General features: G+C 36.0%; 8 protein-coding genes across 13 annotated transcripts in view; 2 read left to right on the forward strand and 6 right to left on the reverse strand.

Moving 5' to 3' along the window:
* Positions 1-16,771: 16,771 nt before the first annotated feature.
* On the reverse strand, positions 16,772-18,080 carry LOC133783473 (uncharacterized). 2 transcript variants are annotated; one of them, XM_062223110.1, is made up of 3 exons: positions 17,960-18,080; positions 17,279-17,309; positions 16,772-17,140 (listed from the first exon to the last, which is right to left on the reverse strand). In XM_062223110.1, exon 3 carries the CDS (start codon positions 17,138-17,140, stop codon positions 16,967-16,969), a length of 174 nt encoding a protein of 57 aa, XP_062079094.1. In that variant the 5' UTR covers positions 17,279-17,309; positions 17,960-18,080; the 3' UTR covers positions 16,772-16,966. The 2 variants fall into 2 exon arrangements, with proteins under 2 accessions (XP_062079094.1, XP_062079102.1); XM_062223118.1 differs by having other exon boundaries at positions 17,955-18,063.
* An 8,404-nt stretch (positions 18,081-26,484) lies between these two features.
* On the reverse strand, positions 26,485-29,527 carry LOC133783487 (putative kinase-like protein TMKL1). The gene is made up of 2 exons (XM_062223129.1): positions 27,899-29,527; positions 26,485-27,297 (listed from the first exon to the last, which is right to left on the reverse strand). Exons 1-2 carry the CDS (start codon positions 29,334-29,336, stop codon positions 26,657-26,659), a joined length of 2,079 nt encoding a protein of 692 aa, XP_062079113.1. The 5' UTR covers positions 29,337-29,527; the 3' UTR covers positions 26,485-26,656.
* A 4,053-nt stretch (positions 29,528-33,580) lies between these two features.
* LOC133783496 (pentatricopeptide repeat-containing protein At5g48910) lies at positions 33,581-35,766 on the reverse strand. Its single transcript, XM_062223142.1, has one exon. It carries the CDS (start codon positions 35,689-35,691, stop codon positions 33,766-33,768), a length of 1,926 nt encoding a protein of 641 aa, XP_062079126.1. The 5' UTR covers positions 35,692-35,766; the 3' UTR covers positions 33,581-33,765.
* Positions 35,767-37,097: 1,331 nt separating this feature from the next.
* On the forward strand, positions 37,098-41,294 carry LOC133783505 (alcohol dehydrogenase-like). The gene is made up of 10 exons (XM_062223154.1): positions 37,098-37,223; positions 37,336-37,472; positions 37,619-37,665; positions 38,534-38,859; positions 39,310-39,392; positions 39,473-39,548; positions 40,052-40,113; positions 40,201-40,296; positions 40,393-40,554; positions 41,037-41,294. The coding sequence occupies exons 1-10, from the start codon at positions 37,187-37,189 to the stop codon at positions 41,151-41,153; spliced, it is 1,143 nt and encodes a 380-aa protein (XP_062079138.1). The 5' UTR covers positions 37,098-37,186; the 3' UTR covers positions 41,154-41,294.
* On the reverse strand, positions 40,881-43,404 carry LOC133783512 (uncharacterized). Of its 2 annotated transcripts, XR_009870903.1 has the most exons (5): positions 42,994-43,404; positions 42,628-42,689; positions 42,408-42,512; positions 41,500-41,736; positions 40,881-41,108 (listed from the first exon to the last, which is right to left on the reverse strand). XR_009870903.1 is itself a non-coding variant. In XM_062223167.1 (4 exons), the coding sequence occupies exons 1-4, from the start codon at positions 43,220-43,222 to the stop codon at positions 41,584-41,586; spliced, it is 549 nt and encodes a 182-aa protein (XP_062079151.1). In that variant the 5' UTR covers positions 43,223-43,404; the 3' UTR covers positions 41,358-41,583. The 2 variants fall into 2 exon arrangements, 1 of the variants encoding a protein (XP_062079151.1); XM_062223167.1 differs by lacking the exon at positions 40,881-41,108 and having other exon boundaries at positions 41,358-41,736.
* Positions 43,405-47,056: 3,652 nt separating this feature from the next.
* LOC133783523 (pentatricopeptide repeat-containing protein At1g25360-like) lies at positions 47,057-51,713 on the reverse strand. 4 transcript variants are annotated; one of them, XM_062223200.1, is made up of 4 exons: positions 49,080-51,713; positions 48,300-48,356; positions 48,078-48,170; positions 47,061-47,685 (listed from the first exon to the last, which is right to left on the reverse strand). In XM_062223200.1, the coding sequence occupies exon 1, from the start codon at positions 51,585-51,587 to the stop codon at positions 49,179-49,181; it is 2,409 nt and encodes an 802-aa protein (XP_062079184.1). In that variant the 5' UTR covers positions 51,588-51,713; the 3' UTR covers positions 47,061-47,685; positions 48,078-48,170; positions 48,300-48,356; positions 49,080-49,178. The 4 variants fall into 4 exon arrangements, with proteins under 4 accessions (XP_062079176.1, XP_062079165.1, XP_062079184.1 ...); XM_062223186.1 differs by having other exon boundaries at positions 48,294-48,356; XM_062223192.1 differs by having other exon boundaries at positions 47,057-48,170.
* Positions 51,714-55,552: 3,839 nt separating this feature from the next.
* On the forward strand, positions 55,553-59,464 carry LOC133816629 (LRR receptor-like serine/threonine-protein kinase RGI2). Its single transcript, XM_062249291.1, has 2 exons — positions 55,553-58,499; positions 58,597-59,464. The coding sequence occupies exons 1-2, from the start codon at positions 55,553-55,555 to the stop codon at positions 59,106-59,108; spliced, it is 3,459 nt and encodes a 1,152-aa protein (XP_062105275.1). The 3' UTR covers positions 59,109-59,464.
* Positions 59,465-70,814: 11,350 nt separating this feature from the next.
* Positions 70,815-71,157, reverse strand: part of LOC133817471 (photosystem II D2 protein-like) — an 11,261-nt gene continuing 10,918 nt past the window's right edge. Inside the window, exon 2 of the mRNA XM_062250337.1 lies at positions 70,815-71,084. Coding sequence (XP_062106321.1) covers positions 70,815-71,084 — 270 coding nt within the window. The remainder of the gene's footprint in view (positions 71,085-71,157) is intronic.

Raw genomic sequence — 71,157 nt, forward strand, 5'->3', positions numbered from 1 at the left:
GCCGCGGCATGGCCAAGGAGGGTCGCGGCCCTTAAGGCATTTTTGGCCAAAGTGAGCTTTTTAGCATGGGGATTCAAGCCTAAGGCCTCGGGATTGAACCTACTACCCGGTTGAGTAGTGTTTGAGGTCCGAGAGGTTAGGTTTTGGTTTGGGAACCTTTTATTTTTCATTTTTTTGATAGAATCCCATAATTTGGTTATGACCAGGTAACCGCTAAAGGACCAAAAGGTTGATCGTTCTCAGGGTCACTCTTTTATTTGTTCTTGCTCGAACCGGAGGTAAGAAAACTGCACCCCAAGTGTGACATGCATAGATATTTGTGAGGCATGTTGGTTATGTAATATGGACATGGATTGAACATAGAATGCTTAACATATGTTGTTCACGTGAGCATAGCACTGACTAATTAGTCAGGTTTGGCAAAGGGGCTAGTATCAACTGTGAAGCTGTGACTGATTAGTCAGGTTCGGCAATGGTACTGGGCACTGGTCACGTTGCACTGACTTGTCAGTCAGAATTGGCAAATGTGTTAGTGTCAGCTGTGAAGTTGTGACTTATTAGTCAAGTTCAGCGGTGATACTGGACACTGGTCACTTAGCGCTGACTTATTAATCAAGGATGGATTTAGCGTGGTTCACGCAAGCCAACAGAGATTAGATCTAATCGACTATTAGCATTGAATGACTCAAGGAGCATTAATGCCTGACCGACCCTGAGGGTCGATGAACAAACAGAGCTTGGAGGCTGGTGGCTTACCTAGCAGCCACTCTCCCGCTAGAAAAGAGAGCCTGGAGGCTAGTGGCTTACCTAGCAGCCACTCTCCCGCTAAAATCATGTGAAGTTCATTTGCTTGTTGAAAGCTTTATGTTCAGTATGATTATAATGATAATCATTTGATAATGTTTATGAGAAGTGTTATGTTTTCTTGCTGGGCTTTGGCTCATGAGTGCTATGTGGTGCAGGTAAAGGGAAAGAAAAACTCACCTAGCCTTGAGTGGAGAGCTGATGTGGTGGTGTGTACATATGCGGCCGCTTGACCACCACGGTCAAGGTGTTCTCAGAGGAGCTAGGGGGTTTACCCTATTTTTGCCGCTTAGGTCGGCGGGATTGTGAATTTAAAACTATAATGACCATTTTGTACTGAGAACCATTTGTAAATGTTTTGTTTAGCTCTGCAGAGCAGTTTGTAATAAAAATCTTCATTTCCTTTTTATTGGTTTTATACCTTAACCTGTTAATTACACTTAGAGCACGTTTTTGACCAAATGACTCAGGTAACGAGTCAAATTTCCGGTCCACCGTTCACCATAACTGTTCTGGGGTAGCCAGGGCGTTACAGCTAATGACTTTTATTTTGGAGATTTAATATCATGGATGGTAGAGAACATGTATCAACAATACGGAATCTAATATTTCCTAACAGATCGTATATTAGTTCCCTTAAGGGTTAATTCTGGAATTGAGTGATTTTGAGCTCAAATCTATAATTAGATTATAGATTAATTATTCACTAGTGAATTAATAGTACTTAAGGAATAAAAAGTAAATTAGAAAGGTAAAATGGTAATTCTTCCATTATAATTTATGAACTAATTAATTAGAGGGTTGAACTATTGTAAGATGGTTATATCAATGGACGACTTAAGAAAAAGATTTCTGTAAAAGTATATCTATAACATAAATAGTGCAATTCTGAATTTATAGTGGAGTAATATCAGAATTAATAAATTAACTATTATAATTAAAGAGTTTAATTATTTAGTTTCAATTTATTGGAGCTTAATGTTATAGGTCCATGGTCCCCGAAATGGCTCAAATAATCGCTGTCAAAGACAAATACAAAAATGGGCAAAAATGACTTATGTGATAAGTAAAATATTTTTCTATGTATCAAACATAATTATTGATTAATTATGTGTAATTAATTAATTGAAAATTAATTAATTATTTGATTTATCATAAATATAATTAATTTTGAATTAATTTATTTTTGGGATTTTTGTTATTTAAATAATAATAAAATTGGGAAAAATCACATGCCTGCACATGCATGTGGTACACGTGTGACACAGTGCACAGGAACTGTGCTACACGCATAAGAGAGAGACTTGGTCTCTTGATTCCACAATTTTAGTTATTTAAATATTAAATAAATAATGAGATATTTTAATATGATTAAAATATTATTATTTAAACAAAAATCTGATAACTGATCAGTTATTTTGAATTTGTTTAAAATAACAAATATTTTAATATATTGGATATTATTAAATATGGGATATCAGTTTTCATAGAACGTAAGTTTTCAGGGATAGAAAAATATCTAGGATTCTCTCAGAGAAAAGAGAACAGTGACAAAAACAAAGGTCATTGTTCTTCACAAAACGTAGGTCCAAAATTTATCAGATTTCATGTGTTGAGAATATCTGATAAATAGTTATTGCCTATTATTTGTATAGCGAGCTCACACTCGTTCTTTGGGTGACTGAGAACATTTTGGAAGATCTTGGTGTGAGATCTCAAGGATTCAGCCATACGAAAAGATAGCAGCAAGGAAAGACCTGAGGTAATGTTTCTATTCTTGTTCTTGTTTCAATATATATATGAGTGTGAAGAAGTAGATCTAGAAATCTTATGGGATTAATCTGACAATTTGATTGTTGTTCCGCTGCGCATAATCTCTGATTTGATCAATAAAAACCAACATGATATTAGGCAGGGTAAAGATGAGTCTCTCAAGAACTACATTCAAAGGTTTATGAGAGAAGCTAACCGAGCTACCGCGGTTGGAGATGAAGGGAAAATGGTGGCAATCTCCTCCGGTATTATTTATCGAAGTCCTTTATGGGACAGCATCCACCACCATCCAATTTCAACTTTACAACAGTTTTTGGACCGGGCAGATAAGTACATGAAGTTGGATGATGCTATTGAGAAAGGGGAGAATGGGTTGAACAATCCAAGTGGATCAGGTGATACTCCGAAGGATAGCGAAAAAGATCAAGGTGGAAGTAAGAGACGTGGGAATAACGGGTCTGACCGCCGCAGTGAGAAAAAGGCTAAGTCGGGATGAAACGACAAGCCAACGAAGTATGAACCTCGATTCACCAACTACACCACCCTTTTGGCAACCCGGGCGGAGATCTATCTAGCCAGTCATCAGGAGGTCCCTTACCGGAAACCCCCACCAATCAAGAAGGAGATGAGTAAAAGGGATATGAACAAGTTCTATCGTTTCCATGGAGACTATGGACACGACACGACTGAGTGTAATCACCTTAAAGATGAGATAGAGTTTCTCCTCCGGTCGGGGAAGCTAAAAAAGTACCGAGCAGAGAAGACCCAAGGAGAGGGGAGCAACAATAATCCTGGGTTCAAGCGGCAACAGTCCCCACCTTTGCAACTTGAACCTGTGGACTTCACACTAGATACTATCTGTGGAGGACCACATCTTGCTGGGGATAGCAACAAGGCGAGAGAGAGGTATGCTCGCACCCTTCGTCATGAGTTGGGTGCGGCATCCACCTCCGAAGTTATGACGGTGGAGGAGCGGCCATCCAAGAACCCGAGGTATGAAAGTGAGTCCCTCACTTTCACTGAGGAAGATGCTAAACACGTGAGGTATCCTCACAATGACCCTCTTGTTGTGACAGTCCAAATAGCTAATATGAATGTGAAAAGGTGTCTGGTTGATACAGGAAGCTCTGTAAACATCATTTATAAGTCCTCATTTGATAAAATGAAGTTATCTATCAATGACTTGAAGCCATGCTCTTACGTCATTTATGGGTTTACGGGAGAAGGATTGTCACCATCCGGGACAATCAAGTTACCAGTTACGACGGGGGAAGTCCCCAAGCATGAAACCGTGATGACTGAATTTTTGATTGTTGACTGCCCGTCCGCCTACAATGTGGTTATTGGTTGACCACTACTCACCAACTTGCATGCGGTAGTTTCAATTTGGCACCTATCCATGAAGTTCCCGACCAGCGCTGGCATAGGCTGTGTCCAAGGAGACCAAAGGGAAGCTAGGGAGTGCTATAATGCCTCGATAGCTAAGGCGAAGAAAGGTGCCAAGGAGAACAACATGATTGTGTGTGTTGAGAAAGAGGAGGTGGATGAGATGGATGTAGACCAGAATCTTGTAGTTGTGAACGAGGAAGAGATGTTAGAGGAGTGTAGCCAGGAGAGCACTCCTAGTTTAAAAGAGCAGAAGACCCCATCCGGTGATGAAGTCACCAAATAAGGTGTTGCCCAAAGTGAGGGAAGAGATTTTGATCCTCGCTTTGGGGATTATGAGAGTGATGTGGAATCGTCCGATGAGTTAAAGGAGGTCCCTATAGATGAGAAGGACCCGACGAGAGGGGTCAAGATTGGAAATAAGTTGAAAGCTGAGGTGAGAGCACAGCTAATAGAATTCTTGCGAAGGAATCAAGATGTCTTCGCCTGGTCTCACAAGGATATGGTGGGTATCTCACCAACTGTGATCAGCCACGTGCTCCACGTGGATGAAAGATATCCAGCAGTGCAACAGAAGAGGAGACTACTTGACAAGGATCAAGCAAAGGCTCTTAAAGAGGAGGTAGAGCGATTGAAGGAGAATGGGTTTATCATAGAGGCATACTACCCAGCTTGGGTTTCAAACCCAGTGTTGGTGCCCAAACCCAATGGAAAGTGGAGGACTTGTGTAGATTTTACTGATCTAAACAAAGCGTGCCCGAAGGATTGCTTTCCTTTACCGAGAATAGACCAGTTGGTAGATGCAACCTCTGGTCACGAGACCTTGTCCTTCATGGATGCGTACTCGGGGTACAACCAGATCAGCATGCATTCTCCTGATGAAGAGCATACCAGCTTTCGAACAGATATAGGGCTATACTGCTATAGGGTCATGCCCTTCGGATTGAAGAATGCAGGAGCTACCTACTAGCGCTTGGTGAATGGTATGTTTCGTGACTTAATCGGCAAGAGCATGGAGGTATACGTAGATGATATGCTGGTGAAGTCAAAGGAAGCTGAGGGGCACGTGGGAGACCTAGAGGAGTGCTTTGCAATATTGAGGAAGTATAACATGAAGTTAAACCCCCTCAAGTGTTCATTTGGAGTGGGTTCTGGAAAATTCCTTGGATTTATTGTTAACTCCCGAGGAATAGAGGCAAACCCAGAGAAGATCAATGCTCTCATAGAGGTGAAATCTCCAACAAGAATAAAGGATGTGCAAAGCTTGACTGGGCGGATTGCGGCTCTAAGCAGGTTCGTTTCGTAATCAACGGACAAGTGCGTCCCGTTTTTTAACCTGCTTAAAGGAGGCAAGAAGTTTGAGTGGACCGCGGAGTGTGAACAAGCCTTCCAGGCGATAAAGGAGCATTTGGCCCAACCTCCTGTTCTTTCCAAGCCAGTTGATGGAGAAGACCTATTTATGTACCTAGCAGTCACGGAGCACGCTGTTAGTGCTGCCTTAGTACGTGAGGAGGATAAGGTGCAGCACCCGGTATATTATGTTAGCAAGCGATTGATAGGAGCGGAGTCCCGGTACCCCATGATCGAGAAGTTGGCTTACTGCTTAGTACTTGCGTCACGAAAGTTGCGGCCATACTTCCAGGCACACCCCATCAAGGTCCTTACTGACCAGCCTCTTCACCAAGTTTTACAGAAGCCGGAGTCGTCTGGTCGGCTACTTAAATGGGCGGTTGAGCTAGGCCAATTTGAAATCAAGTACCAACCAAGGACTGCTATTAAAGGTCAAGCTTTGGCAGATTTCATCGTTGAATGTACCGGAATCGCTAAGGTCTCCGACCAGCAAGAAAGTGTTACTAGGCAGAAAGAAGAAATTCCAACTTGGCAACTTTTTGTTGATGGGTCGTCGAATGAGCACCATTCAGGAGCTGGGATAATATTAGTCACACCAAAGAAGCACCGAATTCATTGTGCACTAAGATTCAGATTTAATGCTTCTAACAATGAGGCGGAGTATGAGGCCCTTTTAGCAGGCTTGTGACTGGCTAGAGATGTACGTGCCCGATCGGTGGAAATAAACAGTGATTCCCAATTGGTGGTCTATCAAGTATTGGGGGAATACTAGGCAAGGGGCCTACGCATGGTGGCATACTTAAACAAAACCAAAGATTTGTTAGCCCAGTTCGAGGAGTATACCATCAAGCTAGTACCACGGGAGCAGAATTCCAATGCCGATGCTCTAGCAAAGCTTGCTAGTGCAAAAGATGCCGAAACTCTGAATATAGTACCGGTAGAATACTTGGCGGAGCCGAGCATTGATAAACAAGAGGCCATGCCGATCATGATAGCCGATACCTGGATGACTCCCATCATTGCTTACCTTGAGCAAGGGACCTTCCCAGATGGTCGTAATGAAGCAAGGAAGGTTATGAGGCAAGCTGCTAGAGACACCATGGTAGATGGAGTGTTGTATAGGAGAGCGTATTCCCTACCTCTACTCAGGTGCATAACACTCGACCAGTCAAAGAGCATACTAGCTGAGGTGCATGAGGGGTTTTGTGGAGATCATGCTGGGGGGCAGAGTCTATCTAAAAAGATCTTGATGCAAGGATTTTTCTGGCCTACCATGAACGAGGACTCTATGGAATACGTGAGGAGGTGTGACAAATGTCTTGAAGCAAATGTCTTGAAGCAAATGCAAAGTCTATGGCCTTTTGCAGTGTGGGGTATTGATCTGATCGGGAAGTTGCCCAAAGGAAAAGGAGGAGTACAGTTTGCAGTGGTCGCGGTAGATTATTTTACTAAGTGGACTGAAGCCGAGCCATTAGCCACGATCACATCGAAGAAAGTATTGGACTTTGTGGTTAAGAACATAATATGTCGCTATGGTCTGCCTAAGAAGATAGTGTTTGACAATGGCACCCAATTCGACAGTGACATATTCACCGATTTTTGCACTTGGCATGGCATTACCAAAAGTTTCTCCTCGGTAGCCCATCCTCAAGCCAATGGGCAGGTTGAAGCAGTAAACAAAACATTGAAGGACACTCTAAAAAAGCGCCTAGAGCAAGCTAAGGGTGCTTGGGCAGAAGAGTTACCAGAGGTCCTTTGGTCATATAGGACTACTGCTCGGACGGCAACTGGTCATACCCCATTCTCTTTGGCATATGGGTATGAGGTAGAGGTGGCAATTCGTGTAAACGTGTCAGATTCGTGTCGACACGATTATGACACGACACGATTAAGGTAAACACGAACACGACACGATTATTAAACGTGTCAAAAATACGAACACGAACACGACACGATTATTAAACGTGTCAACACGACACGAACACGATTATGACACGATTAATCATAATTATACGAAAAAAAATCAGAAAATCTATGTAAAGTATTCATGTTATCGTGTCTGACACGATTATGACACGACACGATTATTAAATGGGTCGACACGATTATGACACGACACGATTAAGGTAAACACGAACACGACACGATTATTAAACGTGTCAAAAACTCAAACACGACACGATTATTAAACGTGTCGTGTTTGTGTTTACCTTAATCGTGTCGTGTCGTGACCCAAATTGTCACCCCTAGTATGAGGCCATGCTACCTGTGGAGATAGACCCACCATCTCATAGAAGGACCATGTACAACCAAGAGGAGAACCATCAGTTGTTAGCAAAATCATTGGACTTCCTCGAAGAGAGAAGAGAGGAGGCAAGCCTAAGAGTTGCTGCTCATCAGCAAAAAGTGGCACGCTACTTCAATTCCAGAGTGCGAGATCGAAAGTTCCAGGTCGGAGATTTGGTCCTCAGAAAGGTGTTTGTAAGAGACCCAGCAGCTGGTGTGCTAGGACCAAACTAGGAAAGGTCGTATCAAATTGAGCAAGTCTTGTCGCCCGGCACCTATAAGCTTGCTCGGTTGAATGGAGAGCTGATCAGGGACTACTGGAATGGCGAGCACTTGAGAAAATATTATCAATAAATATTGCTTGCAGAGTAGTAGCTTTGTATCAAGTGCTTAACTTGTTATTTAAATTTTTTGTTTGTGAACTGGTTATTTGCTACCCAGTCACATTATTTTGAACAATGTTATTTTGTTTGGTGGTGCTTTTATTGAGAGACCACGTTTGTCGTTATTGACGTTCTCTCAATGAAAGCACCAAAATGTTGACTGTGTTTTTAGCCAACGACGTGAGAACGTCAATAACGACAAGCCTTCAAGAGAATGTAAACGACAACAGACAATTTAATCAATGAAAGTAAATAACACAAGAGATTTTATAGTGGTTCAGCCCCGATAGTCGGTAATAGCCTAATCCACTTAGAGATTTTATTACTGTATTCACACCCAAGATCAGATGAACCAGTGTCAACTGAGTTTCTTCAGTGTAAATATTACAGAATACAAAAAAGGGATTCTCTCAAGAAAAACACACTTTCTCTCTCTAGAACACAGATTAATTCTCAATTTGCCAAAAAGTCCTTTTACGATCTCATCAACCCTCTATTTATAGGCTTGGGATCCTCAACTGATATCCCCTTTAGATAGGGATATTTTATTATTCATACTATATTTAAATTGCAAGAAATATTTAAAATACAAACGATTCCTCAATTTGAGTGAGGAATGAGAGATTCCCGGGTGCCCAGACCAATTCTTGCTGAAGTCGTTCCGGGGATTTCGACGTAGTCTCCTGGTCAAACACATGCATGTTGATTACATGCAAGTATTGGTCAGATATACTCCTCCAAGCTTTCCTTGGCTCAAGGTGATATATGCATGGCTCTCCTCGGACCAAGGTCATGCATGCTTGGCTCTCCTCGGACCAAGGTGGTCCGAGCCAACTTCCTTGGCCTCTCACCTCGGATAGGTCCGAGGCAATCTTCTTGGCTTCTTACCTCGGATAACTTCGAGCCAACCTCCTCCAACTAAGGTCCGATCGGACCTTGTGTGGCCTTCTCCTCGGACCAAGGTGGTCCGAGCCAATCTCCTCTTACCTTCTCCTCGGACCAAGGTGGTCCGAGCCACTCTCCTTGGCATCTCACCTCGGACAAGTCCGAGGCAACTTCCTTTGGCATTTCCAACTAAGGTCCGATCGGACTGTGTGTGGCCTTTCCTTGGCCAAAATCTAAGTCCATCTCTTGGCATGCACGGGACTTCCCCTCGGACTTGGTCCTAGCCAACCATCTTGGAGGCTCACCTCGGACATGTTCGAGCCAAACTTCTTGAAAGCTTACCTCGGATAGGTCCGAGCCAACCACCTAGGAAGCTTACCTCGGACACGTCCAAGCCAAACACTTGGACCGCGTTCGGACACGTCCAAGCCAAACACGAATGCCACCGCTCGGACCGCGCGGCACGCCTCTCCTCGGGTGTGCTACGTCCGAACGGTCTCTTGGGGGGACTTGGCGCTGGGCTCACACGGAGGCAGTTTCCTTGGTTTCCCACGGCTGCTAAACGTCTCCTCGGTCGCACATTCTAGGGTGCATAGGCATCCGATCGGATGCACTTAGTCCTTGGCTTAGAATCCACCATGTGGTCCGATAGGACCACAACCACTCTCCTAGGTTCGGCCTTCTTCAATTCCTTTTAAATGCATACCCAGCCCTTTGGCATGCACACATAGGGAATCTAGCCTCATAGGAAAACCCCAAAATTTTCCATTTATATAGATTTTAGTGATCTTAAATACTTCAAGTACTTTTTAGGCACTAAGATTATTTTTTCCCTTGTGTGCTATATTTTTATAACTTAGACAAACTTTTCTAAGTATAAAAATAAATTTTATTCTTGGTGAATTTTTTCTGTATGGTTACTCACCTCCCCATGTTTTATTCATTTTTGTAGATGAATCGCTCTGACTATAGGGGAGGTGACAACCATACGGACTCCGATACATCCATCCCGCAATCAATCGAGACTCCTCTAAATAGCGATTCCTCACCAAACTCGTCCACCGGTTGTACTCCAGAGGTCCGCCTTCGCCGCTTCAAGCAGATCCTCCCTCGCTCAGCTTTGTATCTCCTCCACGAGGAACAGTTCCTTCAACAAGTTTCTCAGTCGACGATGAGGGTGAAACAATCCAACAGACTTCCTCAGGAACATGATCCACAGGTTGCCCGCAGGGCGGTGCAGAAGGTGGTAAAGTGCAGTCACGCTCGCACTGCCACAACTTCAGAAAAACCTTCTCAGAAATTTGCTACCGCGATCCAGGACTTGGCTGTTCAGAGGCCACGTAAGGAGGGAGAAGAAGAACCTTCCTGGTTCATTGCCGAAGCTTCAAAGCTTAATCCCGCGTTGTTCCAAAAACACATTGAAGCTTGAGCGAGGCAAACGTGATATGTCCGGGCTCTCATCAAAGAGCCAATAGGCCTGGTGGAACATACTGCGCCTAGTCCAGGCACCATGTGCACGCCGGAGCGACACTTCCGCTACACCCCTATTTCCGGTCTGTAGAGGATTACTTCAGTGTCTCCCCATTCCAAATCGCACCGAATGGGACCCAGGCACTCTCTGCGTTGTACATCCTGCATGGTTGGGATGAGCCCACCCTTCATGAGGTGCACTACTTATTTGACCTTAGGACCAATCCCTCTCACAACAACACGGGTTTCTTCCACTTCTACCATAGGCATAGGGGGATTACATACCTCAATGGTATCTCTCACAAATCGAACCCCGAGAAGTATCACAAAGAATACTTCCTTACATCGGACATTGAGGCCAACAACTTGGCCTTTACACGTGCGGGTCCATTCGGGCGACCATTGCCTACTAAGGGGATGTTTGAGCGGGCCGAGAAGTTGGCTAGCATGAGTCTTAGGGAGAAGGATGTGAAAAAATTGGTCACTTTGGACCTCCTTCAGATGGTGGGTCTGGTGCCGTGTGACCAAGATATGATGGTGGAAAGTACCACCGGGGAGAACAACACGACTGATCAGTCCAACGCGGGCACGAAGCTAGTGACTGATCAGCTTTCTCCTGGACCTTCTCCGCTCTCTCGTAGACCTGGTGACCTTGTCATTAGGGAGCCCGAACCTCAGCGCAGATCTGCCATTCCCGCTCAGCCCGGGAAAGGAAAGGCAATCCAGGTTGAGGGGGAACTTAGCTCATCCTCGGACGACGAGGATGAGTTCCTCGATCAGATCCTCAACGCAGGTAACATATGTCTAGTGAACATAGGAATATTTTTGATAATTTGGTGATTCGAGAGTAACAAAATTGTAGTATATACTCATGCACATTTTATTATGTTTATATCTCTAACAACTTTGTGTTTTCCTCTTTTGCAGATCCAGACATGTTCAGACAGTGCGTTGCTTCTGCTCCAAAAGAGGAAAATTGGTGATGGAAGTGGCTCCATGCCCCCGAGGAAGATTCCGAAGGTAGTACCGCCCAGTCAAGGGAGACAACTTGAGGGACCGATTACACTCCCGCCACTGACTCCCTCTTCGCTTCCTCCCTCTGCGAGCTTAACTCCTACCCGCCTGGGTAGCTCGAGTGAGGTCCTTCATGCTGCTAGTGACCTAGGAAAAGGACTTCTTGAGGAGATCGACCATGACCGAGGAATGCCGAAGAAGGCGGGTAGGAGTTAAGCTCGCAGAGGGAGGAAGCGAAGAGGGAGTCAGTGGCGGGAGTGTAGTCGGTCCCTCAAGTTGTCTCCCTTGACTGGGCGATACTACCTTCGGAATCTTCCTCGGGGGCATGGAGCCACTTCCATCACCAATTTTCCTCTTTGGAGCAGAAGCAACGCACTGTCTGAACATGTCTGGATCTGCAAAAGAGGAAAACACAAAGTTGTTAGAGATATAAACATAATAAAATGTGCATGAGTATATACTACAATTTTGTTACTCTCGAATCACCAAATTATCAAAAATATTCCTATGTTCACTAGACATATGTTACCTGCGTTGAGGATCTGATCGAGGAACTCATCCTCGTCGTCCGAGGATGAGCTAAGTTCCCCCTCAACCTGGATAGCCTTTCCTTTCCCGGGCTGAGCGGGAATGGCAGATCTGCGCTGAGGTTCGGGCTCCCTAATGACAAGGTCACCAGGTCTACGAGAGAGCGGAGAAGGTCCAGGAGAAAGCTGATCAGTCACTAGCTCCGTGCCCGCGTTGGACTGATCAGTCGTGTTGTTCTCCCCGGTGGTACTTTCCACCATCATATCTTGGTCACACGGCACCAGACCCACCATTTGAAGGAGGTCCAAAGTGACCAATTTTTTCACATCCTTCTCCCTAAGACTCATGCTAGCCAACTTCTCGGCCCGCTCAAACATCCCCTTAGTAGGCAATGGTCGCCCGAATGGACCCGCACGTGTAAAGGCCAAGTTGTTGGCCTCAATGTCCGATGTAAGGAAGTATTCTTTGTGATACTTCTCGGGGTTCGATTTGTGAGAGATACCATTGAGGTATGTAATCCCCTATGCCTATGGTAGAAGTGGAAGAAACCCGTGTTGTTGTGAGAGGGATTGGTCCTAAGGTCAAATAAGTAGTGCACCTCATGAAGGGTGGGCTCATCCCAACCATGCAGGATGTACAACGCAGAGAGTGCCTGGGTCCCATTCGGTCCGATCTGGAATGAGGAGACACTGAAGTAATCCGCTACAGACCGGAAATAGGGGTGTAGCGGAAGTGTCGCTCCGACGTGCACATGGTGCCTGGACTAGGCGCAGTATGTTCCACCAGGCCTATTGGCTCTTTGATGAGAGCCCGGACATATCACGTTTGCCTCGCTCAAGCTTCAATGTGTTTTTGGAACAACGCGGGATTAAGCTTTGAAGCTTCGGCAATGAACCAGGAAGGTTCTTCTTCTCCCTCCTTACGTGGCCTCTGAACAGCCAAGTCCTGGATCGCGGTAGCAAATTTCTGAGAAGTTTTTTCTGAAGTTGTGGCAGTGCGAGCGTGACTGCGCTTTACCACCTTCTGCACCGCCCTGCGGGCAACCTGTGGATCATGTTCCTGAGGAAGTCTGTTGGATTGTTTCACCCTCATCGTCGACTGAGAAACTTGTTGAAGGAACTGTTCCTCGTGGAGGAGATACAAAGCTGAGCGAGGGAGGATCTACTTGAAGCAGCGAAGGCGGACCTCTGGAGTACAACCGGTGGACGAGTTTGGTGAGGAATCGCTATTTAGAGGAGTCTCGATTGATTGCGGGATGGATGTATCGGAGTCCGTATGGTTGTCACCTCCCCTATAGTCAGAGCGATTCATCTACAAAAATGAATAAAACATGGGGAGGTGAGTAACCATACAGAAAAAATTCACCAAGAATAAAATTTATTTTTATACTTAGAAAAGTTTGTCTAAGTTAAAAAAATATAGCACACAAGGGAAAAAATAATCTTAGTGCCTAAAAAGTACTTGAAGTATTTAAGATCACTAAAATCTATATAAATGGAAAATTTTGGGGTTTTCCTATGAGGCTAGATTCCCTATGTGTGCATGCCAAAGGGCTGGGTATGCGTTTAAAAGGAATTGAAGAAGGTCGAAGCCTAGGAGAGTGGTTGTGGTCCTATCGGACCACATGGTGGATTCTAAGCCAAGGACTAAGTGCATCCGATCGGATGCCTATGCACCCTAGAATGTGCGACCGAGGAGACGTTCAGCAGCCGTGGGAAACCAAGGAAATTGCCTCCGTGCGAGCCCAGCGCCAAGTCCCCCCAAGAGACCGTTCGGACGTAGCACACCCGAGGAGAGGCGTGCCGCGCGGTCCGAGCGGTGGCATTCGAGCGTCCGAGCCCAACGTGTCCGATCGGACATGGGCAGTCAAGAATGGTAAGTGTGGTCCGATCGGACCACATACTTGCCCAGAATTTTCAATGGCCCGATCGGATGTACTTACTCGGCTCGTCCGAGGAGATGCGCGCCTCAAGGTCCGAGCGAGTGAACGCCTAGCACACCTTGCGCCTCCAAGAGTCCTAGCCACCAACAGCCCACCATGTCCGATCGGACATGGGCTCCCAAGGAGGTTAAAATGTGGTCCGATCGGACCACATACTTGCCTAGAATTTTTCTTGGCAAACCATATGAGCAAAGCCCTTAACTATACACTCTTCCTACCTCAAACCCAAACCGAATGGGCAAAGCCCTAAAATCCCTATCTTAGACACACTTCTTCATTTCACACATACAAAAACAAGATCAAAGCATGGAAATGAAAAGTTTTTATTATGTTCTTGAAAACCCATTATACTATCCAAAACCCATACTCATGATTCATGCCAAATTAGCCCATTTTACTTGAAATTCCTATGAAATTAAAGGTAATTTCGGGTTACCCATACCACAAACATCATCAAAACCACAAGCTAACACATTGTACAAGTATTCATAAGAACTTCAAGAACAAGCAAAGCTATAAGAAGTTTCGGCCATGGCATGGGTTCCCTAGAAATATTTTGAAAAATTATAACAATGTAAAGACATGGAAAAGAAGACTTACTCAAGGTTGGAGACCCTTTGGCTTGCTTGAAGAAGGAGAGCTTCCCTTGAAGTTCTTGGAGTTTCGGCAAGAAGAAGAGAAGTCTTGGGGATTTTGGCCAAAAGGGAAAGAAGAAGATGAAAGGTTTTTGGAAAATGTGATTTTTGCTTGTGTGAAGAAAAGTGTGTAAAGTTGGGTTATTTAAAGGGAAAAAGTGGGGTTTATAGTTTATTTTTAGACCCTTGGCATTCCGGAACTATTTTTTCTCTCCACGATCATGGGTAGTATTTTGCAGTGATCGTGGGTCTGCTGCATGGAGTTGAACAGTTATTATTTTTTATAATGACGTCAACTAGAGAAAAAGTTTACTATGTGAATGTATCATATAATAAACTTGGGGGGCAAATGTTATCCCAAAATTTGAAAAGGATGATGTGGCAGTAAAATTGACACGTGGCATGGATTAGTTGGGTGATCTGGCTTAGCAGTAGCCTAGTGCATCAGTGAAAGATTTGGACTGCTTGAGAGATGCCATGGTCAAGCCAAATACACCTGAGGAGAGTACTTGGGCTGAAGGGTGCTTGGCTCGGACCCTTGTCCGAGAAGCCCAAGTGTTTGGTTCAAACTCAAGTCTAAGGAGCTTAAAGGATGGGTTTGGACTTTGGCTCAAGGGACAAAAGCAGCAGGTCCGATCAGACCTTAGTTTGAGGAGCCCCTGAGTACTTGGCTCGGACCTATCCGAGGAGAGCCTCCCAAGTGTTTGGCTCGGACGTGTCCGAGGTAAGCCTCCCAAGTGTTTGGCTCGGACGTGTCCGAGGTAAGCTACCTAGGTGGTTGGCTCGGACCTATCCGAGGTAAGCTTTCAAGAAGTTTGGCTCGAACATGTCCGAGGTGAGCCTCCAAGATGGTTGGCTAGGACCAAGTCCGAGGGGAAGTCCCGTGCATGCCAAGAGATGGACTTAGATTTTGGCCAAGGAAAGGCCACACACAGTCCGATCGGAACTTAGTTGGAAATGCCAAAGGAAGTTGCCTCGGACTTGTCCGAGGTGAGATGCCAAGGAGAGTGGCTCGGACCACCTTGGTCCGAGGAGAAGGCAAGAGGAGATTGGCTCGGACCACCTTGGTCCGAGGAGAAGGCCACACAAGATCCGATCGGACCTTAGTTGGAGGAGGTTGGCTCGAAGTTATCCGAGGTAAGAAGCCAAGAAGATTGCATCGGACCTATCCGAGGTGAGAGGCCAAGGAAGTTGGCTCGGACCACCTTGGTACGAGGAGAGCCAAGCATGCATGACCTTGGTCCGAGGAGAGCCAAGCATGCATGACCTTGGTCCGAGGAGAGCCAAGCATATATCACCTTGAGCCAAGGAAAGCTTGGAGGAGTATATCTGACCAATACTTGCATGTAATCAACATGCATGTGTTTGACCAGGAGACTACGTCGAAATCCCCGGAACGACTTCAGCAAGAATCGGTCTGGGCACCCGGGAATCTCTCATTCCTCACTCAAATTGAGGAATCGGTTGTATTTTAAATATTTCTTGTAATTTAAATATAGTATGAATAATAAAATATCCCTATCTAAAGGGGATATCAGTTGAGGATCCCAAGCCTATAAATAGAGGGTTGATGGGATCGTAAAATGACTTTTTGGCAAATTGAGAATTAATCTGTGTTCTAGAGAGAGAAAGTGTGTTTTTCTTGAGAGAATCCATTTTTTGTATTCTGGAATATTTACACTGAAAAAACTCAGTTGACACTGGTTCATCTGATCTTGAGTGTGAATACAGTAATAAAATCTCTAAGTGGATTAGGCTATTACCGACTATCGGGGCTGAACCACTATAAAATCTCTTGTGTTATTTACTTTCATTGTTAAAACTGTCTGTTGTCGTTTACATTCTCTTGAAAGCTTGTCGTTATTGACGTTCTCACGTCGTTGGCTAAAAACACAGTCAACAATCTTAATGTATAAAAGATGTCAATATGAGATTTTCACTATGCTTGGTAGATGATAGAAAATTTATAAGAGAAAAATAAATCGAAAGCAAAATTTGGAGTTGCTTGATTGCAAAAAATGAAAAGAAAAAACTTCTCTAAAATGGGGAGAAAGTTGAGTAGAAGTCTTTCTTTTTATAAAAAATAAAGTGAAAATTTTCCAAATTAAAACCTATGGCTATTTTCAGCTAGAATAGTCTTTACTTGCATCTGAAGAAAAAAGACCATAATCCACAAACAATTCATAACACAAGAGAGTTCATTCAAAGCCAAAATCTATAAACCTACCACAGTTCAGGTTCCAAGCTTATGTTCATATCACTCCAATAACACAAAAAGGTTCATTTTAGTGTTACCACTCACTAAAAAAATAATGTGAAGAAACAAAAGACATGGATCAAATTCTCATTGAATATAGCTTGAGAGATTAAACTTATTAACAATATCACTAATAAGTACTCAATTCTATTTCATACAAGAAGATTGTCTAACAAAACACATCAAAAACATGAAGACTGAGCAAAATGAAAGAGGATTTAACAAACCTAAGAACCCAACATCTTGTCAATTTTTATTTCATTTTGGCCTCGGTGAATAGAACATGACGATTGACTCGAGGGTCGAATTTCCTAAACTCAAGCTTCTCTACCATTCTAGATGGCTTCTTCTTCACATAGAAGAAACCAGTACCAGCAGCTGATACAAGTCGAATGAATATTGTAGCTTTCTTTTTCTTGTCACCCATCTGAAAACCCACCCCAAAAGAAGAACTTTCAAATCAAAATGCTCTTACCAACAACATTTGAAAAATAGAATCCAATTTATTTTAATGAAATTTACAACTTTGAGTGGTGTCTGGAATAACAATCAGATGAAATAGTACCTGATCTTGGTCTTAAAGATAAGAACTTAGCCTACACAATAAGGTTAACAAAGAACAACAGTGTTAATAAACGACAATAATCTTAAAAACAACAAATACATTAACAAATAAGAACAACAGTGTGATGACTGTGCTCAATCTATAATATTCAAAAAATCATGAAAATTCACATAGAAGAAACCAATCACAGCAGCTGAACAGAGCATAGAAAACCCAAAAAACAAATAGATAAATTGTGATAGCAATGGTCAATACAAAAGAAAACTTTCATCCTTGGTAAAGCTGCAAATCTTTTCTTAGAAAACTCATATTTCAACAGCAAAAAATGGGACTTTGATGACTTTCTTTCATATACACAAACATACATACATAACCCGTCCATTTATCGATCTTATTTATCATATAAACAAAATCAAACTTCCACAAGTAACCATTCAAATACAACATTACACATGAACAAAATAAAATGATCTTATTTATCCATCAAAACTGCCATAATCAAACAATTAAAAAAAATGAACCTGTACTTGGGGTTTAAGTTAACCAAAACGAGAACAAAAAAAAGCAAATATCTGAGAGCGATTCATGGCTACAGCTACAGATGATACATGTATGTATATACATATATAAAAATATATATATATATATATGTATAAATAGAGAGAGATAAGCTGACATTACTGGCGAGTGGCGGAGGATCGACGAAATGAAGTAGAAAGCGGCTGTGGAGCGCATGTAATGGGAAAACCCTTATTCAATCGTTGGGTCTTAACATTTTTTGTTCTTTTTTCTTAGCAGATCCCCAAGTTTTACATATTTCCAATGTAGGTCCTTTTAAAGTCTGTTAATTATTAAAGGTTCTAATCTCTTAGATGTTTTATTTTTTAAACTGATCAAAAACAAATTTATTCTCAAATCCACACTTCAATCACCATAAACAAGGAGGAGAGCTTCCTAATCATTTAGTGTTGAAGCCAACATCTGAATATATAACATAACATATTTCACACACATATATACTACAATTCTCCTATAGGAACTTCACTTTAAGCCTACCGGTGGGGCTCTTAGTGTTCTCGACTCGTTAACAGTTTTCAGCGCGATTTATTTTTATGACCGTGTATATTGTAATTATTTAGAGCATTCTGCAAATTTTTAGAAAATTCCAAATAGTTTACAGTACCGAAAACTAGGTTCAAACATGTTGCTTTCCACACGCATAAAAAAATGTAATCACTCGTGCAACAACATGTTTGAACTTAGTTTAGTTTTTGGTATTGTAAACTATTCGGAATTTTCTGAAAATTTGCAGGATGCTCTAAATAGTTACAATATACACGGTCATAAAAAAATCGCGCCGAAAACTATTCACGGGTTGAGAACACTGAGAGCCCCACCAACTAGGCTTAAAGTAAAGCCCTATAGGATAATTCCCCTATATATATATTGAGAGCTTGGGGCATCCCTTTTGCCCCTACTGTAGTGGCGTTTTCTATTTTGGGTACTTTAAGAAATTATAACACAATTTTTTTTTGTATGATGACGTGCATTATAGTTATAACATGCATCTCATCAATTTTAAAAAAAATTCGAATAATTTTCGGTGTCAAAATCAGAGTTCAAACAGTCAGTTTTCTACGCTTTTAAAAAAATGAGGCACTAATGCAAGTGACTATTTGAACTCTGATTTCAGCACTGTAAATTATTTGGAATTTCTCGAAAATTGGGGAATGTATGTTATAACTATAATATACGTCATCATGCAAAAAGAAAAAATTGGTTATAATTTCTTTAAGTGTCGAAAATAAAAAATACTCCTATAGTAAAGGCAAAAGTGACGCCCCTAACTAAGAAAATCCTTATATTTATATACATTATGTTTAGCCTACAAAATTATATATGTGAGAAACATGTCATTATATTTCTTATTATATTTAGTAGTCATGATTGTTAGCTTGAAATTTCAACAATCAAGATTCACGTTCAGTAAAAACTACCACGAGTTTTATTGATCAATATTTGAACAATATTGTACAACCATCTTTCCTTACAATTGAGAAGAACGCAAAGTAAGTGACTATAAAAAATTCATTGTACCCAAACACAACCAAACTTTCTTGAATCTTTCTCTTAATTACAACCAAAACATGTTATCTCTCTTTCTCAAAGGAAACACAATACTCTCAATCTACCTCTAGGGTTTACAAGTGAATAAAGATATAAGATGTGATTAAATATACCAAATGACTCCCAAAACACCTATAAGTAGCTAATTGGATTGTAAACTGACTTAACTCATTTGACCACTAGAAAAAAGTGGTAAGAGACTTGACCAATGAGAAAAAAACCTCAATCACAAAAAATGACTAAGTCTAGGAGGAATAACTACCACAATCATTTTAACTTCTGAACAAATCTTTAGACTAATTATGAAAATTATATTTTATTTTAGACTTTAAAATTTGTGAATTGGATAAATATATTTATATACAGTGATAAAAAAAATACATCTATCAATGGCTAATTTTAGGTAAAAAAAATGGAAAATAGCGGTGAAAATAACAAATCTTTTAAAACAGTACCACTTATATACCAAAACAAAAAAAGTGGTGGCAAAAGTATCAAATGTTACAATTTGAGTGCACGATCAATGTTATTCTATTATCTATTTTAAATGGGCTACGTGTCATTATTTCATTGGTCAAACTAGATTTCATTAAAATAAGCATTTGAATATATTTTTTTAAATCAATTAAAACCCTAAAATACTTTTAATAAAAACTTAAAATAAATTAAACAAAACCTAAATCAATTTAAAACTCAGCTCATAAATAGTAACCCGTGAAAATTAACAATAAAAACAAAGTAGTTTAATTAAAAAAATCTTCATAAGAGAAGATGAAGATTTACCCTTCTGGGTTTCGGGCAAGAGTCGATGGAGAGAATGAATTGGAGTTTAGGTTGTACGTGCAAATAAATGTGACTTGACTTTTTATGTTTGACTGCTTCTTCTCAATTTCATTTCTTTTTTTTTTTTCTATTTTTTGGGTCATTAGGAAAACAATGGGTGTTGGTTCTCTAAGTGGGTACACACTCTGATTGTTGAAGATTAAAAATTGAGAAAAATATGTAAATCTCTAATGTTGATTCTTTTTGTTTTCCTGTATTTTTCTACAAGGGATCTCACTTTATAATGTATTGGATCTGTTTTTGTATTGGGCTCTTATGAGTTGTAATATATAATTTGGTCTTATATGAGTTTAATGGAAGATGTGATATCAGGTTGGCTTTCTCCACTGGTAGTCCTTGGTATATTTCTGATATCCAATTGTTTTTGTTAACTGATTATCTAAATTGATTATAATTTCCTCAGGAACACACTATTTAGAATTCAATGGAAAATTTTACCATGTTATTTCGTGCAAAAAAACAAATACAAAACACATAACATTAATGCAAACCATTGAGATTATATACTGCTGATATAACTATCCAAATTCAAAAAAAAAAAAAAATTTGTTACAAATTAAGCTTTGATATTGCTGCAATAAACAAGTCTGGTTTACCAATATACTGATGCAAATACACCATAAATAAATGTTGCAAATTCAGCATAATTGCTGTCAAAATAGAACTTCACACAATAAGACTTATTCCAAGTAGGGGTGTTCATATAAACCGCAAACCACGGTTTGGAACCAAACCGCACCGCACCAAACCGCCAAAAACCGTAACCAATGAAACCGTTTTTCGATGGTTTGGTTTAACCGGACCGCTCAAATTTAATGGTTTGGTCACGGTTTCTAATTTTTTAAAACCAATTAAACCGAACCGGACCGTGATTTTTTCTAAAAAAATAATTTTTAGAAATGATGGTTTAAATGTTTGAACCCCTACACTTAAGTTAATATAAAGTCTACCAAACCATCCAAGCCAAACAATTTAATTGTTTAGGATATGTTTTTAGTGGTATTTAATACACGCACAAGTTTCCAAAACTAAAAAAAAAAGAAATGTAAAGTCCCACATTGTTTAGAAAGTAAACATTTTTTTTTCTCACTTCTATAAAATGATTCAAAATACTTAAACTTACAACAACAAAGGCAATAAGCTTCTTGTAGACTTTTATGGTCTTAAAAGTAAAGCTAAAACTGTTATTATTTAAATATAATTATTTAGTTAATTATTTTATAATAAAAAAAGTTTTAAATTTTAATAATTTAGTTATATGGTTAAAACCAAACCAAACCGCACCAAACCGTTTATTTATGGTTTGGTTTGGTTTGGTTTTTTAATTTTAATGGTTTGGTTTGGTTTTTCATTTTGAAAAAACCGCATGAGCGGTTTGGTTTCAAAAAATTTCTAAACCGCACCAAACCAAACCATGAACACCCCTAATTCCAAGAGACCCATTACACCATAAGTCAGATTCTATCAGCAACACATTGATGTAATTACACCAGAATAACTGCTGCAAATTAAGCATAATTGTTGTCAAAATAAAAGTTTAACAATAAGACTTGTTCCAAAAGACCCATTACATTAGAAATTGGTTTCCAACAACTACTGCAAGTACCCCAAAATAAAACTTTTAGGAAATACAACCTCTAATATTAGCTAAACAGACACAAATTTTCTATTGGGGTTGAGAGGATGAGGCTACAGCAGCAGCTGCTTTATTCTTCTGTCTTGTAGCTCTTTCCTTTCTCTTCACTGTTTGTGGATTTGGATTTGCTTTTTGTGGTCTGCCTCTCTTTTTCTTCTCAACAGGCTGCTACAACAACATAGTTTATCAACATTACTAGCAGTATACAATTATAAAAACATTCAAATTGAGTTTCAATATAAACAACTACCTGCACTACCATGTCATTTTTGCAAGTTGTTCTAAAGTGCCCTGGCTTCTTACAGTTACTACAGTAGTTTACTTGGCCAGTTCTTTTATACTTTGTTGTATTAGGAGGAGGTTCATCAGCTTCTTTTCTCCTACACTTCTTTGGCTTACCGGGTAGATTAGTAATATTGGGTGGATAAATTGGAGTTAGTCTTGTTTGAGGCCACTTGTCTGGACTTGGCATTGGTTCTACCACTCCTTCATAAGCAGCCATGAAAGCCTCTTTTTTATAATATGCATCCACATAAGATAAAATATCATGGTTCATGCTCCAAATACAAGCTAGTGCATGTCCACACGAAATTCCTGAGAGTTGGAACTTTCGGCACGTGCAACTCTTTTTACCCAAGTCCACCACAAATGACTCTTGGTTCTTGAAATTTACCTCAAAACGTGTATCTACTGATGCAGTGGGCAAACATTGTCGAGCAACTTCTTTATTTTTCTCAATCACCAACAATATTCTTTTACCAACAGGAAAATGCCACTTTTTGACACTCTCTCTTTGGTGGAAGAATCTACACATCAGCCAAAATCTTATTTTCTCAAAGAGAGTAATGATTGTGTTTATCCCTTGCATCTAGTATGGCAGCATTAAAACTCTCACACAAGTTGTTTAATAACATGTCACACTTGACCCATTCAGATAAATGAGCCTTTGTCCGCTCACTAGGTTTATTTTTTGCAAGCCAATCATGTGCATTTTTATTCACATTCTTGATATCCTTCATTTTTCTCAGCCACTCTTCATTTGTTGTTGCTCTTGCTGCTTGCCAAAGTAATTGTTTAAGCAAAAGCCCCGAGTACTCTTTTTTGAAGTTGGAGTGCATGTGCCTAACACAAAATCTCACTCCACAACCCTCCCAAATTGATGCCACGACCTTCTCAAGACCTTTTTGTCTATCAGCCATCATGGTAAAGTGACTTGGATTGTCAATTTCAAGATCTTCCTTCAACAACTGTAAAAACCATGTCCAAGTGTCTGTGTTCTCCTTCTCAACAATTGCATAAGCAATAGGAAACATGGAATTTGTTACATCAATCCCAATAGCAGCCAAAAGAATTCCTTTGCAATAACCTTTTAAAAAACAACCATCCAATCCGATAAGTGGTCAGCATCCTTTCAAGAACCCTTCTTTTGTTGCTTTCAAGCATATATAAACTCTTTGAAATATTCTCTTGCCTCCTTCAATTTTGGTTTTGACTAAAGTCGTGCTTTCGGGATTTGTACACCTTAACATATTGCAATAATCTTCCAAAATTGTGTATTGTTCAGCCACAGACCCATCCAAAATATCTCTAGCTTTCTGTTTTGCTCTGTAAAATTTTGACTTAGAAACAAAACCAAACTTTGATTTGGTTGTCTTATCTTTAAAAGCAATGTATCCCATATTTGGATTTGTCCTAAAGTCATCCAAGAAATGATTTGCTAGCCAATTTGAGTCGACATGTTTGCTTTGAAATACCAAACCACAATTGTGTTTATCCATTAGAGTATTAACCCGAAATGTTGTCTTGTCATTCTTTACATGTGCATACACCATCCATGGACACCAAATGAAATACTCTCTTAATGCTTTTCTAAGGAGGTGTACTGTCCCAAACTCCATCCCTAAGATAAACTTAAAATCTTTAAAGTTCATCATTGGATTATATTGGTTGTTATTCTTTTTCTGTACACATTCTTCATCTGAACTTGCTAAACTTTGTAGATCATCTTCTGAATAAACCCCACCATCATCACTTCCTTCTTGCTCAATTTGACTGCATATTTCAATGACTGAGCCCCACCATCTACCAAGGTCAGTGGCCATATCCATGTCCCTTGTAGCATCATCATTTGGTCCAAACTCTTCCTCTTCCATTTCAAAATCATGTAGGTCATTTGGTTTAAAGAAATTATCGAAAGCTTCATTAATGGTTGGCTCAGGTGCAATCACAAGCTCACCATATGTGTCTTGGGTTTGTGTCTCAAGAAGTGGTCCACCTTGCTCACCTATCTCTGTTTGAAATTCAACACAATTCTCATTGGTATCATTCTCTGCAAACAAACTTGTCCCTGCCAATAACAATACATCTTCAGCTGAAAATTTCATAAATAAAAATATTCTTAAACTATTAAATGTAAAAGCAGTCAAACTTTATATCAAAGCATAGTCATTACCTGTTAAAGCATATAATCTCTATTTCAACAAATCCACTTTGAGGTTGACTTATTCGCTCGACCAATCGTCGGAATGTGTACGAGATACCATAAGGGCCCAATATCTCAATAGCACCTTTGTCTAAAGCTTCGAATGAGACTTCATATCCGAAACGCAGGAACGATCTGACTAGAAAGTCATTCAAAACTTGATCGAAGAACCATCGTTTATTGAAGAAGCTATAGAGTCGATTACAAAAATTACTAGTTTGAAAGGCTCATTGGAATTGATCCGCTACGGGCGGATAAAATGCCAAAATACCAAACAAGAATAAAATATATAAACTATTCAATAGATTCCTTTGTGCGTGGTCCTACAACTTCAATATTTGACATACCCACAACTAATTTTTATACAATATAAAATATAAAGATAAAAACAAAGAAAATCTTTCCCACTCATCATTTTGGCACCAATTAAAACATAAACCCATAAGCCAATCTCAAGCAACAAGAACTAAAAAGAAAAAAAAAATCTCTACCATAATCAGGTGGTGGTTCCTTAGGATCTTGTTGTCTCACCATTTTCTACAATATCTCTCAAGATTGTTGAACCTTGAAACCCCAAATTGTCTTACTATCTATTTTAGGTTTTTTGAAAGATTTTCTTTCGTACGTTATGGAGATGAAGTTTTATATTGATTTAGGTTTTATTTAATTTATTTTAAGTTTTTATTAAAATTATTTTAAGGTTTTAATTGATTTAAAAATATATTCAAATGTTTATTTTAATAAAATCTAATTTGACCAACAAAATAATGACACGTAACTTATTTAAAAGAGATAACATAATAACATTAACGGGTGCACTCAAATTATAATGTTTGGTACTTTTGCCACCAATTTTTTTGTTTTAGTATATAAGTGGTACCGTTTTAAAAGATTTGGTATTTTCGCCGCCATTTTTCCTAAAAAAAAATACAGAAAACTTTCTTATATAGGTTGATCATAGATTGAACGTAAATTAAATCTCTCTTTCATTTGGATATTTAATTTTCTTTTTCTAATGTTTTGTTTGTAATTTCTTGATTTTGTTTAAAATTTTCTTATATTTTCAAATCTTGACCCTATTATTCTAATTTATTCCCTTCAACGTTAGAACTTAATGAGGATCATCATGTTCTTCTTCTCTTAAAAGTGAATAATGATACTACAAACTCTCATCAAAATTGTAATTTTATTTCTTCTCTTAGATCAAAACACTCACAATTGACTTGGGTTTCAAGAATCAAAACAATCCAATTATATCTTTATCTTGTTTATGGACTGTTTTTTTCCCTCATAGAAGAACATAAACGATGTCTTCTGTTTTTTGATCTGAAGAACATAAACTATGTTGTATCCATCGTTCAATTTTTTGATTCACCAAAAATAAAACTGGGTTTGAGGTTGGGTAATGATAAGCTCGGTCGTTTAATAGAAGTTGTCTTTTAAAAATTTGTCGTTTTCATTGGTTTTTGTTGGTTTCTATAGTTAAGTGTCGTTGTTTGAAGTTATTGTCGTTTTCTATAGTCAAGTGTCGTTTTATGGTTATTGTCGTTTTCAATTGTTGTCGTTTTCTGTATTTTATGTCGTTTTGTACAACTATTGTCGTTATCATTAGGTTTTGTCCTATTCTTGACCAGTCACCACTCTTTCGAGTGAAAATGATTACTACAACTATTTTCACATCACTTTATTTTCTTCCAAGGGTCCCAGACTCTCATGATCATGTGTGACTATTTTCCACCAGTATGAGATAAAGCGTTTGAAATCCAAATTTCATACAAGTATAACTAAAGTTCATATATGTTTGCCTCTAATTGGTTGTGAAAAAAAGTTTGACAAGGACATTGAAAATAGGATAAAATTCTACCTAGTAGAAAAATCTAACCAATAAAGCCAATAAGGTAGCAAGACTAGAACAACTGTCCTTGTTGAGTTGGTTTTAAATATGAAATCCAACCTCATTATAATTGGAGATCTTATCAATCTGCTTAGATAGAATTGGATTGGAGCCAATATCTAAATATTTTTACATTATCCCTAAGTTGACATATTTCATATCTAAAAGTACCACTAAAATGAGTGCAATGGAGTGTGTAAAAAATATTTAATACAAACTAGACAGCATAAACTGATCTTCCATTCCTAGGAATACAATATCCAAAATAAAGAAACACTATCATGCCTTACATGAACTCTGTCCTGAATATGAAAAGTAAAATTAAGATTATGAAAAAAAGATTGAAAACAACATCAATGGGATTCATATATTTTCTGACTTAAGTAATAAGAATGCTCAAAATGGGGTGCCAATTTCACTCCTGGTTTCTGTAGGACTGTACAAAGCAGATCTATTCCTTGGTCTATTTTCCTCCAACTGCTTCACAACTTCATCCATGGTGGGTCTTACCGAAGGCACCGGGGCGCAGCAACCCATAGCAAGTTTCAATGCCTGGACCAGTCCTTCCTCCATGGGACTACGTATTCCTTTCAAAACTTCCACGTCGAAGACCTCCAATGTTGTCTCCTCAAGAACTGCCACTTTCACAATTGAAGGCAAGTCCACAAACTCACCATTTCTTCCATTCTTCCCAGGCTTCTTTCCTATCAAGATCTCCAACAACATAATTCCAAATGCGTAAACATCTGTCCTTGAGCTGCACTTCTTCATCCTCTGAAGCTCTGGTGCCTTGTAACCATCAGTCTTGGCAAGTGCCACTATTTCATCAGCCACAGAGGGAACCATGATCCTGTCTAGGCCGAATTCAGTCAGCCTGGCGACGAAGAAGTCATCAATGTGAACGTTTTTAGATCTCACATTTCCATGAGTGATGGGATCTTCAAGACCTGTGTGGAGACATGCTAGCCCTCTGGCTATGCCTAATGCAATTTTGTGGCGCCTGGCCCAGTTCAACACAGGTTTTCCAACTCTAGTCTCTGCATAAAACCGAAAATAGAATGAATGAGAAAGTTCAAAATGAAGTTGTATCAAGTGCCCATGACAAAAGAGCAAATGTGTAAAGTATTTTCAATTTGTAACTTTTCACAGTGAATGGGATAGAGGTCAAAAGATGGTGATTGATTACAATAACAATCTAAGGGAGTAAAGTGGTTAAGTATTTGTCTTTTCCACAGACCACCTTAATAACCGAAGGCTTGAAGGCCAAGAGTGTTGGTCCAGCTCTGTAAAGTATTTGAAGAGTCAGTGAAACTCTTATATGACCTAGAAAGATTACAAAACAAGATATGACCTGCCAACTACTTTAGCCCCTGGTTTTATACCCAAGGTGGAGAATTGGAGAAATATCCACAATTCTTCAATATCACTAAACAAATAAAATACATATTTATAGCTTAGTAACTAACCAATCTCTGGGGCTTAGCAATGATTACTCTACATATCACAACCATTTAGTGAGATTACAGAAGCAATAGGGGCATTAGCAATCCAAAAATGAGACAACATAAACAATTCATACATGTTAAGCATAAATCATCAGTATATTTCAGAAAGATTAATAAATATGCATGTGCATACCATGTAAAAGCTCATAAAGGCTTCTGTGAGGGAGATGATCATATATCAGAAGCTTCTCCCCTCTCTTTCCTTGATAGAAAGCCCTGAGTGGAATCAAATTCTCATGGCGAATCCTCCCTAGTTGCTTTATCACTGGAATACATGAGTTTCTATCCTTACAGCTACCTTCCCTCAATAATCTCAAAGCTATAGTCCCTCCATCAGCAAGCTTTGCCTTGTACACAGTACCATAGTTTGTCTTCTCCATAACTTGTCCTGTTGCGTTCAAAACGTCGTCTAGCGTTAAATGTTCACCCCCTTGAAACAAAATTAGCTTCCCATCACCACCACCACCTCCAACTCCACCTCCACCAATACCATCATCTCCATCGCCAATTTCATCTTCCCCTTCCTCCAATTCATCTTCGCTATCTGCTTTACTCGTTCTCTTCTTATGCTGCACATACCCAATAAGCACTGAAGCCAAAACAACAGTTCCAGTCATGAAACCAATCACAAGACCAGCAATGGCACCTGAACTCAGTCTAGTGTTTCCACTACAACTTTTCAAGGGTAACCCACAAAGGGCAGGGTTGTTTCCCTCAAATACCTCCACACCAAATGATTTATCAAAAACTGGCAGCACCCCACTAAAGTTATTGTGTGCAAGGTTCAGTTTTTCAAGGTTCAGCTGAGCTAAACCTTGGGGAACTGGACCTGAAAACATGTTGTTCCCAAGATCAAGCTGTTTGAGTACAGGAGACCTGGTTATGATGAATTCAGGGAAATTCCCACTAAACTCGTTGTCACCCAAATCAAGAAACTGCAAATTCTTGCAGGTAGAGTTTGGTAATGCTGGTTCAGGAAGAGACCCAGACAGTGAGTTACCATGAAGCCTAAGAGAAACCAGCTTATCACACAAGTTCCATATAGAAGGAGCCAAAACCCCATTTAACAAATTGTTGCCCAAATCAATATCAGAAAGAGAAGAGCTGTAGCCAAGCTCAAGAGGAATGGTACCCTTTAATGAATTAATGTTAAGGTAGAGACTTTTTAGCATAGCAAACTCACCAAGCTCTCTGGGGAGTGAACCAGAGAGATTAGCAGAGGGAAGCTGAAGAGAGAGAAGGTGTAGGGAAGGGTCTCTGAAGAGAGAAACGTTGGTCCATTGGGGTGAAGAAACGTCGTCGCATAGAAGAGGAGAGCCAGTGGAAAAGACCCATTTGAGACCTCTCCATTGGCAAACTGGCACAGAAGAATTCCATGAAGATAAGAGTAAGTTCTCAGCGTTACCTTGTAGTAAAGTTCTGATCTTTTCCAAGAGAAGGACAGCATCTGCAGAGAAAGAAGATGGTGGTATTATTGACACAGCTGAAGACTCATTAAGTGTGTTAGCCGAGCTTGTAACGAAGGAGACGAAGAACAAGACATGGAGAAAGAAAAGCTTCAAAGACTCCATGAAAGAAAGCAGAGTCAAGACAGAGAGAAAAGAAAGGTGAGAGAGAGAGAGAGAGAGTGTGCAGTGGTGGGGAGTTCAAAGACGTTCTCTTTTTTGGGAAAGCTGACAGAGTTTGTTTGACTATGAGCAATCTCAGAGTCCAGATTCATTCAACGGTCGTGATTTGCTTACACACTCATGCAACACTGAAAATATGCTTTTGAAAATGAGATCCAACGGTGGAGATACACTTAGGAACCAAATGGAATGTAGACCCTACAGAATAAGAAATATTTCATCCATAAATATAGTCTCATTCTTATACTGGTAAAAAGAAGAAAAAGTAAAAGAGAAATGAAACCATCTCATTTCATTCACATTATTGTTCTTGCTTTTTCATATTTTAGTTTGTTTGCTATGCACGCTCACCTTTATAATTCTTTCTTTCTGTCTTTATATATTTGTTTAAATATTTATTTATTTCACCTATTTTAAGCTTTGATTAGGATTGGTTTTTTTGGTGCATATATAAGAAGAATCCACCAAGTGTAAGGATTAGGATTTATACTCTCATCCTTCATCTCTACCCTACACGTGTCCATGACACTTTTTTACTATCATGATGATTTGTTTATCAACGGTAGGATTTTGTGGGTCTAATATGGTGATGATGAATTTACACAGGTGATCATCTATAAATACGTGGTATTTGCACTTAAAATATGTACTTAAACATTACACATAGAGCTGATAATTTGTATAAATGTATTAGATTCGTGTCGACACGATTAAGGTAAACACAAACACGACACGATTATTAAACGTGTCAAAAATACAAATACGAATACAAATACGACACGACACGATAATACGACTATAACACGATTAATCATAACTATATGAAAAAAAATCATAAAACCTGTGAAAATTATTCGTGTTATCGTGTGTGACATGATTATGACACGACATGATTATTAATCAGGTTAACACGATTATGACACGACGCGATTAAGGTAAACACGAACACGACATGATTATTAGACATGTCAAAAACTCAAACACGAACATTAAACGTGTCACCAAAACTCATTTATTTCCGTGTCATGACTCAAATTCTCACCCCTAATTACACATAAAGACATGTCATTGATTTTTAAAAGAGTGAGTCTCAATTTTAATAAATGTGATTGATTTGACAAAACTGTCACATTACTGTCTCTAATATTTTGGTGTATATTTTGGATACACGTATCATTAATCTTATAATAAAATATAATAAAGTGGGTCAGTCTACAAGAAATGGTGAGCCATTGGTGAGCCATTGTCTTCCAACTCCAATCCAAAGTCCAAACTGAGTAGGTAAGACATTAGAGATTGTATATATCGAAGTCGCTAAACAACATGAAAGTAACCTTTTTTTTCTTTCATTTTTCAAAGGGGTGTTGAAAAAAAGTAAGATAAGGAATGAGAAAGTATTTGTATATTTGTGTATATGTATTAAAAAAATCATAATAAAGAATGGTATTTTATTGTGCGAAGTGATTTACAACACCTATATACATTGTGGGGTCTCACCCTAGTGAGATCGTTTTCAACAAGATTTAGTCATTATTTCTCCATTCAATGGTTCAAATTAATATGCTATCAAAATTTGCATGGAAAACTCCCCATTTATACAACTTATAGAGTATAGATTAATAAAATTAACTACTTAATAATAATGCTTCTCGCATCCCAAATAATGTATTTAAGAGCAAAACTTAATTTGATATCATTAGGCTCCCTTACATAGTAATGTTTAAAATTCAAACTTTTCCAAAAGTACATAACACAAGACTTCTTTGGGAATTTGCTTTGACAACATTAAGAATAAGACATTAGAGAATAAAGTGTGATTATTCTATATATGTATGATTCTGTTCGGCGAATAAAATTAGATCGGATAGAATTTGATCGTTTTTATCATGTGGTTTTGTTATGCAAGTATTGAGGATTTTGGGAAAAAAAAATGATTCAATAACATTAATTATGACAAGAATTATGAGACTCCATCTAAAAATCAATTAGTGATTAGTGGAGTTATTTATATTCTTATTACTTATTCTCATGGGACATCATACATACGTACTCTAATATCCAATTTTTAGCTCGCTTATTATTATTTTTTTTTATCTCGATCTTGTGCGGCTTGACTTGGCTCACTCTTTGGATCGGTGTGGAGATTCGACTTGACCCACTTTTTGAATCGGTGTGAATCGAAAATCTACTAGGGAATTAGCTTATGATACCACGACATAAATCATGAGACTCCATCTAAAAATAAATTTGTGAGTAGTAGAATTACCTATGTTCTTATTAATGATTCAATATTCTTATATTTTTTCAATCATCTATCTTTATATATTTTAAATTAAAAGTATCCAATTTGTAATTTCTTAATTATTGTTGACGAATAAAAAATTTAATCATTCAAAGTTTTTTTTTTATATATATATACATATTTTAATCTAATTCTCTTCTATTTTATTAAACTTTACAAATATTACTTATGAGTTTTTTTTGTAAAGAAAGTCTAGTATTTCATTAACGATGTTAGAAATTTTTATATAAAGATTATTAATACTTTTAACTTTTTTGGGGATTTTTTTTTTAGATTTAGATTATAATTTTTTTTTTTTAGTTTCGATAGAAAAAAATAAAAATTAATGAAGGGGGCTGCTGGGCCCCAAACTCCTTCACTAGTTCACTGCATGTACAATGAGAACTTTGACCCATTATTCATATACTTTGAAAAGTAATATGTTTGATTAACATTAGGGAAATAGTATAGAGATAACAGAGAAGTGGTTGTTATTTCATGAAATATCACTTGATTTTAAATTTGAAGCCAAAAATATCTAAATTAAGCATTAAACTTGAAACTCATGCCAATTCTAAAAAATCATTCACTTTTTTTTTAACTGTTTGCTTTATTTGACTTTTCATTGTGTCTGTCTACTCACTAATTGTAAAATCTTTGACCTTGATGTCTTTGTCACCTTGTTTTGTTTCCTTCCTTATATATCTTTTTTCTTTTCTTTTTTTTTTTCCTTTAAACCACATTATTAATTTGTTCATTATTATCTTTAACTTTTCCATTTCAATAGCTTTTGCCTTTTCTTCATTGCTCATTCCTCAAACAGATTTGACACTTTTCCACCTAAAGAGAGTTATAGGGCAACATTGGAAACCTTATTAAGAAATCTGGAGTACAACTCTGAATTTTGATTTTGTGAAAAATCTTGTTCAGCATGGTGGAGACATATTGAGTGGTTTTCTGAGTTTTGCCATCCAATGATGTTTCATGAAACTACATAGAAATCATTACTTTTGGTATATATAATCACTCTCATATTATTATGTATTTCAAAAATAATTTCTTGGTACAAATCCCTACCTGTTAATTGAATTTAAATTGGAGAGTAAGTAAAGCATAATCTTTCTTGATCAACATATTTTATCCTTAATTGGGATTTAGTAGTGCTGATCCTGTTTTAGTTTGGACTTGGAAATTGACAAAGGTACTTGGGTTTTGGGCCTTTTCTAATGTTCCAATTGACAAACCAATTGAGACACTCAAAAGGGTCTTCAACCCAATAGAGTATATTTCTATTTTATTACCTTGGAAAGAGGATCTTCCAGCCTTTAACTGAACAGACCAACAAAGAAAACAACAAATGATCATGACACAATATAATATATAAATATATATGGGGAATTTTTTTTTTATAGAACTTTACTTTAAGTCCTATTTGTGGGACGTTCGGTGTTCTCGATCCGTGAATAATTTTCAGCACTATTTTTTCTATAATCGTGTATATTATAGTTATTTAGAGCATCTCGCAAATTTTCAAAAAATTTCGAATAATTTACAGTACCGAAAACTATGTTTAAACATGTTAATTTCCACGCGCATAAAAAAATTAGTTACGCGTGCAACAATATATTTGAACTTGGAAATCAATATGTTTAAACCTAATTTTCGGTACGGAAAACTATTCAAAATTTTCTGAAAAGTTGTAGAATATTCTTAATAGCTACAATATACATGGTCATAACAAAAAATCGCGTCAAAAATTATTCTCGGGTTATGGGTTGAGAAAGTCTGCGAATACTATAATTGTCATATATATATATATATATATATAAAAATAAAAGAGAAATCACCAACTCACCAATGACCGACCAAGAGAAACTGAACTGAAAAGAACAATATAGGACTGCTATTTTCTTTTCCAAAATTTACTTTCTATTATTTTATTCTTGGCTAACTCAAAACAGGACTAGTCACATGGAACTTCAAATGCACCTGGTGATGAGATGACCATGATTAATGCTTGGTCATTTTCTTTATATATAGTTAATTACAGCTGAGCTAACTACAGACCTATTCATCTCTAGTTTTGACAAATTACCAGTAATCCATACAAGAGCATGCCCCATGCTCAAAATGGTGGAATCTTTTTCTGTCTCGCACAATAATCTTACGCTTATAAATTTTTGAGATTAACTTTATGGAAGCATGACAATCTTCACATATGCGTAGGTTCTTCACAATCCGAAGTGGTGTCTTAGAGCCAGTACTGATCAACCCAAAAGCAATGGCAATCTTCTCGCTGTGATGTTGCAAGTTCATCTGTTTCTCTTCTTCATCCATGTTGAGCAACACTTGTTCAGTCTTTGGTGTATAGCCCGCCGATCTCAGCTGGTTTGAAATCTCCTTTAACATTGAATGGATTTCTTTAGCTCTATGGTGGGAGTCATCTTCAACAAGAAACTCTTCAATCACTCCATCTAGCTCAATCCAACTACATCCAGGGTCTTTCCTGATATCCATGTCCTTCATCATTAATCTCACTTCTGAAACAGCTTCCCAGTTTCCTGAAGAGGCATATAAATTTGACAGTGCAACATAAGATCCACTATCACGAGGAACCATATCCATTAAAATCTCTGCTACTCGTTTGCCAATCTCTATGTTCTTATGCATCTTGCAAGCACCAAGTAATGCCTTCCATATGACGTCGTCCTTTTGAATTGGCATGTTTAGTATGAACTCCTCAGCTTCTTCTAAATGTCCGGCACGGCCTAAAAGATCAACCATACAGCCATAATGTTCTATTCTTAGTTCTAAGCCAACAACACTAACCATGTGATTGAAAAATGACCGGCCTTCCTCCACCAAGCCCCCGTGACTACAAGCATTGAGGAGAGCAATATATGTTACATCGGTTGGCATTACACTGGCCTTTTGCATCCGAGAGAAGTAGTAAAGGGCATCCTTCGCTCGACCATGCATAGCAAGTCCACCGATTATGGCATTCCAAGTGATTGCGTTCTCTTTAGGCAACTTCTCAAAAATTTGAAGTGCCTTCTCAATGCTCCCACATTTGGAATACATATCAACCAAAGCAGAACCAAGCACATCATTGATATCAATCTTGTTCTTTTCAGCGTATAAGTGTACCCACTTCCCCAATTCAAGTGCCCCAAGGCGGGAAATTGCAGGCAGAACACTAACTAAAGTGACATAATTTGGAGAAACATCTCCCAATTGCATTTCTCTGAACAATTCTATCGCTTCCTTAAAGAGCCCATTTTGTGCATACCCAGATATCATAGCATTCCAGGAAACCACACTTTTTTGAGGCATTTTATCAAACAACTCCCGCGCAGCTCGAAAATCTCCAATTCTTACATACCCATCAACCATAATATTCCACAAAACTACATTACCCTCTTGCCTTCTCTTATCACCAACCACTTTATACACATTCCCAAAATCAATTAAACTCCTTTGAAACAAACAATTTGCATCAACCATAGCCCCACACATCACATACATCCTAACAAGATTGCTAAGAATAAACACATCACCATCCCATCCATACTTGAAAACCAAACCATGAACTTGCTTACCCACTTCAACATCCCCCGTTCTAGCACAGGCCTTCAACACAGAAGGGAAAGTAAACTGATTTGGCTCCACAAAACCAGCTGAAACCATTTGACGAAACAACAAAACGGCCTCCATCGCTTCCTCGTCGGCGGAGCACTCTGCGAGTGCTCTGATAATAGTATTCCAAGAGAAGCAATTGGGTTGTCGCATTTTGTCAAATACTTTACGCGCGTACTCCAAATCGCGATGGTTGGCGGAAAGCGCGCAGAATCTGAGGATTTCGGCGGCGGCAAGTGGGTCGTGGATTTTGCCGGTTTTGATGAACTGGGCATGGGCTTGGTTCAAGTCTCTCATGGTTTTGCATGATGAGATTAGTGGGAAGAGTGACGAAGGGTGAGAATGCGATGGAGTTGTGGGCTTGTAGACTGTGGAGCTCATAGAGCAGTAAAAAATGGTCGTAGTTTTGATTTTGTGGATTAGATTTTCCCTTTCTCTCTCAAACAAAATAAAATCGAATAGAAGAAGAAGATACTCATAAACTCGAATCGAATATAAGAATCTAAGCCTGCCATGTCAGATTTTCTTCTTATTCTATCTAATCTAACGTTCTTTTAAGAAGTTCAAAAAACGACACGTCGTTGTCATACGACAGAGAGTTAGAGTAAAGAAGCCTCCTAATATATTAGATGGGAAGATACTATTTTCAATTTACAAATGAATCAAAATATTATTTTATTAGATACAATTTTTGTCTAAATATTTTTAATTAACGATGTTATGGGTTTATGAAAGCGAATAAGATAATTCAAAATCTGAGAAAGAAATATTTTGATTAAAATATAATTTATGTACTATTTTAATCCATTTTATATCGCGTATTTAAAAAAAATCAAGAGACAATTTGATATTATTTTCCATATTAGATAACATAATTGCTACTTTTATACCAATCATTTCATATTGTTAAAAAATTGGCCAAGCTTATTATGACAAGTTTACACAAATGAGTCTTATTCAGGGATGTTTACATGCTTATTAAAATAAAAAATAAACGATTGAGAAAAGAATGAGAATGTTTCTCTCTAATTACTTAGCTAATGTCATTGAGGGTAATGGGTTTTATTTTTTTTTAATTTTATTTTTCATAAATAAAAAATTAGAAGACAATTTTGTCATTTGAAAATAAATCTCACAAAATAATTACTTTATTTTTTTTAATAAAAAAGGATTTTTAGTTGATTTAATCATTCAAATTATGTTTATTAACCATTTCTGAATAATTTTAGTAAATAATATAAGAGAAATGTTAAATACACTCTATGTTATTCTCTCTTTTATACTTTCTGAAATCAATAAATGACATGTGTATTCCATTAATAATTTAAAAAAATATTTAAATATGAAAAAAAAAATTAATAATATACACATGTCATATATAAAAAGAAAGTGTAAGTAATGGAGAGATTCTTTAATATTTCATTACTATTTATTTCTCCACTAATATGTTCCTATTTCGATTACACTTTACTAAATTAAATGTGTCATAATGCTTAAATAGTAGGTGATTCTTTTTGTTTCTTTAATTAAGTTAAAAAAGAAGGTCATAATCAAAACAAAATCATGGCCAATTGAAAGAAGATTGGGTTGATTTGTTGGGGGGAAAATCAGAAGAAAATGACACTGCATTTGCATGTACGGCCATTATCCTAACACGTTGCCATCATCTATATTGTTCTAATGGATCTATTTGACTATCTCAACAAAGCCAACAACTGTTCATTCCTTTGTTGTGACTCACATTCACGTGTCACGTAATATATACAAACTTTACAACAAGTTAAAATCTTTGGTTCTTTAGAGGGTTTTGATCCAAAGTTGCTTTTCTCATACCAAAATATCTTTGCTTTTTTCTCATTCTCGATCAAAGAGAACCATGTCGAGAACCGCTGGCCTTGTGATTTCCTGTACAGGTGAGTAATCTCGTTAGAGTGTTATTTCTCTAAACTTGAATTACTCATAGCTAGTTTCGATTAGAAAGTTTTGGTCGATCTCTCTCTTCTGTTAAGATATATAGTTTTGCAGCGGCGGTTGCGTGGGAGGCTGGGAGGCCTCTGGTGATGGAGCGTGTGGAGGTTGCGCCACCACAAGCCATGGAAGTTAGAATCAAAGTCAAATACACTTCACTTTGTCACACTGATCTTTACTTCTGGGAAGCCAAGGTAATTAGTATCTTTTTTCCATTTTCTCTAGATGAATTTCACTGTTTTTGTATTCCTTCAAAAGGGTCATGCTCACTTTGGAGGATCTGTAAAAGAAAAGGTGGATAATTATGGTACAAACATGGTTGATTTTCCAATGTTTGCAGGGCCAAACATCACTGTTCCCTCGCATATTTGGTCATGAAGCAGCTGGGTACGTTACTTTTTTGTAATATAAGTTGGTAGTTGACAAACAATCATGACACTCATCTAAAAAATAATATTAGAGTTACCCATATTTTTATTAATAACTCAATATTCTTACATTTATTTTATGTGGGCTCCAATATCACTTCAAGGTGGTATCGATTTTTGCTCACCATCAGATCACAAGTGACTCTTTTTCAGCTTGTTTATTTTTTTGGTAGAGTTACCTATGTTTTTATTAATAACTCAATATTCTTATATTTATTATATGTGGGACACCATACTCTAATATCCCTCAAGATGGTGGCGATTTTTCGCTCACCAATTTTGAATCACCAGCTCACAAGTGACTCTGCTTCAGTTCGCTTATTTTTTTGATCTCAAGTGTTTTTTTGCACTATGTGGATCTCGTACGACTTAACACACTATTTGGATCTCAAGTGTCTTTTTGAACTATGTGGATCTCGTGTGGCTTGACTCACTCTTTGGATGGATCGAATGTCCGCAAATAAATTGGCTCATAATACCATAACAAGAATCATGAGACTCCATCTAAAAACTAATTAATGATCAGCGGAGTTACCTATGTTCTTATTGTAAATGGGTAGAGAAGCGAGACAAGATTGTAGTGAAAACTCTTGATCACATCATAAAAAATGATCAGAGCTGAGAAACGATTATTTATAGAAGAGGAACTTGATACAGAAAGACAAGAAAGCCTCTGAGTAATCAAGAACTAGAAGCAACAGAAACCAGTAAAACGCCTAACAAACTAATCTACGTGTAATCTCTAACACTTATTAATGGCTCAGTATTAATGTTTTGGTATAAGATTGTATTTAGAGTTGTAATGGGTTTGAAATATGGTTATACAGAATTGTGGAGAGCGTTGGGGAAGGGGTGAGGAACCTAAAGATAGGAGATCACGTTCTTCCAGTCTTCACAGGAGAATGTGGGGAATGTGGGCACTGCAAATCTGAGGAAAGCAACATGTGTGACCTACTCAGAATCAACACAGACAGAGGAGTCATGCTTAGTGATGGAAAATCCAGATTTTCCATTAATGGCACTCCTATAAGTCACTTTCTGGGCACATCAACTTTCAGTGAATACACTGTTGTCCATGCTGGTTGTCTAGCCAAGATCAACCCTTTGGCACCTTTAGACAAAGTATGTATTCTCAGCTGTGGCATCTCAACAGGTTTGTATTTTTTTTTGGTGTTATTATCTATATATATATATTATATAGTGTTTTTGATTCATTATCTGTTTGGACCCTGTGTTTTAACAAATTACTTTTTGAAATCTCTGTTTTCTAAAATAGTTCAAATAAACCCCTAAATCAGACTTTGATCAAAGTTTTTTGAACTAAAATCACAAATAATTCATCAAACTAACAACTCAGAACAAAAATATAATCATTCTGCCTAAGAACTGTGTTGTTATATTCAATTTTTTGTTCATCAAAATCAGGTTTAAGGGCCTATTTGAACTATTTTACAAAATATAGGTCTAAAAATTAATTTGTCAAAACACAAGATCCAAACATGTAATAAGGCAAAACACAATATCTAAAAATATATAAACATTTATATATATACGTGTATGCAATGTTGATACATGGTTTGATTTCTTTCTTTCTTTTTTAAAGGATTGGGTGCAACTCTGAATGTGGCAAAACCAAAGAAGGGATCCACAGTTGCTGTGTTTGGACTAGGAGCTGTTGGCTTGGCTGTATGCTTGGATTAATACAAGTTTCAATTTTCTCTTTACTCTTAATTTGTCTACTGCAGCTAATAGAAATTTTTGCATAGGCTGCTGAGGGAGCAAGAATTGCTGGGGCATCAAGGATTATAGGGATTGACTCGAACCCTTCAAGGTTTGAAGAAGGTATAATATTTGTAGACAATTCTTCTATAGGGGTTTCACTTTAAGTCTTACTGGTGGGACTCTCAGTGTTCTCGACCTTTAAACAGTTTTCGGCGCGATTTTTTTATGACCGTGTATATTGTAGTTATTTAGAGCATCAACGCAATTTTTAGAAAATTCTAAATATTTTACAGTATTGAAAACTAAATTCAAATATGTTGTTACACGCGTGACTAATTTTTTTATGCGAATGGAAAACAACATGTTTGAACCTAGTTTTCGGTACTGTAAACTATTCAGAATTTTTTGAAAAATTGCAGGATGCTCTAAACAATTATAATATACACAGTCATAAAAAAAACCGCGCCGAAAACTGTTAACGAGTCGTGAACAGTGAAGAGTCTCACCGGTAGGGCTTAAAGTCCGAGAATTTTTCTCATATTTGTTTATCTTTATTATCGTTGAGACAAAGAAGAAGTAGACTTTGGCTGATCGATCATGATTCTTTGTTTCTCTGATCTCAGCCAGAAAATTTGGTATACATGAGTTTGTGAATCCCAATAACCAAGACAGACCAGTACAAGAGGTACAAAATGGTCTGCCAACTTTTTCTTTTACATGTTTTCATGCATGGATTTACGTTCACATTCATAAAATTGGTGAAAATCCACAGTTCATTGCAGAGATAACTAATGGTGGAGTTGACAGGAGCATAGAGTGTACTGGCAGCGTTAATGCTATGATCTCTGCTTTTGAATGTGTTCATGATGTAAGTTTTTTTTCTTCTGAATAACACCAATTTATATCATCTATTTTAAGGTGGGATTTTTACTCTTTATTTTTCTGTAATAATAATAACATTTAGGGATGGGGTCTGGCTGTGCTTGTGGGAGTGCCCCACAAGGATGAAATGTTCATGACCAAACCCATTAATGTTCTCAATGGAAGAACACTCAAAGGAACTTTCTTTGGGAACTACAAACCTCGCTCTGATCTTCCCTCAGTTGTGGAAATGTACATGAACAAGGTATGCCTCAAATTAAGAGATTTTTATTTATGATTGTATTTAGGGAATTTACTTTTTTGGTATCTGTGTTTTTACAAAGTATCGTTTTGGTACCATCTTTTTTCAGTAATACTCATATAGTACTCTGTATTTTAAAATCTTACATATTTAGTACCCTAGACTATTATCAGTTATATGTAATTAAGTAATTAAATTTGAATTTAGAACTTATATAATTGAAAGAAATTTGATTAAATTGGTAAAATTCTATCAGTTAAATTTGAGTTTAGGGTACCAAATATGTACGATTTCAAAATACAGGATATCGAATATGTACGATTTTAAAATACAGAATACCAAATGAGCATTAATGTAAATATAAGATACAAAAACGATACTTTACAAAAATACAGGGTACCAAATAATTACCTATCCTTATATTTATAAAGAAATGGATTGCCATGGATGAAAAACTCAAGGAAAATTTACTTTTGGTCCCACAGAAACTGCAAGTGGAAAAGTTCATAACCCATCGATTACCTTTCTCAGAGATCAACAAGGCTTTCGAGTACATGCTGAAAGGGGAAGGACTGAGGTGTATTATTAATATGGAAGAGTGAATCGAAGTTGAACCAAGAAAGTATGAGTTTAGTGCAATTATTTTCTTGCCTAGAAAGACATGGAATAAGAAGCCTCTTGTTTAGCTTGTAATGAAAATAATTTTAATAAAAGTTCAATTCCTAATGCTTACTTTACTGCTATTCTTACTTAATCTTCACTCTCTGAGCTACCATAACATATTCTTCTAAGTGACAGAGAAGGCAAGGCACATAACAAGATTTTGACTTATTAACACCAGGGAAAATATTCTAACAAGGCACTATTTGCAGTGCACATTGAGAATGCAGGCAAAAGCTAACCTTGTGTTTAAACTTTGAAAGCTATACAGAGATTGAAAAAAGCAACCTGTATATAATATGACAATTTTGTCGAGTTGGTCATCCTTTGTTCTCCTAGGGGAAATTGAATATGAATGAGCAAGAACTAGATCTACTTGTACTTTTCCATGATTCTTTTAGCTTCCTCTAGAGAGTCTTCAGTAGAGGTAGGAGTGCCTTTAGTAGTGATGTTGTCTTCATTTCCTTTTGGTCCTTCATCCTTATACAAAGCTATGAATGTAAAGTATACGAGTCCCATAGTGGCCTGTTTTCATACAATATTTAATACCATTACAAATTAAAGAAACAGTTTTGAAATTCTTGTTATTAACACTTCACAAAAGATCTTCACCACACCCCATGAATCCTTATCAGAATGTTGTTATAAATATGAGATGATTTTTAGTGACTTTAACCATTGTTCATAGAGAGCAGTGAATACGAAGGATAAATTATATGTTTTTACTATGATGGTCTACATTTTCCCCAAAACAAACTAATCTTGAAACCAGGAAAAAAAAACTATCACATGGTAAAAAAAAAAAGATGTTGGACAAGATTTGAAGAACCTTATATAAAAGGTTCCTCTCCACTTAAATACTCAAAAAGATTATTAAAGGAATGGCTTTCGAGAAACCCAAAACATGGCAGATTAAAAAAATATATAAGGTTGCATAATGAAAACTGTTTGAAACTTTTATTAACTTAAAGTGTTTCAAATGATTCCCCTTACATCAGCTACCTCTTACGTTCTCCTCCTTTAAAACTAAATCTTTCTCAACTTAGATGGTCATAGCTTCACTGAAAAGCATTATCTAATCCTATTACCATTTTTTGTTCTCCAAATATCAGTTCACACTCACCAATATACTCAAATATTAATTGAAAAACTCAATACACACACCCTTTAAAAGCAGGAAAGAGTTATCAACATACCAGCACAAAGAAAGCCGTGGACAAGAAAGACTTGAGAACAAAGAGCGAAACGGTCAAGCCAACTATAGTCACAGATACCTTTGCTACCGGTCTTGGTACCGAAGCCTAATGAAGTAAACAGAACATGAAAATGTTATTAAACTTTGTACTGAAAATGAGATAAAGAGAAAAACAAGTTTGTAAATGAATAGAGCTACAAAATTGCCAATTAAAAACTCACCGGTACCATATTGGTTCCAGCTTCAACTCCATCGTTTGCAACCCTCCATGCCGTTTGAATAACTAATCACATGATTTGATATAGTAGCAGTAGTAGTTAGCTAGAAAAGTTTGACCATAATGCTGAACTATAAAGCTAGATAATTTGCAAAAGAAGTTGACCTATAAAGATTTAACATGAATCGAAACTTAAACTTTGATACATAAAAGCTATCACATAAATAAATTCAAATACAGTGATTTCAATGTCAAGTCCAATTGCCCACTACCCATCTATCCAAGTTTGTAGTGAGAAAAATACAGAGAACCCAGAATACAACATCACCATGTATGTCAAACGAAATATAGAGAAAGCCAAGAAGCTAACCTTTGAAGAAGTTGGTTTGTGCAGCAAAAACTAGAGGAAGAGAATGGGATTTGTGGGTTGTGAGCTTCTTCTTGATATGGAGATTGAAAAGCGGAGTTGGGTTCTTCAAACTCGAAAACGAATCGGAATGGAGGAAGGGAGAGCGGGAAAGGGTTTTGGAAGATTTGGAAGGACATGGGGAAGGGGTCATCAAGCACAGGCTGTGTAATGATACAGCTGAGGCAGCCATGTAAACGTTTCTCCCTCTTGATTTTGCAGAGCAAAGAAAATATGTGGAAAATCTATGATGTGATGGATAAACCCTAAAATTAACAGGGAAAATGAACTTAATTTGGCTGATTTTGAAAGGTTTTTCAGGTTGGTTGGTGTTGAATCTGAGGAACTCAGCTGGAATGTGGAGAAAATTGAAAACGCTAATTCAAAATTTAATTAAATTAAATAAATATATAAATTTAAAGATTTCTCGGCCTCACAATGAGAGTTGGAAAAGGGCCCACATGCGAGTGTTTCGGCGAGCCCAAGTAAGAAGAAGATTTGGTCTGTTTTCTATTTCAAGACGGTTCTTTCATTCACTCCAAAAATTTAGGAATGAGAATGCGAATAGAAAAAAAAGTCATAGAATAAAATAAAATTAATACGAATAAAAATAAATTATTTAAAATAACTCGATTTTGTATTTGAAGAGTTTTTTATTTAAATTTTAAATGACATAATATAAAATGCCATCTAATAAAAAAATAGAATAAAAATTAATCTCTTATTTTATTACCCTCAACCAAATATCACTTTAGTATTGAGTTTTAAGTCGACTGAATACTCGAAAATACCATTATTCGTGTAATATAGGCTTAATTTATCATGGGAGATTTACAAAAGGCTTATTTGATTAGATTATCATTTTTTTTACATATTTAGATTTTCACTATCTTCAAAATTGAATAATGTTATTTTACTTATTATTTTAACTCAAATGATTTTTTTTTAATTTTAAATTACCTGGGTTTATATTTGTTCTTATTTTTAGTTAAAAATAAATTTAAAATATGTGATTTAGTTTTTATTTTTTTAAAAAAATACTTTAATTTTCTTAAAGATAAATTATAGAGGTAGAAAAGTTTTGTTTTTTTTTTTACAAAAATAATAATTTATTATTGAGTAATTTAGTACTAACTTAGTTTTAAAAAGGTGTGTGATTTGTTTTTTTTTCTTTTATGATAAGCTAAGAATGAGGGCAGAGATAGAAAAAGAGAATTGTATATATATAAGCTATCTTATTTGTTTTTACAAATAAATATTAGTTCAATATGAATGGATTATGAAATCATTATTTTAGATAAAATATTTTTTAATTAATTAATTTTGGAATATTTTTATGTATTATTATTTATTTATTTAAAAATATCTAATATTTGTTTGAATGTTGAAAGTGGTCTATAAATAGAATGATGTGCATGATAAGAAGCATATGATTCCATCTCAAAACCAATTGGTGATGAGTGAAATAACACATGCTTTTATTTATTATTGAATTTACTCACACACTTTTTATGTGAGATATTTTTCTCTAAGATCTTTCTCAATATGGTGGCTATTTTTGCTCACCAATCTTAGATGATATTGGACGACTCGATCACAAATAATTCTTTTACTTTTTCTTTTGACTCACTATCCCTGAATCACAAGTGAATCACAAGTATCTCTTTTGGCTCCTTGTTTGGACCAATTTTAAAATTTCAAATTTTTTCACAAGTGTCTCTTTTGGCTCTCTATTTGGACCAATTTTAAATTTTGGATTTAGATCAGATACATACTCATTAGAATTTTGGTCTAAAATTACGATATTTTTCTCTAACAATATTTGTATTTACTCTTTGACATTACAAAATATAACCACCACTAACATTATTTCTACCAATCGCTTAGTACATAAATTTTACTTTCTCTAAATTCTGATTTTGTAATCAAATTTTCTTTTCATCTTTTACATTGCCCAATGTGGGATTTTTATTCATTTCACTCAAAAGGTGAGAATTCACAAACCTCACCTTTTCTCGTTCAAAACAGTTACATTCCAACGTTCAAGGTAGAGTTGGCATTCATTGCTTAAACTACTATTTTTAAAATTGGATTAGGCTATACTGTACAGTTAAAAAAAATAAAATAACAATAAGAAAAATGAAAAATCATGTGAAAGAGAAGCTTCACATCATCTTGAACTTTTGTTTTTTAGTTGACAAAAAGAGAAAATAAGAGTTCTCATTAATGAAATCTAAAATTCAAACAAAATCTTATTGTTTTTGATGTAGTATATATATATTTATAATATTGTAGAACTCTATTTTGTTATATTGTGCCTTTTTGTTATTTTGTCATTTTATTAGCTTTATTGTAATGACTATATACACCTAGTGAAAAGAATATAATTGGAATTTTTAGAATTAATATTTGAAATAGAATTTTGAGTCTCTCGTATTTGATATTTTCCCCTTATTATCATGGATTTAGCATGAGCATTGCTCAACTATCCAATCTGCTGCATCATTTGGTATTCAGAGTCTCAGTTCTTTTCCGAAAAGTAGATAGTCATGAATGACATTTGGAGTCGCTTCGATGTCAAAGAACATGAAACGAAAGCCTTTTAGGCTAATCAAAAGTTTCAACAGATGCGAAGACGAGACATAGATCACTACGATTCAAGCGAGTAAGAGATTCAAACTACGGAGAATATCGATTTCGAAGGTGGAGTGCCCACCAAAGATCGTCTTCCCTATTCTCTTCTCACAGGTACAATCAATCAACATCTCCATTTTCATCTTCCTCTTCATCTTCTCGGTATCGTCTATTAGGATTTATAAAAACACTCATGCAACATACATAATCCCAAAACCTAATCATGTTACTAAAAGTATTTTAATATAAAAAAAATCCTAAATCATATTTCTATAAATATTTTGCTAAATCAAAGAAAACTATGAATATGAAAGCGAAAGCACTAATCTGAAACCATTGATGGAGATTACTAGAATGTTTTGATCTTCCAAAAATACACTTTTCTCTAGGAATATTTCTCTCATGGTAAATGAGAGAATATGAGAGGCTGTATTTCTTGGGGACCATTACCTTTTTATAAAATCTGATTATAAAATCAATTTTGAGTATTTACAATTTTACCACTCTTCAAATTATAAATACAACTTATGGTATCTACACATTATTTCTATAACATTTTAATACCCTTTGATACTTATAACATAATTGGTCACTTAAATTTGTATCATACTTCATAATTGCGCATCATACATAATACATATGTACCCATAAAATAGAATTTTAATCTAACACCGTCACCCATCACTCCACCGTGACCCTTCACCATCACCATCACCATCACCACTACCATATCCATATATAGAGGAAAGAAAAATGGAAATATAGAAAAAGTAGGAGATAGAAAATTGGAGTAATAGATTGGAAAATTTCTCTTATATAGTTTGGTATGAAGGAAGGAAGGAAAATAATGTAAAAATGAAATTACAATTTAATAATTTTATATAAACTATTTTGAATTATAAATGAGAGTAAATAAGTAATTTGGTTTAAATGTATATTAAAAAAAACTTCCATCTACTTCTCTCTCTAATTGTGGAGAGCGAATTTTTGGTAGGACTTCTATTTTTCTCTTCCATCCTCTTTTATTACCAACCAAAGAAATAAATTTTCTTCTTCCATTCACTTTTCTCTCCAAACTTTTCTTTTCATCCATATTTTCTATTGTACCGAACATAAGGTAAGGAAAAGGAGAAAAAGATAGAAAAATTAGTCAATTTGACAAGTATAGCTAGTTTTACACAAACCATTGAAGCCCAAAAATATTGTTTCTTTTTTCCCAACTAAAAACCATCACTTGTAGCTCAAGTGGTGAGACTTCAAATCAAGCACTTAGTCAGGATTCAAATCCTCACAACCTGTGCTACAAGTGTTGGTGATAAGAATTTATAATTCATATAAAAAGAATCAGAGAAAGTGACTGACTTTTACTGACTATATATCAAGAAAAACAGAGCAACCATGGTTTTTACAAGGTTAATGAGTAATCTAACAAGACTTGAAGTAAATAAAATGGTTAAGAAACCACAACCCGTAGGCGTGGCTCAAAAATCTTTAATTTATTCTTTCTTTTATTTTCTTGCTTGATTCAAAAGCATATGTTATAATTATATGGGCATATTTATAGCAGAGTTTACGAAAAGAATCAAAGAGTTTTTAAGAAAAACAGAGAGAGACCCAAAGCAAAACCAACTGAACTGGTTGAGGTTTTGAGGTGATTGACAATGCAGATGAAGAGGTTACCTTAAGCCAATGCTAGGATTACTCTTCACCATTCACAGCCATCTCCACCACCTCTACTCTTCCACTTGGTTGGTAATCATTCTTTTGTTATCTGATAATGGTTATACTGCTCCCGCAAATAATGAAGTTCTTGCACTTTATTATGGCTTCATGGCTCTCCATTTTTGTCATCTTTCTCTGATTGGAACCATTCAGACTCAAATTCCTGTAGTTATCAACTGTTCTTCGTAAAACTTTGTCACTGAAGTCACTATACAGTCTATTGACTGGCTCTTCCCTCTCCTTCCCATCTTTCTTCACTTCCTTTTGTCCAAAAGTTCATTGTTACTAATGCTGCCCTGACTGGGAATATCTCACCGGACATTCAATATTAGTTTTAACTGACTGTTATTGATATTGGTTAAATAGTCTTGTTGTTACTAATATCAATTAAAGAAATATTTAAGCTTGCATAATGTAAACCGTTTGAAGGTTTGATTAATTTAAAGTGCTTCAAATGATTCACCTTACTTGAGATACTTCGTATGTTCTCTACTTTTAAAACTAAATTTTTACCAGATTAGATGGTCATAACTAACTGAAAAGTAATTTCTAATCACAGTACCATTTTTTGTTCTCCAAAGATCAGTTCAAATTCACTCTGAAAAACAAATTCTAATTATACCAAGTATAGACACTCTTTCTCTGTGTACTCATATTTGCACACAATTAGCAGGACAGAATTAGCAACATACCAGCACAAAGAACGCCGTGGACAAGAAAGACTTGAGAACAAAGAGCAAAACAGTCAAGCCAACTATTGTCACAGATACCCTCGGTACCAAAGCCTAATGAAATAAACAGATTTTGATTATGTTATTTAACTTTGTAATGCAAATGTGATAAAGAGAAGCAAGTTTATAGATGATTAGAGCTACACAATTGTCGATTAAATTCCCCAAAAAACTCACCAATACCTTATTGGTTCATGCCTCGACTCCATAGCTTGCAACCTTCCATGCCGTTTTGAATAACTAATCACATGATTTGACATAGTAGTAATTAGCTAGAAAATTTTAACCATAATGCTGAACTGTAAACATTATGCTAGTGCCATTAGTAGGACTAGCAGGAAAATGACTAAATGCAATGCTGAATAGCTAAATAATTTGCCAAAAAACTTGACCTTTAAATATTTAACATGAATCAAACTTAAATTATGCAGTGCTTGTATAACATAAAATGCAATATAAATTCAAAAACAGTGATGTTATGTCCAATTGCCCATTACACTATACCTTTCACTATCTATCCACATTCAGGTGTTATATAATAGAATGTACAACGAGTTAAAATCTTTGGTTCTTAGTGGTTTTATTCCAAAGTTGCTTGCTCATACCAAACACTTCCATGCCAGCCATGCTACATTGAATGACTGTTGCCACATATTAGTTCTTGTTGGGAAACCCCATTAGATTCTGTTTAGTCATTTTTCCCTACGGAAGCACAACAAAATTTACCTATACAAATGCATCTCACACGGTCGCACTATATCATTGTTGACAAGCTAATAAGATTAACTCCTTGAGAAACATCATCCAAACGTAATTATAGTCATGTCCTTTCTTTCTTTCTTCTACTGTCATTTCCCCTTTCTATGAAAACAAAATATGAAGCGCAAGTTTCAGAAAGCCTAACAAATCCTCAAACATATTACACACTTATAATCATTTTTTTTTTCCATGTAACTGTCATACCTTAATGGAGTTCCAGGATATTAGATATCTAGGATACCACCATGGTAGAATACTTTGAGCCAGCCCTCCTGCTTCCTGAGTTGAATTTACAGCTCAATTCTACCAGTAATTGTCACAAGAGCATTCACCATTCGTAAAATGGTGAAACCTCTTGCAATCTCTCACTATTATTTCCCTTTTCACCACCTTAGATATGAACTTGAATGCATTATGGCAATCACCACAGATCCTAAGATTTTTAAATACCCTGATAGTTGCTCCTGGAGGGAGCTTCATGAGCCCAAATCCAACTGCAATCTTCTCACTGTGGGTGGACAATGCATGCTCCTTAAGTTCAGACTCCATATCATGTAAAACATACTTAGTCTCGGGAACATATCCCAATTTTCTCATTTCAAGTCGCAGTTTATCTAGGTACTTGTATATTGCTTCAACCTCAGGGTGCATAGTCTCATCAACTAAGAAAACATGGACCTTGTTGTCAACCTCAATCCAACTACAACCAGGTTCTTTCTTCACTCCTCTCTTCCTCATTAATTTCCGCACCTTGGCTACTTCTTCCCATCGACCTACATTGGCGTACATGTTGGACAAGATTATGTAGGTTACATCATGCTCTGGTTTAAGTTCAAAGAGTCGTTCTGCAGCTTTTATACCTAAGTCTATATTCCCATGAATCCAGGAACCACCAAGGACAGACTCCCAAATGGGGGCACCTGGATCAAAAGGCATTGATTTTATCAAATCATTGGCTTCTGAGAACTTCCCGGCCCGACAAAATAAATCAATCATGATGGCATAGTGATCTTCATCTGGAGATACCCCATAGGGACAACTCATTGAATTAAAATAATGGCATCCTTCTTTTACTAAACCAGCATGGCTACAGGCTGAGAGGACTGTTAAGAATGCTACCCTATTTGGTTGGATACCTGCATTTAACATCTGTTCAAAAAGTTCAACTGCTTGGAGACCTCGTCCATGCTGTGCTAGAGCTGCAATCATAGAATTCCAAGACACTGAATCCACATGTAACATTGTGAGGAAAACATGTTTGGCATCTTTAACAATACCACATCTTGCATACATTGTTATAAGTGCATTTCCAGCCGAGACACTTGAATCATGTCCCAAGGAAATCAATAGAGCATGGAGTTGGCGTCCATGCTCCAATGCTCCAAGCACAGCACAAGAAGTAATTGCTCCTGAAAATATGAAGTCACACGGTTCCAAGCCTTCTGATCTCATTTGCTTAAACAACTTCATAGCCTCTTCTCCAAATCCATTTTGAGCTAACCCTGATATCATCACAGTCCATGTTCGAATGTTTTTATCTGGGATTTCACTAAAAAAGGATTTGGCTTCCTCAAGACGCTGTGCATCCACATACCCCGATAAAATGGCAGTCCATGAAACAGTGTCTCTTACAGACATCTTATTAAAAATCGCGCGGCCCTCATTTACATGACCACATCTATAATACAATGTAACCAATGCATTATTAACAAATAACCAGAACTTTGATGTAGTATTTACTGCCATTTTTAAAATGTGAGCATGCATCTGCTTTCCAAGTCGAAAGAATCCACCGTTACCACAAGCACCAAGAGCACTTGTGTAGGTGAACTCATCAGGTGGAATTCCCATTGAATACATCTCTCTAAACACTTGCAATGCTTCTTGGAAATATCCATGTTGCACATAACCTGAAATCATTGCATTCCAAACAGCACCAGAATTTCCATTCGTCATCTCACCAAGCAAATTTCTAGCTGTGTCAAAGTCCTTACTCTTCACATACCCAGTAATCATTGTTGTACAAGTAAACTCATCTCTCTCAGGCATCTCATCAAACAATTTTCTAGCTGAATCCATCAATGAAAACGACAAAGATGGTGATAGTGAAGACGCACAGTTAACATAAACGGATATTAGCGCATTCAACACCGAAGTGGCCAACTCCGTCCCTGACTTCACAACTGCACAGTGCATCTGCTGGCAGTGTGTATCATCATCAACTACAAGTGCCAAAGCACTGAGCACGCTTGTGAATGTAAAATTATCAGGGTTGACATTTTCCCGCCTCATGTCACAAAAGAGTTTAATAGCAGCATGACTATCATTGTTACGCGAATAGCCAGTGATCATAGCATTATAACAAACAGTGTCACGTTTGCATAACGGAATTCCACTAAATATCTCTCGAGCCAACTTTAGATTCCCAGTGGCAGAGTATGCAGAAACCAACGTTGTTCTGGCAACAATGTCTGGTTCAGGAATTTTATCAAACAGTTGGCGGGCGTAAGTGATTTTTGATGATTTGCTATAAATAGATATGAGAAGGTTGAATATGTGATGTCGGGGTCTTAGCCCAGAGGTTATCATGTGGGCATGAATGGTTCGAGCCAAGGAGTATGAAGCTGGATTCTGACGACAGCAGAACCGGAGTTGGGCCGCGTAATGATCAGCCAATACACGGACAACCATGGCACTTTGCAATTTCGCCATGTTGAACTTGAAATCATCTTAAGCTTGGGTCCGAATATTAGCTAAGCATTAGGACAACAGAAGTTGATATCAACCCTCGTTTCGTTTGAGATCAAGAACGGAATGGTGGAGCCAAGGTTGGTTTTTTTTTTTAAAAAAAAATGTACGTCCTTATATATATATATTTTTCTTCTAAGAAATATGGCCATGAAAAGTTTATTTATTTATATGAGAAAATTCTACAACACAATGTACATCCTATTTTTTAGTGTAGTACACTACTTTATAATTTTCGGTGTAATTATTTTTATAATTGTGTATAATATATTTATTTAGATCATGGAGCAAGTATTTAAGAAATTTTGAATAATTTATAATACAAAAAATATAGTTTAAATAATATATTACACACATGACTATTTTTGAACTATATTTTTGGTACTATAACTTATATAAAATTTTCTAAAAATTTGTATAATGCTCTTTATATAGTACACAATTATAAAAAATTACAAAAAAAATTCATCAAAATACTGAAAATAGATGAGAGAGGATCAACACACCCAAAAATAGCATAACATCCTATATATATTTAATTGATGTTTAACTTTTTTTTAATAATAAAAAGTTGATTTTTTTAAAAATAAATAATGGACAAAAAATTAAATATTGAATTGACAATACATCTACTAAAACATAACTATAATGAAAAATTGATATCAATCAAAATTTATAAAAAAAAAGTAAAATAAAAAACAATATATAAAATAATGTTTTTTTCCATTATCTGTTTGGATCCTGTATTTTGACAAATTATTTTTTGAACCCTATGTTTTGTAAAATGGTTAAAATAGAACCCTAAACCCGATTTTGGTCAATGTTTTCTCAACTAAAATTACAAATAATTTACCAAACTAACAATTCAGAACAAAATAAAATCATTTTGCTTAAAAACTGTATTGTTATATTCAATTTTTTCTTCATCAAAATTGAGTCTAGAGTTCTATTTTAACTATTTTATAAAACATAGGGTCTAAAAAGTAATTTGTCAAAACACAAGGTCCAAACAAGTAATGAGACAAAACACAAAGTATAAAAAAATATAAACCCTAAAATATATTCATTCATATATTAAAATTAAACATCACAACAACCAAAAGTAAAATTAGCAAAAGCTTAACGTGAACTAAAAACTAACATTAACAAAAATTGACAATGATTCATTCTAAAAAACTTTCAAATAAAAAATTACATCAGCTAAAAAAATAACATCAATTGAAATTAACACACCAATTTTTTTTACAATAAATAAACCAAAACAAAAAGCATATGAACTAAAAAATAAATTACCAAAACTTCTTTCAAGAAAATAAAAAAATTAAAAATTAAACTACCAAAAGTTTAACATCAACTATAATTGATACATCTATTTCTAAATTTTTGCAAAAAATAAACTAAACCAAAAAATAATTGCAATTTCGATTAGTTCTAAATTTCATATAAAATAGCCAAATAATTTTTTCTTTAAGTAAATGAGAATATAATTTGTTCGATATATATATTGATTTACGCACACTTTGACAATCATAAGTAAACAATATTAATTATTATTAGAAAGCTTACAATAAACCCAATTGTATAAGTTGCAAGATAAAAAAAATTCGATTGGTTCCCAAACTCACAATCAAAACCAACTCAAATTCAAATTATATGAGTTCAAATTATATGAAGTTACATACCATGCTAGAATATGACTTATTTCTTATACATTCATAACTATTTATGCATATCTTTATAATTTCACTTTCGCTTATTGTAATATTTTAAAAATAAATGTGACGACAAGCTTAACTAGCACCATGCTATGTTTTTATTCTCCAATTTTCTCGCCATTTTTTACATTGGCCGATGTGGGATTTAGTCCTTGGCTCACCTTTTGTCATTACTTAGTATACTTAGCCATTTATTAGTATTACCCAAACTATTTCTCTTTATATCTTCATATTAAGAATTGGATTAGGCAATACATTACATACATAGATAACCTACTGTTATCAAACTCTATATAATCTTCTGAGATAATAAATAAATGATAATAATAATAAATAAGAAAAATAATGTGGGGGTGTGGAGTGTCGGGAATTTTGTCAAAGTGGAACGTGTATAGATTCTCAAAGATGAGCTTCCCAAAGTCTTGTCCTAGGAATTTGGGCTATTACAACCATGTCTCTTCCCATAATTTTCCTTCTAGTTTCAGCATTAACCTGAGGTAAATATTCTTATTTTAACAGAGATGAAAAAAAAAAAAAAATATATATATATATATATATGCATGGTTGCACTTATATCTAAACATATACATACAATTCTTTTATTGGAGCTTCACTTTAAGTCTTATTGGTGGGGCTCTCAGTGTTCTCGATCTGTGAGCATTTTTTGGCGCGATTTTTTTTATGATCGTGTATATTGTTGCTATTTAGAGCAACCTACAAATTTTCAGAAAATTCCGAATAGTTTACAGTACCGAAAACTAAGTTCAAACATGTTACTACATGCGTGACTAATTTTTTTTATGCGCATGGAAAACAACATGTTTGAACCTAATTTTTGGTACTGTAAATTATTCGGAATGTTCTGAAAATTTGCAGGATACTCTAAGCAACTACAATATACAAAATCATAAAAAAAATCATGCCAAAAACTATTCACGGGTGAAAAATACTGAAAAGTCCCACCAGTAAGACTTAAAGCGAAACCCTTATATAAGAATTGCCCAATATATGTATTTGAATAATATCCCTAGCATTCAGAGACGCATTTGTTTTGTTCCAAAGCTTATCTTGTTAAACGTGCTAGGTTTATTACTTTTAATTTGGATAATAATTTCGGCCATTACTTACTGTTTTCTTATTTGAATGTCCCTAGTAGTGGCAAAGGAGGGAGAAGAAAAAGAGAGAAAGATTAGTCAATTTGACATTAATAATTATTTTATACAAACTATTGTGAAACCCCAGAAATGAGTGCTGGAAAGACATAAGAATAGTAACAAAAACTTTGGAATATAATATAATATTAGAGATTTGTTTATTTATTTGAAAGAAGAAATATAGATAAGATTTAATAGGCTATGATATGAAAAATATTGTTAACTTTTTCCCAGCCAAAAACAAAAAGTTAAAGGAAAATCTTGGTTGAAGAAAATTCAATTAATAAACAAGAGAAGCAAAAATAGTACTTATTCGCTTTATTGCTTGTAATTCTTAGGGGGTATTTGGTATGTGATTTGAGTTTGAGGGAGTAGAGTTAGAAGGAATTTAGATTAAGGGAATGTGAAACTCAAATGTTTAAATGAGTTAAAATTATCCTCAAATCAAACTAAAAAATGGGACCCACTTAAAAATACAAACCCCCAAACTATTAAAAATAAATTTAACAAACATGAGTTAGATTTGACATTCTCATTCACACCAAACCTAATACCAAACACCCCTTTAGAATACTTTGAAATTTGAGAAATAATTATATAAATTTTTGCACTTAATATAAAAAAGAATCCAAAGAAAAGTGACTGACCTCAATCATCAAAATCGAAAACAACCCATAATGACTGACTATATTGAGGAAAACAATGCAAGTACACATGGTTTTTTTTTTATAAGGCTAATGAGTAATATAACAATACTTGTTCAAATTAACAAGGTTTGTATTAAATAAAATGGCTAAGAAAACACAGCCCCGAGGTGAAGGAGGTGGTGGTGGTGACTGGTGATAGCTATGGTTAGGTGTGGCTCGAAAATCTTTAGTTTATTCTTTCTCTACTTTTCTTGCTTGACTCAAAAGCATATGTTATAGTAATATAGTCATATACTAGCCATTAGTATAGTAGAGTTTACGAAAAGAATCAAAGAGTTTTTTTTTAAAAAAAAAACTGAGAGAGACCCAATGCAAAACCAAGTGAACTGGTTGAGGTTTTGAGGTGATTGACAATGCCGATGCCGAGGCTGACCTCGATCATCCATAACAACATCAAGCCAATGCTAAGGCAACCCTTCACCATTCACAGCCATCTCCACCATCTCTTGGTAATCACTCTTCTGTTATGTGATAATGTTTGTACTGCTTCTGCAAATAATGAAGTTCTTGCACTATATTCATGGCTTCATACCTCTCCTTCGTTTTCTTCATCTTTCTCTGATTGGAACCCTTCAGACTCAAATCCATGTAGTTGGTCTTATATCAACTGTTCTTCACAAAACTTTGTCACTGAAGTCACTATACAGTCTATTGAGTTGGCTCTTCCCTTTCCTTCCAATCTTTCTTCGCTTCCTTTTCTCCAGAAGTTCGTTGTTACTAATGCCAACCTCACTGGGAGTATCTCACCTGACATTCAGTATTGGTCTAAACTGACTGTTATTGATGTTAGTTCAAATAGTCTTGTTGGTGATATTCCTTCTGGTGTTGGGAAGCTTCAAAATCTTCAAGACTTGATTTTGAACTCCAACCAACTCACTGGACAGATTCCGAAGGAGTTAGGTGATTGTAGCAACTTGAAGAATCTTCTTATTTTCGATAACTATTTAAGTGGGAATCTTCCTGTGGAGCTGGGAAAATTGTTGAAGTTGGAAGTTATACGTGCTGGAGGGAACAAAGACATTGAAGGAAAAATCCCAGATGAGATTGGAGATTGCCAGAATTTGCAGGTTTTGGGTCTTGCTGATACTAAAATCTCTGGTTCTATTCCTACTTCATTGGGAAAACTAAGCAAGCTTCAGACACTGTCAATTTATACTACTATGCTTTCTGGGGAGATTCCACCTGATATTGGCAACTGCTCAGAACTCATTGACTTGTTTCTTTATGAGAATGATCTCTCTGGCTCTTTACCACCAGAGTTGGGAAAGCTTCACAAGCTGGAGAAGATGTTATTGTGGCAAAACAGTTTTGATGGGACTATTCCTGAGGAAATTGGGAACTGCAGAAGCTTGATTTCAATAGATCTTTCGTTGAATTCTTTCTCAGGAAGCATACCATGGTCTTTTGGAAACCTCTCCAATCTTGAAGAGCTTATGCTTAGTAGTAATAATATCTCTGGTTCAATCCCATCAGCTCTTTCCAATGCTACTAGACTCTTGCAGTTGCAGATTGATTCCAATCAGATATCAGGGACCATTCCTGCCGAGCTTGGACTTTTGACTCAGCTCTTAGTATTTTTTGCTTGGCAGAACAAACTTGAAGGAAGCATTCCATCAACATTAGCTGATTGCATGAACCTTGAAGCTGTTGACTTGTCACACAATGAGCTCACTAGTAGCTTACCTCCTGGCCTTTTTGAGCTTCGGAATTTAACAAAGCTGCTTCTCATCTCTAATCACATTTCTGGTTCCATCCCTCCTGAGATTGGTAAATGTACTTCTCTTATTCGACTCAGGCTTTCTGATAACAGAATCAATGGAGAAATCCCAAGAGAAATTGGGTTCCTGAGCAACCTCAGTTTTCTTGACTTGTCTGAAAACCGTCTTTCTGGATCAGTGCCTGCTGAGATTGGTAACTGCAGTAATCTCCAGTTGCTTAACCTAAGCAACAACACCATCAGAGGTAATTTGCCAAGCTCTTTATCTTCTCTTACCAGGCTCCAAGTATTGGATATTTCAGTCAATAAGTTAGTAGGACAAGTTCCTGATAATTATGGTAGACTTGTCTCACTCAATAGGCTTATTCTTAGTCTAAACTCCTTGTCTGGTTCAATCCCATCTTCTCTTGGCCACTGTTCCAGCCTTCAATTTCTTGATTTTAGTAGTAACCACCTCTCTGGAAAAATTCCAATAGAACTTTTCGACATACAATCTCTTGAAATTGCTCTGAACTTGAGTTTTAATGATCTTTCTGGGATAATCCCACCACAAATATCTTCTCTCAACAAACTATCAGTACTAGATATTTCACACAACAAATTCGAAGGTGAGGTGATGGTACTTTCCGGGCTAGAAAATCTTGTTTCTTTAAACATATCATACAACAACTTCACCGGATATCTCCCAGATAGCAAGCTCTTTCGACAATTGTCAACAACAGACATTGCTGGAAATGAAGGACTGTGCTCAAATGGCGGCGACTCATGTTTCATCAGCATTGGCACACCAATGGGTGAGCGGGCCAGCAGCAGTTTCAGAAGCCAACACAGACTGAAACTAGCCATAGCATTGCTCACAACATTGACAGTAGCACTAGCCGCTTTCGGCGCTTTTGCTATTTTTCGAGCACGAAAAATGATGAGCGAGGACAACGATTCTGAGATGGGGAGCGAGTCATGGCCTTGGCAATTCAGCCCATTCCAGAAGCTGAACTTCACAGTCGAACAAGTTCTAAAGTGTCTGGTGGAAGAGAATGTGATCGGAAAAGGGTGTTCTGGGGTTGTTTATAGAGCAGAAACAGACAATGGAGAAGTCATCGCAGTAAAGAAGCTATGGCCAACGGCAGTGGCTGCCGGATACGACTGTCAATACGATAGAGTTGGAATTAATGGAGGAGTTCGCGATTCCTTTTCGGCCGAGGTGAAGACCCTTGGCTCGATTCGCCATAAGAACATTGTGAGGTTCTTAGGTTGCTGCTGGAACCGCAAAACAAGATTACTCATGTATGATTACATGCCTAATGGAAGCTTAGGCAGTCTTCTCCATGAACGAACTGGAGGCTGCAGCTTGGAATGGGAGCTTAGATATCGAATAGTACTCGGTGCAGCTCAAGGTTTAGCTTATCTCCACCATGATTGTGTTCCTCCAATAGTTCACAGAGACATCAAGGCCAACAACATTCTCATTGGTCCTGAATTTGAACCTTACATAGCAGATTTTGGGCTAGCCAAGCTAGTCAACGATGCAGATTACGCCAGGTCTTCTAACACAGTAGCTGGCTCTTATGGCTACATTGCACCAGGTTAGTACAACTTCACCATAATCCCATGTCTAATCCAAGTTCATAATCTAAGAAACATTATTCACACACAACATTTTTTGTTTTCATTTTCTTATAGAGTATGGATATATGATGAAGATAACAGAGAAGAGTGATGTTTATAGCTATGGAGTGGTTGTGTTAGAGATACTAACAGGAAAGCAACCAATCGATCCAACAATACCAGAAGGGCTCCACATAGTAGATTGGGTCAAGCAGAGAAGAGGGTCCGAAGTTGAAGTCCTGGATCCGAGCGTCCGAGCCCGACCCGAATCAGAGATTGACGAGATGTTGCAGACCTTAGGAGTGGCTCTACTGTGCGTGAACCCCACGCCGGACGATCGGCCGACGATGAAAGATGTGGCTGCGATGCTGAATGAGATAAGGCAAGAGAGAGAAGAGTACGTGAAAGTGGATATGCTTCTAAATGGTTTTTCTGCAAATAATGATAACCATGATCATAAACAAGACATTAAGATTAAGACTAAGACTACAACTGGTTCTTCTAGTTTCGTAGGTCCATCGACCATGGCTACCTTTTCTAGGTCCTCGTCCTCGTTGATATACTCTTCTTCGTTCACTGCGAAGTGATTATTAGTAAAATCAAAACAAAAAAAAGTTGTTATTGTTTTTGGAATAAGTCAAATAATTACAAGTGCTTAATCCAGTTTGAATTTATATATTGTGTTTTAAAACCATTACGTGTATGTGTATGTCCAAGTCAATTAATTAGAAGTAGTTTTGATTTTCATTAGGTGTTGAATGAAAATTAAATTGTGGCCTTTTTTTCATTTTATTTAAAAAGTAAGGTACGTTGAGTGTATTTTTTTTTTTTGCGACAAAATGATTTAGTATTAATTTTTAGTTGTATTTGTTGGTCTGAAATCATTAAGTGCTACCTGAGACTAAATTCAACAAGTTATTGTTCCAAACTTTGGAATACTTGCGGCAAAACTATGCTATGTTTCGGGTTTGTTAGCTGCATATGTTTAATCTATTCTTCTTTTTAACGGGAGAATACTTAAAGCTAAGTAAAGAGTAATTCCGTTAGTCTAAGTCTATTTAGAGTTGATATAGCGTACTCTAGGATGTGACATAACGCTATTGGTATAATTTAGTAGCGAATCTACATATTTCAATTTAAAATTAATTATGATATCACTACAAGAAACGGGGCTTTTGTCGGCACGTTTCGAAATGCACCGGTAAAAGTTTCTTTTACTGATACGTTTCAATATTGCGCTGGCAAAAAACTTCACTTTTATTGACGCCATGCCCAATTACGCCGGCAAAAGTTTGCACACTTTTTATGACTTACTTTTTTTCCAGCGCACTAAGCATTATTGCGCAGGAAAAAATAATTTTTACACGAATCTACTTTTGACGGTTGTATTTTTGTCGGTGCATTACAATGTAGCGCCGGCAAAAGTCTTATAAACACTCCGTTAAAAGTCATAAATGCGCTGGGAAAAGTTAAAATTGTGTTAGTAAAAATATTAAAGAATAGAAATACACAATTTTTGTAAATTTTTATAAGTGATTATAGTTTTATATAGTATTATTTATTAATTAATAATTATTTAACATCTAATCAAGGGTATCAAGTTATTCGATTGATCTAAGATCAACAATAATACTAATTATGCTTATCTAACCATACAATTATCATTTATTTTTAAAAATTGCTATCATAGGTCTAATAAACCGTTGTATTATACATAAGTTTATGAATATATACAATCGTGGTCTTACTCAGCATTATTAGTGTTACTGATCATACGATCGAGTATTGTTCTTTAGTTAATTTATATATGTATGTTTCATTATTGATAATTTCTTGAAACGTTAAATAATTATTTATTTTTTGAGGAACAAAGAAATAGTCGATCATACCACTCATCTTTTATTATCATCAACAAGAATTAATAGTAATTGTATTGAATGTGTAAGTAGATAAACTCTTGTGATATATAAATATTGTTGTATGTCCTTAAATTTCATCAATTTTTAGATATATTTAATATTTTACTATTAATTATGAACATTTTAAATAGTTCGATGAAACCCTAAGTGTTAAAATATTCTAAATGTTAAGCACTACTCCTTGTTAACTTAGTTTGTTGGTAGGGCGTGTTTTGATCTCGTTCGATAAAACACCCGAAAAATACGTTAAGCATATCAATTTTTAGATATATTTAGTATATATTATTAATTATGGACATTATAAATAGTTTGTTTAAACGGTAAGAGTTAAAATATTAGAAATTAGTAGTACGTTAAGCATGCATGTTTTGATCTCTTTCGTTATAACACCCGAAATTATAAGTATGTTAAGCATTTGAACTATTATTTTGTTGTTTAGACATTTACATGTTTTAATTATCATGTGCGGATAATTGAAATAATTTTAATAATTAAACGTGAAAATGTTAAAAAAAAAAAGTTTTGCTGGCGCAAACTGACCTTTGCCAGCGCAATATTGCGCCGATAAAAGTATTTTCACTGGCGCATTCGACGAAATGCGTCGACAAAAGTGTAGCGGGAAAATTTCCGCCTTCGATTTTTTAAAACACACGTGGTAGGTGAAAACTTTTGCCGGCGCGTTTCGTTGCGACGACAAAAGTCATAAATTGTGTCGGCAAAAGTCCACTTAAATGAAATAACACTGTTTTGTATTAGGGCAACATGGATGACTTTTGCCGGCGTAACGAAATTAGCCTGCAAAAGTCATCAAGATTTTAACCAGCCGCCCCATCTTCTTCCCACATTCTCAAAATCCTTAACTCTTTATTTCTCTCTACTCCACCACACCACCACCCCAGTCACCCCTCTCCATTTCTTCCTCTCTCTAACTCTCTGTCCCTCTCATTTTCCCCGCCTCCATCACGTCACCACCACCACGCTACCCCCACCTAGCCGCCTCCACCACGCCCTCTCCCCCTCTTGGCTTTTCCGCCTCCATCACTGTAACACCCTCACTTATTTTAGTTAAAACCATATTTGAGGTGTTACGTTTTAAAACTATATCATAATTTATTACTGCAAAAGTCCGGACATTTTTTTTTTTAAACTTGAAAACTTATTTCACATTATTTACATTAAACATAAAGTGGGTCTCAAACATATTATACATAAGTATTAAATAACTCAATTTGTTTTCAAAACATAACTTCACACTTTATTACAAACATCTCACTGATAACTGAAATAACCCACAAAAAGGTCGATATGTTCATATGTACAAATCAGGGTCAGGACCATGCTTCAGTTCTCCTCATGACATTCACACATTTCTTTCTCTACCTGCAACACAAGACAACTGTGAGCCTAAAGCTCAGTAAGCAAAGTAATGCATGTAATGCTAATGATTACCCAATATCAATGGACATACACAACTTCTTTTTAAATTTTGGGCCCCTTAATATTGTGCACACTGTTTGAATTGGTCAATGCCCGCAGGGCTTATTACACATACAATATAAAATCCCATGGGTTCTCCTCCGGCTAGCCATCACCACAGTAGGGCACATTAAAAACCTTATTCCATCGTTGCCCCGTCGGGCTCAAGAGTTAAGGCGGCCACACACTGTGGTGTCAATACATATAACAATAACTCATATGGAGGAGAAATAAAAAACGAAAACATGGCAACAATATAATTGGTTCACTAAAACCTAGCCCAAATTATTGGGCAGCCACTATAAGCCTACTATAGGCCTCCGTTTACACTTATTAACACTTTCATTTGCCTTTTCAAAACAGTGGCACTGAACTTAAACTTCTTATAACAACTTTCTTTTATGTTGCACAAAACTTGCAAATGCATCATATAATTAATCATCATAATATCATGCATGATCTTATATCATATAATAATTTACCATATCACTATTATGCCATGCATACAAATTTATGATGAAGTGTCACTGTATGTTAATACCACTTACTCACAAAATATTCATATAATGCATACTTTCACATAACACATAATTCTTGTGTTGCAGTTGAGTACTTTACTTACCTTTTGTCCAAAATATAGTTCACCGTGTAACAAGTGGTGTCTTAGGTATTGATGTGCTTATCCTGACAATGGCATGGATTTCTCATCATAATGATGGCAGTAATACATTGAACTCTCATTTAAAAAAAATACCCATAAAACATCATATCAAATTTCATACCCAAAACATGCCTAAAATGCCTTAAACCACCTAAATCGAGCATTAGATTTATCTTAGACATTTGGAGAAATTTTGACACCTTTCATCTCATCATTTCACCTTTTGACTTATGAAAACCTTATCACTTCAATAATTTCGACTTAATCATCTGCTAGGCCTATTATCCTTATGTGTAAAACACTCACACCAAACCTTAGGTGCATATGACTTCATACCCAATAGTTATGCTTACCCGATCGAGCGTAGCGCACTTATGCTAAGCTCGTTTTGACTTTGCATCAATACCACTGATTATGTATACCTCCCATCAAGAATTGATCTAATGGTTCTAAAACCATTTTTACATCATCAATGAGACCTTAATCATACCTCGATTACATTTGGTAAATCCATAAATACTCAATTTTACACTGAAATACTAGTAATCGACATTGTACTATTTTTCACTACTTAACCTATTTTGCCTTCTATATCTCACTTTCATCACTTAATTCCATGCCTTGTCCATATTTTTCATACTTTCTTATATCTTGAGCACATCAAACACCCATAAAAGACAACTCAAATGCCACAAGGTTAATAATATTGAGCATACATATAGACATCACATACACAACTTTTATACTTATACATGAAAACACTTATAAGAATATGCATATGCTCAAATTATACATATTGTATGATATGTAATGCAATGCAATCATGTGATTATTGGCTATATATATCAAAATAATGTGGGTGCTACAATCACGCCACCCTGCCGCCCCTTTCTTGGTATTTTAGTATTTTAATTATTTTTTTATTATTATTTTCTTAATTATTTATTTAATTTTTTTACAGGGACCCAACCACTACCAAAGCCCCCAACTGCCGGCGATACTCGAGGCCATTGCCCCCCTGACCACTGCTAAAGCCCCTCATTATAAAATTTTAATTTTATTTTAAATTATTTATTTTTGCTTGTTAATATTTATTATACTGTATTTTGTGATATATGAATTTTAGTTAAAGTATGAACTTTAAAAAAAAATAGATTAATAATGTATGTTTAAATTTTTAAATTATTTTACATTAAATGTGATATGTTTGTAAATATGTATTTAATAATTTTTTTGTATTAATAAAAAAATCAGTTTTGGTATATGTTTTTTTGTGATTAAATATTTGTATATATGTAAATGGATGTATTTGTTAATATATATGTTTTGTATGATTTGAGAATATTCTGGTTATATATGTGCTTAATTTGTTAGTTTTAAAATTTTTGGGATAGTTTGAAATATAGCCGTTATGCTGCTCAAATTCTGTTAGACTTAGTAAAATTAATAAAAGTTTAATAATTAATTAAATAAAAATTTGAGTATAATTAAAAATATATCTAAATTTTTTTTAACTATAATTTAAATAAAATAAAATTACCAATCATAATAATTAACAAATAATTTTAACATTAATATTAGATGTTATGTAATTGAAAAAAATTAAAAATATAAATGATTTAATAAAATATAATTAAGTAAAATATAAATATAATAAAATTTTTATTAATTAAGTAAATAATCAAATACAAATTGAAGAATTTAATAAAAAATTACAAAATAAAATTAATGTATAATTAAATTAATTTAAAAATAAAAGTATTAAATAAGTAAATGATTTAAAAAATTGTAATAATTAATAATTAACTACATTTTCTTTGGTAAATATAAATAATTATTTTTGCTAAAGAAATGATATTATTATCACTTAGTGATAATTAGGGAGACAAATAGTCATGAAATATTTTGACTATCATTTATCTCATTTTAAGACAATTAGTAATATTTTCTTAATTATTTCGTTTGAAGATGGCAAGCGACAAAAGCTGGATGAGTGCAGGGAATCGTTGGTCTCTGGAGTACATAAATGGTGTTAAGGAGTTCTTCGAGGTCGCTCAAAATATGATGAACGATCGGGGTTTGACTCGTTGTCCGTACAAGAAATGTGGGAATGTTAAGTTCCAGCCTATAAATGCAATTTCAATGCATTTATTCAACAATGGCATCATACAGTCCTACAAAGTATGGCATTACCATGGAGAGGCGCTGTCGCCGCCACCAGGTGTGGTACGAGATCAGGATAGAGATGAGACAACGGACATCCTGGAGGATATAATAAACTATATCTTTACAGTTACGAAAATATTATAAAGGTAACAATGTTTTAATAATTTGTTTTTTTAGATCGACCCGTCTACTGCCTAGTTTCCGAGCATACTTAAAGTTAGGTAAATAATTAATAAATATTAATTATTAATTGGTTGGTGTCAATTAGTAATTAATTATTAATTATTAATTAAATTTATAACAATTAAATCTTTATAATCTATGTGTCAATATTTTTATGATTAATGATTGTGGACTAAGATAAAAAAGATAACGTAATTAATGTTGTCCCCGTATCAAGGAGCTTATGGGCTAAGTTAGTTTGTTCAAAAAAATCCATATATAAATCACAAACATGTAAATATTGTTGACGTATATGTTTAGAGACGTAAATTCTCCATTAATGGAATTAACTGTTCTTACTGTATATATCAACAATATCTTCATTATTGTGATTTAGATATGAATTTTCATTACCAAATTAACTTTGGCCCATTTGCTCCCTTATACAAGAACAAAATTGATTACATTCTTTTCCAATCACTGGTTTGCAGTCATTAATGATAGGATGTTGGCAGATAGATAATAAAGTTATACTTTGTATGTAGTTATATTAAAAATTTCTAAGTTAGGTTTTCAAATAATGTTATATTGGAATGTGATATATGTGTTTTTTATTGTACAAACTGATATGACCGACCGTTGAGAATCGCAGAGTACAACCCCTGTATCATCTACTGCTTCTTGTGTCGGCGATAATGTCGATGGTCAGTTCCCGCCTGATATGGACATTGTCATGGATGTCCTTGGGCCCCCCTTGCGTTATAAGAAAGGGTTTGGGAGGTTGCCTAGGTTGAGGGAAATTGGCGCAAAGAGAGCAGCATCTTCATCAACTTCTCAAATGTTTGTGCAATTGCCACCTGAAGTGAACACCATTTTGGAGCAAACTCAGGACATTATGCAGGAAAATCAGAACCTAAAGTAGTATACGACTAAACTTGAGAGTCGTCAACGACGTCAAGATGTACTGCTTAGTGCTTTGTTGAAGCAGGTTGGTGTATTGGCTCCTGGTTTTACTATTGACTTACCAAAAGAGGACCCAGATGAAGACGATAGTCCAGGTGACGATGATGCTCACGGGAGTGGGGATGATGAGGATGACAATATACATTTGTAGAACTTTTTTATTAATTTAAAGTTTAATTGATTAGATATTTAATTTACAAAACTACTTTTATATTTTCATGTTTAGTAAAGACAATAGACATTAATAGTTATAAAATATTTTATATTTATTTATAATTAAATAATATTACTAAAAAATTAAATAATTATTTATATATTAAAATCGAAATTTATTAATTAATATTAATATATTGAAAATAAAATTAGTAATATTATTAAAAAATATTTTTACCAGCGCAAAATTACGTCGGCAAAAGTCTCTATCTTTATTGGCGCAAAAATGCGCCACTAAAAATCTTATTATTACCAGTGCAAAAAAGTGTCACTAAAGATATCCAAATTTACTGGCGCAATGTTGCGCCATTAAAAGCAACACCCGCTAAAAGTTTCTTTCACAATCCCGTGACAAATTTTTTCGTCGGCGCATCCGAATTTTTCCCAGCGCAGTTTTGCGTCGCTAAAAGATACCTTTACCGGTGCAGTACGTTTTGCGTCGGAAAAAGTCTCATTATCGACGTATGTTTGCCATCACATTTCGCCAACGCAAAAGCGCGTCGGGAAAGCCTAAAGGGCTTTTGCCGGCACAAAACTTAACTTTTGCCGGTGTAAAACGTGACTTTTGCCAGCGAAAAAATGCGCTGGCAAAAGTCTCATTTTTTTGTAGTTACTCATTTGCACCAATAGCGGTATAGGGTGTTAGTCACCCTAGGGTGCTCTTTAGCATTGTAAGTGATTAGGAAGAAACATGTCATCACCTAATTGGACCATTTCATAATTAAATTTTTTATCAATTGTAAATTAGGAAAAATAATTAAAAAACTTAATTAAAATAAATCAAATATTAAATTTGTGTCGCTAAAACTTTTTTTCACAATCTCGTGGCAAATTTTTTCGTCGGCGTATCCGTATTTTTCCCAGCGTAGTTTTGCGTCGCTAAAAGATACCTTTACCAGCGTAGTACGTTTCACGTCGGCAAAAGTCCCATTATCGACGGATGTTTGCCGTCACATTTCGCCGACGCAAAAGCGCGTCGGGAAAGCCTGAAGAGCTTTTGCCGACGCAAAACGTGACTTTTGCCGAGGCAAAAACACGCCGGCAAAAGTCTCGTTTTTTGTAGTGTATTCATTTGCACCAATAGCGGTATAGGATGTTGGTCACCCCAGGGTGCTCTTTAGCATTGTTAGTGATTAGGATGACATGTCATCACCTAATTGGACCATTTCATAATTAATTTTTTATTAATTTTAAATTAGACAAAATAATAAAAAAACTTAATTAAAATAAATCAAAAATTTAATTCTAAAATCAAAGTTTAACAAACTTAAACCCTAAAATTAATCTCCAAATTTTAATAAAAATCAAACTAAATTATGTTAATCTTCTTCTCCACCTAAAAAAATTGTTCCTTTGCTCCCTTTCCCTCTCTTCTCCTTTCCTCATTCTATTAGAACTCAATCACAATAATACAAAAGCAAAAAAAATAAAAAAACAAATTATACAAAAATTCTTTACCCAGCACAAATTTGAACAATCAACCCCTAATCTCACCCATTACAGAATAGAACAATTCCCGTCAATCCACTAGCCCAATTGTCCCACCCTTTCCCCTGAAACCCAATGCCATGCACCACCCCAAACGCGATACCTAGCACCACCATCACTGCCTTCCAATCGTCTCTTCCCCTATCAAGAATATGTCATGCCTAGTGTTCCCATGACATTCCTGTCACCAACAACAAAATTATAATATTTATTTTTATTCAATAAGAATATATATAAGTTAGATCATGTTGTCCGTGTTTTCGCCACTCGACAAGTGACAATTAGGAGTAATTAGCGACACATTATGAAGTTCTCGGAGTGTGAACTCTTCCAGGAAACTCAGTCCGACCAAGTCGTGGATGTCTCCAAGTGAGGCCATGGCCTGAGGTTTGCCCTCGAGGCGAGGATGTCTCCATGTGAGGCCACGTCCCGAACCAATCTCCAAGTCAAGGATGTCTCCAAGTGAGGCCACGCCCCGAGGCCTATCCTCGAGGCGAGGATGTCTCCAGGTGAGGCCAAGTCCCGAGAGGATCTCTTCACTCACCCATCTTTCAGGTCCAAGATTATGTTCTCGGACCTAAAGTAGAGATGTCATGTGTCAGTAACTATAGGTATGGGCCACCAGAGGATCATCTAACAACTTTTGGTGAGCCTTAATTAGTGGTGTTGAGTTTGTACCCTTGACAAACGACATTTCCCACAACACCGCATGACACGGGAAAACGTACTCTGCACCCTGACAGTCGGAGATATGTTCCCCATAAAGTTCGTATGAACAGAAATCCAAAGAAACACAAAAACGTTTTTAAATTGAAAACCATCAAATATATACATATATATGTGTTTATATATATATTTCAGTATTTGACCAATTAAAAACTGTATAAGAGTGAAAAGAGAGGGAATCATACCAGGATTTGAGGTTGATTCCTCAACTGCAACAGCATCTTCAACTGCATCTTCAACAGTTGTTGTAGTGTGACTTGGAAAAGTAAACTCGGTATCTTCAACTGCATCTTCAAACATAGGGCGAACAGAAAAAAGTCCCATTTTTACAGCACAAAACATAAATACACAACCGGTTATAAATCCTACACACCATACTACACAAAAAATTAAGGTTTTAGGAATGTAGTCATCCATTGTTTTTTTTTTCAAAAAAAGAGCAGAGCAGAAACAAGAAACAAGAAGAATGAAGGATGAAGAAGAAACAAGAAACTTGAAGAAGAAGAAAAAGAAGTCAGCAAAATAGGCTGATAGAACACTGTCCCAAAATAGGCTCAATAACATCCCATCAGTCATATTATTTTCAAAAAATAAAAAATGTATATATATAATTGGGCCTCAATTAATTTCCAGCCCAATTTACCTCCTGACCGAAAGTTACGAACCACATTACCAATTATACCATATATAAAACCCAAGTATATATGCATGTATGTATGTATGTATATATGCAGAGAGAGACAGACGAACGGCAATGTGCAGAGAGAGAGAGACGAACGGCAATTGCTCATGTAAAAATGAGACTTTTTTCTGTTCGCCCTATGTTTGAAGATGCAGTTGAAGATACCGAGTTTACTTTTCCAAGTCACACTACAACAACTATTGAAGATGCAGTTGAAGATGCTGTTGCTGTTGAGGAATCAACCTCAAATCCTGGTATGATTCCCTCTCTTTTCACTCTTATACAGTTTTTAATTGGTCAAATACTAACATATATATATAAACACATATATATGTATATATTTCATGGTTTTCAATTTAAAAATGTTTTTGTGTTTCTTTGGATTTTTGTTCATTTTTATGATCTCTTCTTGTTGTCACTTTGGTGAAGAACCCTCTTTTAAGTGTTTTGATCAATTCATTCAAGTGTTTTGATCTATTTGGAGATCTGAAGTTACTGTTAAACTATTGGTTTATTTTTGCTAATTTTTCATTTCTAATTAATTCTATGTATTATATCCTTGGGATGGGATGTTCTATCCTACTGACTTCATAAAAATGAACAGAAATCCAAAGAAACACAAAAACGTTTTTAAATTGAAAACCATCAAATATATACATATATATATGTGTGTTTATATATATATATATTTCAGTATTTGACCAATTAAAAACTGTATAAGAGTGAAAAGAGAGGGAATCATACCAGGATTTGAGGTTGATTCCTCAACTGCAACAGCATCTTCAACAGTTGTTGTAGTGTGACTTGGAAAAGTAAACTCGGTATCTTCAACTGCATCTTCAACTGCATCTTCAAACATAGGACGAACAGAAAAAAGTCTCATTTTTACAGTACAAAACATAAATACACAACCGGTTATAAATCCTACACACCATACTACACAAAAAATTAAGGTTTTAAGGATGTAGTCATCCCTTGTTTTTTTTTTTCAAAAAAAGAGCAAAGCAGAAACAAGAAACAAGAAGAATGAAGGATGAAGAAGAAACAAGAAAAAGAAACAAGAAACTTGAAGAAGAAGAAAAAGAAGTCAGCAAAATAGGCTGATAGAACACTGTCCCAAAATAGGCTCAATAACATCCCATCAGTCATATTATTTTCAAAAAATAAAAAATGTATATATATATAATTGGGCCTCAATTAATTTCCAGCCCAATTTACCTCCTGACCGAAAGTTACGAACCACATTACCAATTATACCATATATAAAACCCAAGTATATATGCATGTATGTATGTATATATGTAGAGAGAGAAAGACGAACGGCAATGTGCAGAGAGAGATAGACGAACGGCAATTGCTCATGTATATATGCATGTATGTATGTATGCATGATCGGCAGAGAGAAAGAGAGGAGAGGGAAAGTCAAAAGAAATTCATTGTTTAAGCATCAATTAAACCGAACCAAACTAAACTTTAATTCATTACAAACTACATAGACGAAAAGAACATCAAATTTTCGCCACTGAGTAATTGTCGCTTATCTATCTGATGATTCGTATGAGCGTGTGGATAAATGAGGTTTCTTTTTATTTTCTTTTAAAAAAGATGATGGCTATGAAAATTACTACAAACCAAAACCCATCATATTCGATCATCGACATCATAAAACAAGATGTTGTAAACTAGCATTCAATTTGGATAAGTTCCCACATATTGGGAACGCTCAATTTTCGATTACTGCATATGTAAACAATCAGAACAAACAATTTTTCTTTGAACCCAGCTGAAAACTAAGTTCTAAATACATGATTTTCACAATGAATAGGGAAAAAAAATACTAATCGACAGAGGAAGAGGCGATAGCTGATCCACAGCCGAAGGTCTTGAAGCAAGCATCGACAATCTTGCCCGTGCTCTCGTCGACCTTGATTTGAAGCTTCATGACATCGCCACACGCTGGTGCTCCAACGAGGTCAGTCCCCACCGTTGGATCAGTCTTGTCAAACGATCCAACATTCGGGGTTGTTGTAGTGGTCGACGACCCTCTCGTGGTAGCGACTGTGCCGACCGTGAAGCTAGACCTTATAGAATTCTCTTGGACGTTAGCCTCAACATTTTTTCAATTCGAAATTGTGTTGAAGAGAAATTGAAAGGTAAAGTGTGTATTTAGGGTTTGAGTT

This window comes from Humulus lupulus, chromosome 1 (genome assembly GCF_963169125.1).
Source record: "Humulus lupulus chromosome 1, drHumLupu1.1, whole genome shotgun sequence".
Taxonomy (NCBI): Eukaryota; Viridiplantae; Streptophyta; class Magnoliopsida; order Rosales; family Cannabaceae; genus Humulus; species Humulus lupulus.

Excerpts from the sequence above, each read along its gene's own strand:
- LOC133783487 (XM_062223129.1), bottom strand. The coding sequence starts at position 29,336 with ATGGAGTCTTTGAAGCTTTTCTTTCTCCATGTCTTGTTCTTCGTCTCC. Across the intron at positions 27,298-27,898 it reads CCTTTATGAGCTTTTACATG|AGACTAGAGTTGGAAAACCT; the intron begins GTATGCACATGC and ends GGTTTTATGCAG.
- LOC133783512 (XM_062223167.1), bottom strand. The coding sequence starts at position 43,222 with ATGGCTGCCTCAGCTGTATCATTACACAGCCTGTGCTTGATGACCCCT. Across the intron at positions 42,690-42,993 it reads ACAAACCAACTTCTTCAAAG|TTATTCAAACGGCATGGAGG; the intron begins GTTAGCTTCTTG and ends TCATGTGATTAG. Across the intron at positions 42,513-42,627 it reads CTGGAACCAATATGGTACCG|GCTTCGGTACCAAGACCGGT; the intron begins GTGAGTTTTTAA and ends TTACTTCATTAG.
- LOC133783523 (XM_062223192.1), bottom strand. The coding sequence starts at position 51,587 with ATGGCGAAATTGCAAAGTGCCATGGTTGTCCGTGTATTGGCTGATCAT.
- LOC133783473 (XM_062223110.1), bottom strand. The coding sequence starts at position 17,140 with ATGGGTGACAAGAAAAAGAAAGCTACAATATTCATTCGACTTGTATCA.
- LOC133816629 (XM_062249291.1), top strand. The coding sequence starts at position 55,553 with ATGCCGATGCCGAGGCTGACCTCGATCATCCATAACAACATCAAGCCA. Across the intron at positions 58,500-58,596 it reads TTATGGCTACATTGCACCAG|AGTATGGATATATGATGAAG; the intron begins GTTAGTACAACT and ends ATTTTCTTATAG.
- LOC133783496 (XM_062223142.1), bottom strand. The coding sequence starts at position 35,691 with ATGAGCTCCACAGTCTACAAGCCCACAACTCCATCGCATTCTCACCCT.
- LOC133783505 (XM_062223154.1), top strand. The coding sequence starts at position 37,187 with ATGTCGAGAACCGCTGGCCTTGTGATTTCCTGTACAG. Across the intron at positions 37,473-37,618 it reads TTTACTTCTGGGAAGCCAAG|GGCCAAACATCACTGTTCCC; the intron begins GTAATTAGTATC and ends CAATGTTTGCAG. Across the intron at positions 38,860-39,309 it reads CAGCTGTGGCATCTCAACAG|GATTGGGTGCAACTCTGAAT; the intron begins GTTTGTATTTTT and ends TCTTTTTTAAAG.